At 33.7% G+C, this 72,089-nt stretch overlaps 3 protein-coding genes and 2 non-coding genes across 5 annotated transcripts; 3 read left to right on the forward strand and 2 right to left on the reverse strand.

The window, feature by feature from the left end:
* The first annotated feature begins 2,492 nt into the window (after positions 1-2,492).
* Positions 2,493-18,886, forward strand: LOC147074607 (neuronal acetylcholine receptor subunit alpha-3-like). Its single transcript, XM_085943574.1, has 9 exons — positions 2,493-2,643; positions 6,342-6,505; positions 8,768-8,812; positions 10,657-10,766; positions 11,671-11,869; positions 12,503-12,662; positions 13,365-13,517; positions 14,620-14,786; positions 18,499-18,886. Exons 1-9 carry the CDS (start codon positions 2,592-2,594, stop codon positions 18,661-18,663), a joined length of 1,215 nt encoding a protein of 404 aa, XP_085799700.1. The 5' UTR covers positions 2,493-2,591; the 3' UTR covers positions 18,664-18,886.
* TRNAL-UAA (transfer RNA leucine (anticodon UAA)) lies at positions 10,938-11,021 on the reverse strand. Its single transcript has one exon. It is a non-coding gene; the product is annotated as a tRNA-Leu (tRNA).
* On the forward strand, positions 14,501-14,572 carry TRNAA-CGC (transfer RNA alanine (anticodon CGC)). The gene has a single exon. It is a non-coding gene; the product is annotated as a tRNA-Ala (tRNA).
* Positions 18,887-29,768: 10,882 nt separating the features above from the next.
* Cdc42 (Cell division cycle 42) lies at positions 29,769-32,079 on the reverse strand. Its single transcript, XM_085943422.1, has 2 exons — positions 30,898-32,079; positions 29,769-30,275 (listed from the first exon to the last, which is right to left on the reverse strand). The coding sequence occupies exon 1, from the start codon at positions 31,767-31,769 to the stop codon at positions 31,194-31,196; it is 576 nt and encodes a 191-aa protein (XP_085799548.1). The 5' UTR covers positions 31,770-32,079; the 3' UTR covers positions 29,769-30,275; positions 30,898-31,193.
* Positions 32,080-32,583: 504 nt separating this feature from the next.
* On the forward strand, positions 32,584-46,285 carry eIF3j (eukaryotic translation initiation factor 3 subunit j). The gene is made up of 7 exons (XM_085944095.1): positions 32,584-32,908; positions 32,984-33,072; positions 35,756-35,872; positions 39,046-39,184; positions 40,541-40,702; positions 41,927-42,066; positions 44,495-46,285. Exons 1-7 carry the CDS (start codon positions 32,893-32,895, stop codon positions 44,549-44,551), a joined length of 720 nt encoding a protein of 239 aa, XP_085800221.1. The 5' UTR covers positions 32,584-32,892; the 3' UTR covers positions 44,552-46,285.
* The last annotated feature ends 25,804 nt before the right edge of the window (positions 46,286-72,089 follow it).

Raw genomic sequence — 72,089 nt, forward strand, 5'->3', positions numbered from 1 at the left:
GAAAAGTATCCCTGCCCTTTCAATTTTAGAAAATGGATTGTTGGGCCTACAGTAGTTTCAAGACTTTGGAAAAAGTTTACTCTTAACTCTTATGTAAACAAAAAACAACAGCGGGCGAACCCCAATATAAATTTATTTCCCAAAATATTGGCTTTAGTTTAAATTTGTCAAGAGTGCTGTGCACATCCGATGCATTATATATGTACACTATTTAAGGGCTTTATTTATGGAAAGCTCACCTAATCCACCTTTTGAACCTATTGATTCTATAATTTGCCTATGCGTTACGAGAAAATAATTTGTACTAAAATTAATGGCGAATGGACATCTACCAGATTCTTTAGTTATACCATGCGAATGTAATTCTAACTGCCATACATTACCATGCAGTTGTTACAAATCGGCTTTGGCATGACATGCATATTTAACATATATAACATAGTATATTAAGTATATTATAACCAATGGAAAAAATCTTTTTTGAAAAAAGTAAGCCACCCCGGCCGGGATCGAACCGTGCATCTCCACGGGTAAACGCCCCAAACGTCGCATTTATCCAATATGCTACGGCGTGACATACTAATTGCGACAAATTTTAACTATTGGTCATTTTTAATACCTACTCATAAGCGATTTCGAAGAGCGCAGATGCAGATCGAACCCTGCATCTCCACGGGTAAACGCCCCAAACGTCGCATTTATCCAATATGCTACGGCGTGACATACTAATTGCGACAAATTTTAACTATTGGTCATTTTTAATACCTACTCATAAGCGACTTCGAAGAGCGCAGATGCAGGGTTCGATTTCCGGACTTTTTTCAAAAAAGATTTTTTCTATTGGTTATAATATACTCTCTCAGAAAGTGTTTTTCTAAATTATATATGTTCAATAATCAGAATGATAATATATTCTTAAATCTTGTGAATTATTCGTTTGAATAAAAGAAATAGTTAACATGCATATTTCATTTTGAAAATGTGTAAGTAGTATAAAGAACTGAAGCAGTTTAAACATTTGCTCGTTTGTGTATGTTGTTGTTGCTTTTTTCATAATTGTGTACTTAGTGTAGTTATCATTGTTTCATTTACTCACCTACCTATACATGCAACCTACACTGTTTCTGGGTTAACATTTTGCTTAAACTAATGTCACATTTATAGATGTGGTATAAAAAACCAAATTGAGTGATTACATACACATCTACTAAATTAGGCAATCGAATCCAAGAATGAACCCAAGAATCGATAATTTTGAACACATTGTACTACCGACTATTTTCATTTTTCCAGAGGGGACGAACCGTCCTGCGACCGTGCTGATGGCATGGTAAAAATTGACGCATTTCAAATCAATCCGTGCTTCGGTCTTACTTTTATTGAAGAACTCAGAACAATTGACCACTAATATTTCCTGGCAACACCGATATTATATAATATCTTTGTGACCCCTGGAACCTATATCAATTGTCAGAATGCGTTCCGCATATGAGTCGTATAGTATCAAAAGTAGATCTGTCATCATTTCGAGAAAATTACGAAAAACGTTTTGTTGGGTTTTTTAGTGTTATAATAGCATGAAATATGTTTCTACTTTTGTTTCCAAAGTATTAAACAGTTCTAATTCTGATACCAAGCCCTATTTTCCATTACAATTTTATACCACACAGATATGATTTTGATTCGAATATTCGATATAGTCGTAAATTATGGTCAGAAGAACAATAATTTGGCATACTTAGTTAAATTTCGATATATTTGCGAGAATTCTACTTTTCATACTATACGACTAATATTATGTATACGAAAGGTCTATGAGAGCCTTGATTTGCATAGGACTAATAACTACGGTGCATGATTTTGGATATTCTCACATATTATTATGATGTATTATCCGTCTGCCATCGACTTCAAAATAACGTTTTCAAACTGGGATTTTCGGAGAAGACCTGGGGCCTTATGTTGTAACTTGCGAGTTGAACTCGCCCGGTCGACATGACGTCATATGACATCATTGTGACGTACTACCGGAGTGATAATAGCATTCGAGAAATTAACGCTACTCAAATACTGGCGTTATTCATTGTCGCCATACACAAATAGGTGTTTCAGCATAATAATATCTATGGTGAGCCGTGTGCTTGGGCAGCTCGCCTCGATGCGTGTATTGAGGTTACGTTACAATTACGTCATGTCGTCGGGTGACTTCATGTCACAAGTTATGACATAAGGCCCCTGTGCGCATTTCAGGCCTAAATTTTTGGAAAATGTAGAATAGCTATATTTAAGATATTATTGCTTCCTCGTATTTATCTAGAAATTCTGCTGTAGGGAATTTATCTTATCATTTAATACACTTGTTTCAAACACAATAAACAGTTATAATAACTCTGTGACACTACAATTATTAGGGTACTTATTTTTTTATTAAGAATGTTTTTGTTTTGATAATAATATAACAGAATAATTTTATTCATGATAGACATTTGCAGTGCAATATTACTGGGTGCTTATTAATTGTATATCTACACAAGAACTTAGTTGTGATTTAGTATTCATCGTGTATAGATCCGCTCTAATATTAAGACAATATGTTGAAGTATTTTAAGTTTTTAATTTTGTTTACACTCGTACATCATGTCGGTAAGTAAATCATTTTGGATATTGTATTATAAATTAGTTATTTATTGTAAAATGTATTTAATACCGACTCGAAAAGCAAAGAACCTGCTGTCACCAGATAATTTTTTAACATTTCTGTATTTTTCTTTCTATATTCAGGGGAGCGTTATTACAGACGTTAATAAATTGATTAAAATTAGCGAAAATCGCAATGATTTTATCCATATTTGTAATACGCAATACGGTTATTAGTTGCAAAAAAAAATGAAACACTAAAATCAATAGAAATTAAAATTAAGGGCATTAAAAGACAATCAAAATGTATTGTCTACAATTTTATTATTATTTGTCACCTAGATTGAAAAAAAATACATGTCGCTGTTTTCATTTCGACTGTGTTTGGGGAAAAGGGCGTAACCCTCGATTTTTCGAAAAGTGCTTTTATTAGATATTAACAATGTATACAATTAAGTACACGTTCTGTAAAATGGAAGTAAGCCACAAATGCCGAATTATTATCTAAATTCAGGTTTTAATTGAGCTTTAATTAAGTTTTGATTTAAGGAAAAAAGCATTTACCCTCAATTTTAATGATTTTTCTGTAATAATTTCTTTAATTATTATTAGATCGAAAAGATATTACACCAAATCATCAATCATCTTGCACCCAATGTATGTGCCTATTTTTTTTATATTGAACCAAAATCATTCAAAAAACGTTTTTTGCCTCTCCTGTAAAATTTGTTCTGTGAGGGTTACGCCCTTTTTCCTAAACACAGTCGATTGTAATAGATTTTTTACGGATTTGTATATTGTCTACATAATTATGTTGGTGTTCTAAAATAGGACATTTCCTCCTTTTATAGACCATAATGATGACTCTTATGCCGGGTCCACATTGGCAACATGTCGCGCGACAACCTCGTTAAATTTTACGATAATTATCATACTTATCGTAAAATTTAACGAGGTTGTCGCGTGACATGTTGCCAATGTGGACCCGGCATTAGATTTAAAAAGAGCTGTTAAAATATTTTCCCAATATTTATCAAAATCGTTTGAGGTAGGTACCTACTACTTAAATGTATCAAACGAAATAATAGAAATTAACATCAATAGACCTAATAGATATCCAGTGATACGTTTAGTAATTTTGAGGCCCGACACACCCCCTGATTTTGAGGCCCCATACAATAAAAAATACCAATAATTTACCCAATGAATCCTTTTTTATTTTGTATAAATTTTAATTACAGACATGGTTTAATTGAATTTAATTAAATTCATATTTTACAATTCACAATACCTAGATCAGGGCTTTAAATGAACCAGAGCGCACCGGAACGCCGTTCCGGTTCATGGAATTCCCAAAATTATCGCTCCGTCTCGTGGAAAAATTTTACCCTCAGAGCTATTTCTACCTCTATTTTTATAAAATACACAATATACAATTAGATAATATCGAGCACTCCGGTTTCGCTGACCTAGATACCTACATGCAGCAGTATACCCACGAATTTAATGATTTGGGTAATATTTTACTCTCAATTTGCGATAAATACGCCTGTTTTTGATTGTCATAAATAAGTTGACCGTTTTATGACCAATTTGAACCATTTGGAGATCCCCTTTTAGATTTTCTGACGAATTGGATGCGTCATTTTCAATGACATATTAATGTTATTGGTCATTTTAAACAAAGAAAATTGTCGATGCTAATACGAAACCGACTACCGTAGCTACCTAGTATTATATTTTATTTAATTAAATAGTAATAAAATAACAGAATATTAATAAATGTATTATTGTTCTAATAATAAAATTTGACGTTGTAATGAAGTATTTTGTTTAGTCTCACAAGTTCAAAAGTTTATCAACAATTATTTTATTCGTAATCGACACATTAATAATAACATTATAATGATGTAAATAAGTGTTTTGCTAATGCTATATACCTAAAAAATAATTAAAGTAACTAAACTAACATAAATCCCGTACGAGACCTTATAAATCTCTTCTGAGATCTCCCAGATTTAAATAATTAAAGAATTGATTATCAATGATTATTTAGGTAATCATATTCAATATAACTATTTTATTAAATTATAATATTGATTATATAGAATTATGTCTTTAATAAGTTCTCACCTAAAAAGTACCTACTCAAATAACTAGGGACTGAGATCAGTGGAGGGAGCTAGGGGAGGCCTTCATCCAGCAATGGATCCACCACGACTGATGATGATAATGATTTCTATCTCAGGGCAACCTTTTTTGCATACACTCGGCCACACCTGTAAACCACATGTGAACTCTGCCATTCTTGGTGGTGTTGGCTTGTGTGTCTTTGATAATTACCTTGGGAATCGAGGGCATCCGTTGTTTGTTCTCCCAAGGTGCAGAACTAACCTGCCATTAGTGATGCCAATTGGGAGGGCAACAACCATGTTTAATGAAATCGCTTCAGATATTGATGTATTCCACTTACGTGAGGTGAATTTAGGTAGACGTTGTTTTATAAGTTTTTAAGATAGGGTCTATCAATAGTTCACTCTGTGTGCTTCCATCTGCTTTTATTTTTGTTGCTTTATTTTATTTGTTATTTTATTACTAATTGTATTATTAAGTCACATATATTTGTATTTTAAAAATTGTTATCACTTATTTTATGTCATGTCGTGAACGCTTTGAATTTGTAATTTGTTATGTTCGTTATATGTAAAATAAATAAATTTGATTTGATTTGACACCTCTCGCGCCAATCCTCGGTCTAATCGTCCTGAAATCTTGACTGATAATAGAATTATAATAATCGAGGGGTCTAATTACAAAAAGCGACAAGTCCACAATTCGATATTTGCGGGAAACGTTTTTATGTTTCAAGCTTCAATTATTTGTTTTAATGTAAGATTATTTTTTCCGTTGTATTCTATGTCGAAATCAGAACCAAATGGTAATTTGTTTCAGCCGATAAACTCTTTAATGTAATAAATATAGGCAAAATAAAATTGGAAGTAGCGCTAATTGTAGCTCACTTTTTAATTTATTCCGCATAAGGCACATATTTCCGTGGCACTTTCATGAGTTTACCAGATGCTACAGCATGGGAGACGCCATTTACAATATTGAACGTTCCCTCATTGGTTGATTTAAATACGCGCGAAATCAACCAAGCTTTAAATAATAATATGAAACACGGACTTGGCGCTTTTTGTAATAAATCGAGACTTAAATTATTTTTTTCGTAGGGTTTTGTCGCGTTTTGGAATTTATAGATCATTGCGTATTGTGTAAAGATATACAAAGAATACGTGCGTATTTTTTTCTCGATTTTGACCAAATGTGGATTTATCGCTTTTTGGAATTAGACGCCTCAATTATAATATAAATTAAATCAGTGCTCGAAATGGAAAAGTTTACGAACCGGAGCGCTCGACAGTTTTCTGAAGAACAATACATAGTTATCATAGTTAGAAGACATAGTTATCAAATTTTATGTGTATTTCATAAAAATAAGTTTGTTAGATTTTCTATTATATGGCCTATCTAGCTCAGACGGTCAATTTTTTCTTCCACGAGACGGAGCGATAATTTTACCCGAACTTAATTTTTCACGAACAGGAACGGCGCTCCGGTGCGCTCCGGTCCATTTCGAGCCCTGAATAAAATATATATTTTCAAATTCCTATATAGTTCATCCATTCAAGATGTTTTTTCAGTGTCCGATGATTGCAATCGCACTAGCAATGATAACACCGAGAGAGCATTACAAAGGAAATTGCTATGCAACTACGACAAGAATCAAAGGCCTGTCAGAGAGCACAAATCCTGCGTGAATGTCACCATGAAAATGCACCTGAGAACAATCGAATCGTCTTATGATGTATGTATTAATATGTATAGAAGAAAATAACTTTCATTTTGATAATAGAAAAGACATATCAATTTTGCCAAAGTCTACTGACTGCTGTGTTGCCAAGTGAAAATTTAAAATTTCAGTAGATTTTGACAAAAAATTCAGTAGATTCCATAAAATATCAGTAGATTTTGGAAAAAAACTGATTAATGAGACCTTTTTTCAGATAATTTTTTTTAATAATATATAGATAATTTTTTAGACAAAAATTCCTATCAGCAAAGTCAAATAATTCCGTTTTTACACCTCAAGTAATTAATATCTCCTTTATTAAAGCGTCAATTACATTGAGCTACTTTACGAGCTGCTTGTTGACGAATTTACAACCTGCCTGTAAAGTCGCCCAGTGTCATCATCGAACAAGCTAACAAGCAGATTGTAAACAATCTATCAAGAAAAGTTGAAAGCCGGTCAACTTTACACGCTACACGCCGGCGTGTGGGTCTACTGCGTCTGCGCAGTAGAGCGTAGAGTAGCGACCTCCCGGTTAAAAACGAACTACGTTCTGTCAAAATAGTCGCTAGCTTGTTGGCTTCTCAGCGAATGGAAAGTTTTGTGTGTCATCATCACAATCGCAGTAGCTGAATCGCCCGCTTTTAAATTCGCCAACAAACAGCTTCTAAAGTAAGTAGCTCAATGTAATTGACGCATTAGACAGAAATCCGTATCGATAAAGTCAAATAATTCCATTTTTACAGAACCAAAGATAATTAACGTCTCCTTTTTTTCTTTTTTTTAGACAAAAATTTCCTATCGACAAAATCAGAAATATCAGTAGATTTCTTGAATTTCGAAAGAAAATCAATAATTCAGTATATTGGCAAAAAATATCAGTAGATCTACTCAAATTTCAGTAGACATGGCAACACTGACTGACTGGTTAAAAAAATGTCCATCCAGAACTCATGTTGCCATTGTTGACATTGTCTTCATTTTTCCACACATCTTTGTTTTCCATACAATCGGCTTTATTTTTTAGAAAAAAAAACTGTTCGAAATCCAATCGTGAGTTTTTTTAGCTTTCTTCCATATATTATTTTTCGCCATCAAAAATCCACTTTTGTGAGTTTTTTGAAATTTTGCGTCCCGATTGTTGTCAAATAATGATCCGGCACGATTCCACTGACATTTAAATAATTATTATAACTCTTTCGTGTGTCAGCGGTTACATATATAATGTACGTATTAAATTTCGCAGTATCACAGTTCAACGTGAGCTGTCGTACCGAAAAGAGACAAGCGTATACTGTATATCGGCATTAACATACAAAAATGACGCGTTGTATGTGGCGCATTGCATAAAGTATTGTTCAAATTTTAATAGATTAAGAATATTAATTTAATATTGATTGATAATACACATAATACTGTCGTTATTATCAGATATTTGACAAGTATGACTTGATACTTACGAGCAACCACTTGCTAATACTTTTGAATCATTTAGAATTTTATATAAGTACCTACCTACATAAATATATACTTACGATATGATTGTATTTCTAATTTACTTCCCTACCTACCATTGGACCATTGCTCTAATATAGTTAGTTGTTATAACTACACTTATGTTTTATGTTAATCAATTCCGAATAAAATTGCGACGCAGGCGCAGGTGATATTTTTGGTGTACTACCTATATTGCGAGAGGAAATAATAATATTTTATAATAAAATTCTAATATATTGCCGCCATGATTGAAAACGCGGGTCACTACATTTTAGGGACGCATACCTACTTATTATACGGCGCCCACGATGGTCGAGCGGTAACTGTCGGCTTATAATGTCGTGGGCCCTGGGTTCGACTCCCGGGTCTGGCAAATTCACATGCTGTTGTTTAATGTGTGTCTGGGCCCAGAGTAAGTATGGGTCGAAGAGGTTGAGCAAGTGGCAACTTCCATTATTCGTATAAACAGTTAATATAGGCTGATGTGATCCTCTTAAGTTCAAACGTGGTGATATTTTATTCAATTTGACGCCCAAATCAATCGGGTCATGTCATGACCGTCATGAGATTTCGACGAAGAAAAAATAATATTCCATTCAATTCAATATTTTCTATTTTTTTCGTTCCTGTGTCGAGTTGGGAGGCCCAGACCAGAGGACTCCTTTCTGCGCGTACCATGGGTGTACATCCATGGGTACACCATGTATATAGATACACCCATCTGGCTCAGAAGAAAGTTTTTCTTCAACATTAATTACAATGTTTTTTTTATCTTTTCAGCGGTCCTCAATTGACTTCTTTGAGATTGGTTCATGGGTTGAACTGGTAAGTAAAACATCTGTTTTAATCCGTCTACCTACATGCGGTTGATGTACCTACATAATAACAAAATCTAGCTAGATCTTCGACTGTGCCACTAACTCCCGGGTGCATTTCCCATACGATGCTATGAATTTTACCAAATTTATAGGTAGTTAGAGCTGTTACCATTCATAAATTTATTCTGGTTGATAAAAACAAAAATATTGTACTTACATAATGTATTTTGTTCAGTTTGACTGGCATTCAATGTCCGTGATAATTATGTTTGCAATCCAAAAAGCATGGCGTGCTATATTTACCCCGGGGCATGGTCATGGCCCCCACATCCTGAAGCGGGCCCCCAGGCTAGTATCTTTGGTGGGCCCTCTTACCTATTGTACTACCTATTGTATTTTTTCTATAATTCATAATTTTAATTAATAGTATACAGTACAGTTGTTAATATGAACAGTCGATGATCGAATATCCAACAATCAATATCGCATTACCGTTCACTAGTATGGAATTAGTAGAAAGAGCCTTTTCTTCATGTTTTTTAAAAAAATGAGTATCGAAACAAATTGGACGCAGGTGTAGATTTAAGGTTATATCTCTCATCTTTTGAACCAATTTTCAAAGAATTATGTTCTTCAAAACAAGCACAAGGATCTCATTAAATTTATTTTGTTTATATTTTCGTAAAATTTGTTTAAAAATTGATACCTTGATAACAATGTATTATAATCTTAAGCAACACTTTCATAACTATTATTTTCGATAATAAACAGAAAATTTCGGTAATAAAAATATTTGTAAATACAATTTCATTAATATTATTATATTTAAAACAAAAATTTCGCCTGTAGCGCTGCTGTAAATTTGTAAAAATGAAAGTGTGAATTGTCTCGTTTCCATCAGAAGAATCTTTACATTTACCGTGTTTAATTAATTTATATTAAATAATTAATTAATTAATTAATAATGAAAAATAAATAATTAACATATATTTTCTATTAAGTTTATTAAAAAAAAAACATTGTGATATGTAAAGTTCAAATGTCTCATTTTTATCAGAAAAATAAAATCTTTGGTATTCTTTTTTAAACTTAAATAAATTGAGTTCAGGGAAATATAGTCACCCTATAAAATATATAATGCAAATAGAATAACAAATTTCTCGAAATACAATCATTTTTACGAAGTTTAGTGGTACAATTAAGCGTGATGTACTACCGAGTGGTACGCGAGCCAAAAAAGGTTGGGAAACGCTGCTCTAGAGTATCATTTTCCAAATGGTGATTGAGGTAAAATTATAGATATTCAGTGTATTTTAGCGATTTTTTGTGTTTTTAATAAATCCACTTGAATTAGTTGTGACAAGTATCGACACACAATAATCGAAAATTTCATCACACAACCACGTATTTTATTTTTTTGCTATTAAAGTAAATTTGCGATAAATATGTTTATCTCACTTATCTGGCGACTCGCCACGTCGGGCCCCCAGGCTAGAGCCCTATCAGCCCCCCTTTGTGGGGGCCATAGGTAATGGTTTTGAGAGCATGGCGACAAGTCGTCAGTGTCCTAACCTGCCGAGCCGCCAAGACGCGGGGCGGGCATCTTGTCAATTAATATCGAATCAGCCAAAACTATTCAGTGTTTTTTTTTTCAATCAGAATCATAATTGAATTTAACAATAAAATCCGTGAAAATTATTAGTAAAAATATTGTTTTTTTGACGAGACAGATTAGATATTTTTTTGCACTTTTGATATTTTTATCTTGATAAAGTGGATGGTCTTGGTCCAAAATGGAGAAAACTACTAACTGCTGTATGTATGGCTAAATTATTAATCTTATTTTTGCAGACATGGAAAGACGAATATTTAAATTGGATACCTTATCAGTATGAGGGAATAGAAGAAATAACCCTTCATAGTTCCACTCTTTGGTTGCCTGATATTGCAGTATGGAATTCGTGAGTATTAAAAAATAATATATTCTCCGACTTAAAATAACAGAATCACAGAAAACAAAATAATATGTAAACATCTCAGTTATATACTTATCTTCAAAAGAATCGTGAGATTATTTCGATGACTTTGTGAATTATTGGAATTCAATGGTAAATAGTGAGTTATAAAAAGTTTGTCAGGTGTGGGGTTCGAACCCACGCTCCCAATTGGGAACCAGAGCTTAAATCTGGCGCCTTAGACCGCTCGGCCAACCTGACACTAGATTTGGCGGGAAAATTGAACATATTTAAATTTGCACACGAATTATAGGATGGCAATCATATAAAGCCACGTTCACATATAAATTATAAAATATTGTAATTTAATAAACAACACATAATATCCGTTAAATGATGATGAACGATGCACAGGTAAAAATATAAATGGGCGTGGTCCAATTTTTTTAAAACTTTATTGACAAATTCCTTTCGTGAAATTATTCAAAATAATAATTACTAAAAAAATACAGCATACTATTATATTATTCGGTGGACAAGATAAAGTAAATTACCATGTTCGCCCTTAAGCGGAGCATACTATGGGACTCTACAGGGTGGAGATTATGTTATTATATATCTTTACGAAGGAATGGTTGTCAGCTGTTCTTCGCAAAAGTATTTTCACAATAATATTTATAAATATTAAAAACATAATATGTAGTGGAATATACCATTAGACCACCCTCTTGGGTGCGTGTTAAATCTGTGTATTTTTGTTTTTGTTGAATTTTTAAAGAATATTAGGTTGTCAAATATACAAAGTATGTAAGTTTAAAATTAAGTTTTGAACTCGTATAATATTGCACAATTTATCAATTACCTATTATTGTTACATTAAAATATAACAATGTTTTCTTTTCTTTTTTAGTGATAGAACAGACATGCTGCGTATTGACAAACCATGTAATGTTTTAAGTTCAGGAGTGGTTACATGTGTTGAACAAATGAAAAACGCTGCGATGTGTTCAAAAGATTACCGAAAATGGCCGTACGACCAGCAGAATTGTTCAATAGTATACGGCACATGGCTGTCTTATTGTGAACAAGTTGATTTATCTGTGGGCCCGGTAATGTTGTTTATTGATTTAATATTACCAGTATTTTAAAATAAGATATTTACCGTTCGGACGTTCTTTGAGCCATTAATAATAACGTATTTATATTTTTCATCATTGAAATAATATTTGTTGATTGGTACATTATATTTAGGTGTATAAAAACATACATCATTTGAAAACATCTCACATTGTATTTGCAATGTTTGCCTTAAGCGAATACATAAAATTAATCTTTATTTACCGACTTCACGTTCCAAAACCTAACAACTAGTCTATTCATATAATATCTAATTTCTCACTCAAACACATATTATACGCGTGCCGAATGATTTTCCACTTCAACTTATGGCTAGTTTTTGTTCAGGCTTGGCACAAAGCCTATTGATATGGGCCCCCAAATGTGGTTAGATTGTAGAGACCCATTAGTATATTAGTAAAATAGTAATTAATAAGGCCATATTGCGAGGAAATTTAGATTTGGATTTTTAACATACTTTAGGATTACCCACGAAATTATTTTCAATAACTACTTACCTTCTGTGTAGGCCCATATGATCCTATCAGGATCGGACATGGTCGAGACTTACCAGCCATAATCTGTATTGAAACCTACGATCTGACGATACCTTTTTAAATTTTCAGACTCGTACAGAAGAATTTATGCCGAGCAAATATTGGAGACTTTTGTCAATACAAGCAAATGCAAGTCGTTATAATAGGTCACGACCAAGTTTGAGGTATTCATTTCTTCTAAAACGGAGTGCAGCCACAACAATTGTTGAATATATAACGCCCATTTTTGGTAACTATATTGATGTATTTTCTTATGAGAAATTCATAACAATTGCTAATAAGTTTTCATCATAGAGTTATTAAGTAAAAAGAGGGGCAAGGAAGAGGCTTACTCATACAACTCAATGAAGCAGGCCAACAATAACCGACAACTTACGAGAAATAGCGACGCGATAAAAAAAAATGCAGGGCATCACGGAGGATTTACTTTGGTTATTATAACGTACCCATATAATATAATTTTAACGTGAAAATTTTGCCGCAAATTTATTAATTACCAGCCTACCTCACCATACTTGCCCGCTTCACCATACTTTCATATAACCTGCCGCCCCTAGTCACAAATAAATGTTTGTTGACAATTTTGTTGACCATAATATTATTATGAAATGTTTTCAAAAGATCTCTCAGAATGTGTAGCTTTTAGTAGTATAGTTTTCTCATAGGTGATAATGCACATATTTAAAACATATCATATTATTTAGATTCTTTAACTGGGTTACTAAAACTCAATTAATTGAAAATACTAATAATCATGTTTCTAATGTTTTTAAATTAAGTATATAGAATAATAAATGTTAAATTATTTAAATTGACTTCTGCCGTGGATGTCTCAGATTACAAGCAACAGAGGACGGCAATAACCAGACCATTAGAAAGCAAATTTAATGATTTATTATAATAATACAAATATACTGCATTGCTTTTTTAGCTTTGCTGGTAATGACTTTTGGATCATTGTGCTTGAGCATTCTTTCGGTAGAAAGGATTTTGTTGATGCTTCTCAACACGTATCTGCATATGCACTATATCCACACGATTTCATACGTAGCTCCAGCTGTAGGAGAAGACGTTCCTGATGCAGGTAAAATTACATTATCTATTTATGTTATTAAACAAATAACACAATTACATATTATTAACATAAAAACGACAGCTTAAATCAACTCTAAGTAATTTGAAGAATTACGTATTTTTTAAACAAAAGGAATAATAAAAAATGGTAATTTCAATAAGTATAAGCCCTTATTAAATGTTTGGCAAAAACGTCGAATTTGACATAATTATGAGTTCATGAATCGGTTTGAATTTTTTCTCATCGTTTAAAATTTAGTACCTTATTAATTTATTTTTTCGGGGTAACGCGATTAATCTCTCTTTTACATTGATACTAAACTTTTCCCTTGCCAAATACTGATACAAAAATCATCTCTATTAAAATTGTCAACCGAGAGGTTACCTATCAGGCTTACAATGTCCTGGATCCTGGGTTCGAATCCTAGATTTAGGGAATTGACATGTTTTTTTCAATGTGTTTTTAGACCCATAGTGTGTACCTAGGTTGAACAAGTGGCTAACATCCATTTCACGTATACCTAAACAAAAAAAATGTTGATACAACCTCCACACTGTTGAGGCCCATATTATGATCATCTAAAAAAGATGCATTAAACGTAAATAAAGTGAATAATAATATTACATATGTATGTTCTTTCACAAAAAACATAATATTGCAGTGTAACATTAATCAATAATAATCTATTGTGACTGCGCCATTATCTTCACAGTGCATGTATGTCACACTGGTATTTGTGAACGTGCGACAGTGAAACAGAGCGAGAGAGCGCTATATTATAATTCTTGTCGGAATCTTTTATAAATTCAATTTGAGGTCTTTTTGAGGTTTATGGTGTAAAAATAATCGGTTTATTTTGTTTATTTAACTATCTTATATTCATATTTTGATACGTTTGGATGTAAAAATGATGTTATATTTAATATTTCAAAAAAATAAATCAGCACGTTACGGTCTAGCTTAAGTATTTATATTTCTCATGTGACATTACAGGGGGTGTAACTCAGTGGTAGAGTGTCTGCTTCGCATGCTGAAAGTCCTGGGTTCAAATCCCAGCTCCTCCAAATACAATTTTTGTTTATTTTTATTAATATATTTTTTTTCTTTTTAGTTTTATATTTCAGAGATGCTCTTTTCATGGCATGCTTTATTTTGATACATGGAATAACAATGAGATGCATAGTAAAAAGAAAGTCACCTGTTCCACAATGGATTATAAGAATCATAGCCTGTATTGATACAAAATCTGGAAGAATAATGTTTCATGAATTTGATCCAGTAAGTACTTTTACATACCTACATATTCTCGGTTAACATTATTTGTTACCAAAATTGTAAATTTAGACCTTTAGAATTTTAGGTACTGTTCGGTTATACGGAATACAGCGGCAAACACATTTTGAAAATACCCGATATAGGTACTGGATTATTTGTTAGGTTAACCCAATGGTTAACCAAACATAACCTAACCCAAACTAACAAAAAATAATCCAGTATTTCGGGTGTTTTCAAAGTGTGTTTGCCGCTGTATTCCGTATAAACGAACAGTACTGAATTTTAGATTAAGGTAAATAAACAGAATATAGAATGTTTCATACAGAAATATTATAGCAGCGGTTTCCAAACTTTATGTTACTACGCCTTCCTTTTAAAAAAATCTAATCTAAACAATAGTCAACAATGTACTAATACAAAAATGAAAAAAAAATAATAATTATAAAAATAAACAAGGTTTTAGTACACCTTATATTATATTAATTTTTAAATTAATTTGTTTTTCATGCGATGAATGTGTTTGTTTACAAGCACACTCAATTTCAATAGTAGTCAATCCAAATTCATCATCGTTCATTGACAAATGGATTCTATCTTGGGCCCCACATCGTGAAGCGGGCCCCCAGGCCAGGATCTTTGGCGGGCCCCCCTACCTGTCGCTGAGGTTAAGGGCAGTGTGGGGCTCTAATGTAGTGTTTCCTAAATTATACATGGGAGTTATCATTTAAGAATATCGATCATTATTTAGGTATCACATTAAATTGTAACGTACAAACACATATTTAATAGCTGTGAAATATAGCAGCGCAATAACCAAAAACTCAGTAAATAGATTTTTGTATGCTTCAATATATCTGGCGCAGAAATCATTTAAAAGTGGAAACATGGCGAGCTTTTTTTTTGTAATTTTGATTTTCAAAGCTCCAATTTTTTATGAATGCCTTCACTTTATGTTTTTAAATCAGTGAATGCATTAGTGGTCTTTGCATTGATTTATTCACTCATTTTTTTTTTTTTTAATTTCAACCAAATAGACATGTTTAACAACAAAATTATCGTTCCTAAACAAATTTGCCTCAAATTTCAACATTACGATTTGACTCGTTTATTTAATTTTTTCATGAAATAGCCAGCGCGGTTCACAATAGAATAGAAGTGAGGTATTATAAAATTAGTCTCCTTATTTTCAGACAGGTTTGCAAACAACCTTTTATATGACTGTTTTAATGTAGTTTATTAGTTTGGCGGCCGTTTTATAAACTATGCATTTGCAAACCTGTGGATACATTAATTGTGGTAAACTTTTCGGGCCTCCCAGTTTGGAAATCGCTGTACTACAGTTTGTTAGAAAATTCCATTCTATTCCAAGCCATTCTATTAGTTGAAAATGCTGAATACATTCTGGTGTATTTACCTACTACAGTCGAGCTTGATTATTACGATCACGGATATAGCGAGATCTTGGATGCTACAAGGAAACATTCGTTGACATTTTAGTTTATGATTTTCTCCATACATTTATTCACTTTTATAATGAGCTCCTTATCAGATATACCGAGCTAAAATATCGTCAAAAATTTTCTTAAAGCTTTTAATGTGTCGATTGTTTAAAAACATTTCGACCCTAAAATAAAATCCTACCGGACAAGATGCCGCCGGGCTCGAATTACGTTTATGACACTAGTTAAGTGTCTAAGTACCTACCTAATTGGTGTTTTCGCTGACAACATTGAAAAAGTATACACACATATAGTTGAAAAAAAATCCAAGGTTTGTGAAATAAGTAGGTACCTATCAGTGTTTATTACAATAAACAACTTCTTTTGTAGTTTATGGAATGCCATGCTTGTTTCGGGAAAAATTCTAATTGTGTATTTTTGTTTGAATTGAGACTTTTTTTGTTACGTGACCGCTCATTTAAAAATATCTATTCTCTGATATAATGAGTAACGCTTATGACGAGCAAATTCAGTCGGTCCCATTTTCCTCGTAATAACCGAGTTCGACTGTAAATTAATTTTTTCAAAAGAAGTGTGTAATCGTCATGCCAATGGCATAGTAAAAGTTAGTATATTTTCAATCTATTTGTGCACTAAACTTGTTTTGACACCATAAATAGTAAAGTTTAAGCTGTTCCTGGAAAAATAAATAAATTAAGTATAACATATCTGATATTTTGTAATCGCTTTGAAAATAAATATAAACATGAGTTATTTTTTCTGTAATGCAGGGCTCGAAATGGAACGGAACGCACCGGAGCGCCGTTCCGGCTCGTGAAATTTGTAAAATTATCGCTCCGTCTCGTGGAAAAAATATGTTGACCATCTGAGCTAGATAGGCCATAGAATAGAAAATCTGACACACTTATTTTTATAAAATACACATACGATTTGATGACTATGTAAATATCTTCAGAAAATTTGTCGAGCGCTCCGGTTCGTAAACTTTTCCATTTAGAGCGCTGCTGTAATGTAAGGTTGGATCCATTAAAAAAATACTAGGAATGCGCCAACCCTCTTCGATTGGTAGATTGCTACTCTTCAAAATCTATAAAGACCAAATATACATACATCTTCCAACAAACATTTGTAAATGTTTGCTGCTAAAGTACCTACCCAACATAATATTGCTAGCTATCAAAAAATTAAATGTCATTTAGATAGTTCACATTGAAAATAATTTTTAATCAAAACAATATTCCATGAGACCCCACAAATATAGTAATAGGTTTCTTAATAGATTTTAAGTGCATACTATTTACATAAAAAAACATATTTTAAATGTTTATATTTTCTCTTCTCCGTTTTACTATGACTAACCCATTCAATTGAAACTTTGAGGGAATATTTCACTGTACTTTGATAGAAATGTATAAGAATATAATATAGTAAATAGGTATTTATTTTTAAATATTGTTAGGTACCTATGCAATATCATCAGTCACATTCACATAAATTTTCACAAACTATTATGATTTTATTTGTGTGCTTTTTTCTATAATCTAAGTGCGGTTAATTGAATTTAATATATTTTTCATAATCAGCACGCACCTTCGCATGGTATGTGAAAGTTTTTATAAGGAACGTACATTTATTCTACTTGAATATAATTATTAGTGACAAGCGAATCTAAGGATGTATAAAAAATATCTAATTTCTTAATAATTATTAGCAATTTTATGCAAGCATCTAAATTTAGAAACGTGCCTCATGTAAAATAAAAGAAAAACATTGTCTTGGGTCATCCTCTAAAGTTTGTACCTAATCCAATCAAGATTTTTTTCAACACTGTAAAGGAAATACATTAATACTATTAATAAAGTCATCCAAATAACCAGAACGTGTTTTAAATCCTTCCAGAGTTTTTTTACGCTTTGTAACATCTTCCCCTGACAATAATATATAACATACACGTATAATTTAATTATAACTATTTTTTCAATTATGCAAATGACAGCAACACTCTTTTCATTTATTTTATTCATATGTCGTCAACTTTAAATAATGATTTTAAAATTGAAACTGTGCTGAAGACCCCAATGTATTTCAGGCTTAACTTTTTTTGGAAAATATATAATTATATAGGTACCTACTTAGGTAGGTATAAGAATATTATGATTCTCATATGGCAGCAAAAATTGCTATAGTGCCCTAGATCTGGAAATGAGTAGGTAGGTATTTTTAACATTCTTTTGATATTTTTTTTTTAATTTAAGGCTGTGGTGACCAGTGGTGGGTTGGAGGATGGCATCCATCTATCCAGTGATGCTCAACAAGATTCGGCAAACGATTGGAAACGATTTACCCTTTTCCTTAATCGGCTATTTTTCATTTTTGTTTTCGTGTTCTATGCATGTATTATAATGAGATATTTATTGTAAAACAAACATTACATCAATCAATAGGTACCTAATGACTTTTGAATATGTTGCCATCTAATATTCTGATTACGGCTTTATATATTGTGTATATACCTACCTGTTATGTATTTTATAGTAATAGTGTCTTAGACATAAAATTTAATTAATTTATACAGATATTGATTTTCATCAAGAATTAATAAATTGTAATATTATTATGAAAATTATAGAAATATTATGGATGAAATAAATGTTTTTATTTTATAGCATTAAGTATTGCATAGCAAGGTTTGTAAAATTTACCATTTACAGCGCTGAATACAATCTACTGTATAAACAAATTACTTATGATGGTTACCATGACGGAATAATATAATTAAGTACCTAAGTGGTTTAGTGATACATCATCTGCTTTGAGGATGTTGGCAGAGATCACTAAACACAAAGGATTTCCAGTTACACACATTTTTATTTATTTTTTAAATCAATGCTTTTCATTCAGCAATGTTTTCGGTGCTTTGCAGAAAATTTAGCATAAAGAAAAAGGACGTAACCCTCAGTTTTTTTCAATATAGTTGTAGTAGTAATAATTTTGTACACGACCAAGTGATGTAATCTACAAATGCAGATTAATTATCTAAATTTAGTTACACAAATTAAAAAAAAGAAGAAAGTGAAGTGGGAAAAACGACTTAACCATCATTTTTGTTGGTTTTTCTTTAACTCAAAAATTAATATCATATTAGGAATATTTAAAAACCAAAATATTAATAATTGTCATGCACTTCACAGTTGTATTTTAACTTTGACCAAAAACCATAACAAAAACGTTTTTGTGCCTCCTGTTAAATTTGATTTGCGTGGATTACGTCCTTTTCCTTTCTACAGTCGATATTATAATATAAGTAAGTAGTTTTTTTGAAAGTTTATCTTTGATGTCAAGTTTTTAGAAGCGTTTTGATTAATCAAAACGCTTTAATATGTAAAATTAACAATACCATGTCTCAAATAAAATTGTATTATGCCTTATTGGTAAACAGTGCATTTGCCTTAATTATTATTGACATTTTTTTGGGCGTGAGTGCCATCTTACAGTCATTATTAAAACTATTTTAATAAAACAAATCATTATTTTGACGATAGTGTAAAAGAATACTTTTTTTTAGAACACAGAGATGGCAGTAGTATTAAATTAATTTTTCTCCATCCGGTGTTCATTTTTTATCTTTCCAAATTAATGATTCCTAGTAATATGAATGAACACTCACATTAGAACTGGAAAACCCGTGGCCTAACCCAGTGGTTCTCAATCTTTATTTTCAACTACTTAAATATTTTATGTGTCAAAAGTTTTATAAATAAGTACCTAGATGGCATTCAAAACATATCTCACTTATTGAACTATGTAGGTATGTATAACAAGAATTTTGCTTTCCTTTATTGTTTGGATAAATTCCTCATGGCAAATTGAGAATATTCATGTAAAATTCATAAAATGCTGATCCTTGGTTGTTATATTAGTATTTGGAAATTGAATGGTAATATATCCAGGAAAATGTCTTGGGGAGGATCCATATTTTTTTTATGATTTTTAAGGCGGCGGTGATAAGAAAATCTAGCAAGTGTCACTGACTTCCATATTTATCCCGTCCATTACTCATAACTTTAAGTCCCTTCAACCGAGGAATATCGAACCTTTTTCAGCTACCTTCCCTATACACTTGACCATGTACTGAACCGAAAAAATAATCGTTATATCGGTTAGGTACATGTTCAAACACGCGCGTTAACATGATCTTACTCCCTACTTCAGTTATCGTTTGTCAACTTATGGTTATGGCCGTATGTTGTAGCTTAACCACTGGGAAATGCCAATAGAAATGGCGTATTTCAAAAAAATACTACCTTATTCTTAGGTCAATAATTATTATAAAATAATCATTATTCATAGGATGTTTATCACATTTGAATGGTCAAAGATATAGCTTATAATCAGTATCTATAGAATTATCTTCAAATGTGGTAATCTTGCCCATTTTTTGAATAATTCTTGTTAAATTTGGGATTAGAGTTTATAAATATAATTTTTTATCGTTAATATTCCACTGTAATAATGTCGACATAAATTTTACTAATGGTTTTATAAATGCGTTTAAAAATTAATAAATCTTAACACCACTGCACATGGACGTATTGAAATATGACTATATTCTAAAACATTAGATCGAGAGGTTTAAAAGAATACTATTTTATGCAATAAAAATACTTTATGCAGTCATCAACTGTTTAAAATAAATATAAAGGATAAGGCTTCAAAATTATATTAATAGATTATCTACATCGTTTAAGAATGTTCATGCTAATGCTTTGAAAATACCATAAAAACTCCATTTTTGATCTTCGTTAAGCATGTGAGCCCTTAAGTGACAAATATATAATTATGATAGACATAACTATTAATCAGGAAGGGGGTAGGCTGTTGAGATCCTACATAAATAGTGCACGCTAAACTTTGTCAGATGTACTTTTGTTGCGTTTCATTGAACTAATAATACAAATTGCAGATGGGAAATTTTTAAAATTCAATCAAACCCTGTCTAACGAAAACATAAAAAATGTTATTCTATGTGGTTACGTGTCAGACATATAATGTCGTGGGTCCCGGGTCTGGAAAATTCACATGGCTAACATCCAGTTCTCGTAAAATTAAAAATCTGTTAATGCAACCTCCACCTTGACCCATATGATTTTCTTAGGATCAGATAACCTACCTTCTTACAGCCACATCCAGAGGGTAAAACACTTTTGTGTTCCCTGCACATCTATTCTACATACAAGGCTGCTATTGAGGGTAATTTTGTATCGAAGTATTAGTACTTATTGTAACAATTAATTTAATAAGTTAGTTGTAATTGTTATAATAAGGGCTGTTTTAACAGCACCTCTTTTGCGTGTACTAAATTTTAAAGTGATATAGACAGTTTTGACTGTTTAGATCAGTGGTTTCCAAACTTTATGTTATTACGCCTCCCTTTTAAAAAAATCTAATCTTGGCGCCTCCCCCCTCCCTTTATTTCATTAAATAATACAGACACCTTCTTAAATAGCCAAAAATGTACTACTTAATACAACAAAGAAAACAAAACTTAATTAAGTATTAAAATAAACAAGATTTTACTAAGTACTTTTATTATATTCATTTTTAAATTAATTTGTTTTTCATGCGATGGATGTGCTTGTTTCTTAGCACAAAGTGCTCTTTTTCTACTAAACGGGGTCGATTTTTGGATTTCATTGCAGCTAATGCAGAAAATCCCGTTTAGCATAAAAATATGATGTTACGAATGGTATAGCAGTACCTACTTTAAATTTAATTAAATTATTTCTTCACTTCGATTCAATTAAAATTGAACTACGGTTTTTGTTTCAATGATTTTCGCATGATAATTCTATCAATTTTTTCCTTTTCAATAGTAGTCAATCCAAATTCATCATCGTTCATTGACAAATGGATTCTATCATGGGCCCCACGCATCCTGAAGCGGGCCCCCAGGCCAAAATATTTGGCGGGCCCACCTACCTAGCGCTGAGGTTAAGGGTAGTGTGGTGCTCTAAAGTAGAGCTTCCTAAATTATATACGGGAGTTATTATTTAAGTACCTATAGCAATCATCATATAGGTATCACATCAAATTGCAACGCACCACTACATATTTAAAATATTTAATAGTTTTGAAACTATTGGATTAAATTTGTGATGTCTGTTATGCCTGGGCCCCAGGCTCTTTATAAACTATGCATTTGCAAACTGCAAACCTGTGACTACATTTGTGTTAAAATTTTCGCGCCTCCCTTTGCAACACTCCGCGCCTCATAGTTTGGAAATCGCTGGTTTAGATGGCTAACTTATTGTAACAATTATAATACTTCGATACAAACATTTATGAAAAGCTACCCTCGATTGCTGCGGATAGCAGTCGTCCGTATAGAATAGATGGACTGATCCTAATAAACATGTTTAATTAAAAATGATTGTAAATAAAACCAACGGTGAGTTTTATTATATTTTATTGCATAATATTAGATACAAATGTATAAATTATATTGTTAAGAAAATCTTTAAATATTATTTCATTGATAAAATGTATTATTACAATAAAAAAATATATTATCGACAAAATAATAAAATGCAATTATTACCATAAAATAAAGTAATCCTATACGATACATGACCATTGGTTATTCAATACTATAAAATAATATTTCATCTGTACACCTGGTGAAGTTTGAAAAGAATTACTAGGTATTTGATAAATATTATTTTAATGAAATACTTAGTACAAACACTATACCATAACAACCTAAGACATATTGGTGTTTATCAGTTATATCGAAATACATAACAGGAAATTATAGTATATAAAAAAAAATATTTTATTACAATTGGATAGTTAATATTATATTTATTATATCTGGATGGATTTGGGTATTGATGTAAAAATCGAAAGATTTTTCTATTCGATAAAAAAAAAAGAAACATTGACTAGGGTGTTATATTGTTTCAAAGCTGTAGAAATATTCAATAAATACCCATAACTTGACAAAAAAAAATATGTCAGATAATACAAAGAAATAAAGGTTTATAAAAATGTTTTTTTTTCTTTAATATATTGGATCTTAGTTTATAAACGACCCTTTTAATTTTTTTTAAAATCCTAGAAAAATCTCTACATTTTGTGGGTAATATGGAATCACCGATTTTTCAATAGATCAATTATTACAATAATATATCATATTTTTGTGAAATGTATATATACAAAATGGCAAATGCTAGTATGTATGCATGTTTTCAAATCTGTTATCAATAATAATTAAAGAAAGAAAAAAAAATACTTTAGAATGAAAAGTATAAGATACATACTTTGAAGCACCAAAAAAGAAACTTTTAATTATTACATTCAATCATTTTTTTTTTTTAATACATTACATTCTGAAAAATCATTTTAATTAATGTAATAGCATTATTGCAAAGCCTAGCAGAATAGCTGGTAATTACCAGTCGTTCTTGCTAGTACTATTAATTGTGTGATGTAAACAATGTATTAGAAAGACTTAAGATCAAAGTAATGAAATGATTTGTTAGTTTTTGAATATATTTCAACCCATATTTCTCTACAACACTAATGTAATCATATACACATAGTCAGGAGTGCGATAAACCAAAGTGAGTTCTAGCTTTCGGTAACACAAGCGCACGGTAATTATCCAGAACTCAGTACAATCTTTTCTTCTTCTGGGGATAGCCTGATGTTACTTTCCTTGCCAGTTCATTTGGTATAAATCAGCATTGTAATATCACTATATCTGATTGGACCATAGATACAGCGATAAATATTTATTTTAATGATGTTAAATATGCAGTTTACAAGTAGGTGTACGCGCGCAACGGCCTGACAAGTGATACATGGTTTTGATTGATGGAAAGATTGAGACAATTCTCTCTTTCGATACAAATACGTCTCGATTACAGAAAATCATATCCTTAAATTATATTGTCAATATACTTAAACCATGCGTCAAATTCGTAGTGATACAGTTTATTAAATGTTGCTAATTATAGTTCAAAATAAAACTTTAAAAAGCTGGAATGCTGTTGATTACTACGACTGAATTCGACAGTTCAAAAATGCTAAGCGACAAATTTTTAATTAAAAATATCCGACACTCGATTAGTTTAGTTTTAAAACCACAAAAAAGATTATGCAAAATTGAAAAACTCAGCGGATATTGCATGGATACTTTGGAAACATAACAATTAAATCACAATTTTATTGTTATAGTCATCAAATTAATGATATCAGTACACACCCAAACATTATCTGAAGATGATAACAATTTAAAACATTTCAAATAAATTATGCACATCACAAGATATTATGAATTTAGTTGAATTTTACTCATATATTTCATATGGTGTAAAATTAGAGCAGTTCATACGCGGCAACTTTAAAAATATAATATTTATTCAGAAACCAAAGAAAATAAGATTCTCTTAAAAAGCCTAATCTAAGATATTGACTTCTAGAAACTACAGAGCAGAACAAATTGATAAAAATTATATTATCTTGATACACATTATTATATATCGTCACTGTTCTGGCAGAAGACACTAATTCGAAAAAAATGACATATTGAGTTAGTTATACCAAAATGTTCCTTATTTCAAACTTTACCGTCTGGAAACCTTCTTAATAAATAAACAAGTCTTTATTTTAAAGTCATCCTTTTTACGATTACTTAATAAACTCACATGATAGACCGTTTTAAACATTTTAACAACTTCAAAGTCAAATTACTCAAAACTAGTATTCTCTGGTTAGTGTGTTCTGCCAGAACAGAGACGATATTATGTATACCAATTTATATAAAAGGCAAAAAGCAAATAAACGAATCCGGTATACACGATGACGTCTTTGAGAAAAAAAACTTTCTTCTATGAACACCGAGTATGTCAGTTAATTTTTTTTATAAATATTGAAGTAACAGAAAAGAATTTAAAACATTGCGAGATTTGGCGGAGTGAAAGAAATAAAACATGACTGCCAAATGACCAATATGTAAGTTAAAGTCATAATTAAAAAAAGTTAACTCATCAAGCAGATATACCCGATCTTATTTGCGTAAAAAAAATAACAGAAATTGTTAGTTTATTGGTTGAAATCAATGACATTAATATGGACGAAGCATCTGGAGAAAAAAATGACACTCACTTTTTTTGACGGGTCTGCCGAATGGCATAATCTGTTCTAACGCCATTACAATAAAGGTGATATTGCTATAAATTCCCGAAACTTTTTGTCGGGCCTGCCGAATGGTTCGGTTCGAACAGGTTCGCTCAAACGAACATTGATACTAGAAACACTGTTCTAACACCGTTACAATAAAGGTGATATTGCTATAAATTCCCAATGCGTGATATCGCATAATGGATATTGCGTGACGTCTACCTATGCACATGCGAATGTCACTATGGGCGAATTTACTTGCTAGCTACTGTACTGAGTGCGTTGTCCATTAATAATGTCATTGGTTGAAATAGATCAATATTACTTTTGAGTGGATATTTGTTTGAATATAATTTTAAGTGAAACAGTTGCACGTTTTTCCAGTAGAGGTAAAATATAAACAAAAATTAATTAAAGAATTTAATATTGACACCATATGCAAAGATATACGGATTATATAATTAGAACTCGGGTCGTGCAATGGCATGAAGTTGATAACAGTGATATACTGCAACCACTCGTAACGGTGCTCATACCGGCATGTCGCTGCTAATTAATGATTCGGTTGTCAGTGTGTGCACTATTTCGAATGGTCGCAGTGTATATATTTTGTGAAGATTCAATAACATTTTGTCGTTGCAACTTGTTGAATCCGTCAGGAAATAATATATTGTTAATGTTTGCTCGATTTCCTTACTGTATGACAATATATCGTGTACTTGATACATTTCTGACAATATAAAGCTATAATAATTGCAAGATTAACATTTGAAGACTGTGATATTTCAAAGCAACGTCACACAATAATTACTCACTATTAATAACCGTAATACAATAAAAATAGTACCACAATCGAGACGCACGGAATTTTTACTTGCGGACATATTGAATTTTGTTACAAAGCAGCCAAATAGGAAGATCGATACAAGACTTATAATCAATGATGGAAAACATTTTATTTGTGACGACCAATTCTTTTTAAAGGGATATAAAGGAAAACGGAAAGAAATATGCATGCCTCACTGCACAGTACTTCATTCTATGGCCAAAAAATATTTTTTGATGCATTCTTAACAGAAAAAAATATTGTGCCTTTAAAAATATAATATGTACATGCATAAAAAAAATTGGGCAACTAAACAATTGAAGATGGAAATATTTGGAGTGGATGCAGAACAATAATGGTCATGAATACTTGCATGATGAAGCTAGAAGGATTTGTCAAAAGCGCTCAATTGTTTAGAACAAGGAATGAACATCATACTCCAAATTGATTCAAATGAAGAATGCATTTATTTTTGTAGGTAGGTAATGGAATTATGATTTTGAAATAAATTGTGCATGGTTTCAACATTTTTTTTTTTATCTAAAATTAATTTCAACTGATTTAATGGAAACTGTAAAGATTTATAAGGAAATAAATGATTTGTTAAGGCTAGCGCAAAGTGGCATAATGTGAAAAGGGCACAAAAGAAACCAGTGTGTAAGGAGAGACACGTGAGAGGTCGCCAAGCAGATGAAATAGCAACGGACTGGCATGTCACTCAGCGACATGGACAATTGCTGTAATACGGTGATACCCAATGACCACAAGGACACCCTAAAACTCGCTGAATCAAGTAGCTCATAAAGTTAATTGGATGTACGTGAAAATGAAGAATTAGGGACCAAGAAGAGCCATGGAAGGCCTTCATCCAGCAGTGGATCGACCCCGACTGATGATGAAATGATTCGTTATACTTCACTTTACTACCAACTTTCTAATAACATATCTCAGCAATAAAATGACATATTAGCGTACACAGTACAGTAATACCCTAAATTACATTAATTAAAATATATATCTTCTGTATATAGCATATAAAGAGGGTGATTGCCTGTTACGAAGATATTTGTTAAATAATCATTATCCTGTCAGATTTCAATGTCAGTCAATGAATCATTTTGACCTTCAATGTTGGCTGCTTTGACATCAATATACGATACGTCTGACGATAAGTCCGGTGCGTCTGGACGGTGTTACCCAATAAATAACCTCCGAAGGCAGTGGCACTGAAAAGATTTCTTTTAACCTAGTTAAATAGATGTTACACATACTTGCGTCGCACAGATCAATCATTCCAGAAAACTCAGTGGCATGAATTAACAAACAGATAGAATGGCGATGATTGAATGTGGCTGAAACTATTTGACTGTGCCGAGTGTGGTGATTATAAATCTTTACTTATATTAATAAATCATTGTTGTACCATCATAACTGGCTACGCGTTCTTTGCAAAATTATATTGGAGCATTTTTGGGTCCAAACCAAAAAATACGAAAATATTTAGATGAATAAAATATAAGTTCTGCTTCTTCTTTAACTGGACAACACAACAAGGCTGATTTGGATGTTGATTATTTCTGCAATACCGTATCAGTGGAAGGCACACTTGAATCGATGCAACTGCCTGGGGGATCCAATGTTTGCTTTTATATTCTAATGTGGCATGTCTAAAAGACGCGCAGACATAGAAAGACACTAACGATCATAATAATTATGACCGTTAGGCAACACGATTTCGATGGCTACTTGTGGATGCGTCAGATTGAAACAACTCTTTAGACGAGTACGTGTAGTAATCGCTGCAGGCCAGGTATTCAAAGCTAGACTCAAAGTTTGGAGTGTCTTGAGTATGGGGAATTTACCCAGAATAGTATACGGAAGTCAATGGAACCTGCTAGATTTTGTTAGCCGCTAATTAGCAATATACAAATTATGGATGGTTTTTTGAAATGGACCCCACCCTATACAATTTTTCTGTGTCTAAGCATAAGACATTATGCATCATGTCTTAGAATCAGAAAATGTTATTAACCTTGCCGGTTATATTTATTATTATTAGCCGGTACCTTGCACGCTGTAAAAACGAATTCTGTTTCAATTCTGAGTATATGACAACATCCCAATATATGTCTTTGTGTGTTCAACACATTTGTATGTTTAAAATAATTGATTTACCCCCCTGTTTCTCATTTAAAGCGGGACGTCCAAAGACGTCATTTTTGTATGAGCGGCGTTCCGTTCACGGAAAAGTTTGCATCTTAAGACGTCATTGGCAGCCATCCGGTTAAGGATAATACATTTAGGCACATATCTGAAATCAGATCCAGTGTCGTATGTAAAATTTTGCAAAAAATTACTTTAGATAGTTTGTACTTTAGTATCGTATCTTTCAGTTTCAAGTGTTTCATCAAAACGCTCGGCATGCTAAATCATAAGAATGGATGTAATACACCACAGGAGCATCCTCACAAGTCTCATATAGAAAATACGTAATGTAGCCATTCTATCCCTTTGTTATTTTATCAATGGCATACATTTAAATTAAATATGTACTTAGATGTCATTCCTACATTTTTTGTCATGCAATTGTTATCGACAGGAGGGAAGACAAAATCGTTTATTTAATGTATGATGATCACCGAACCTTCTAGGATTCGTCATTATGGTTCACACTCCAGGGTTAAAATGGAAAGAGATACATAATGCAGCGCTGGACGATGAACAGGGGCGGATTACCGTCTGACCTGACTAGGCAATTAACTAGGGCTCGAGGCTCATCCAAGACATAATAAGTGATTTGAAAACTATGCATGCCTTAAGACTGTCGATTTGACAATATATTTGAACTATTATAATTTATTGAAAATAGAATGATATGAGAAAACATTCACGAGGCAGCTCATAAGATAGGAAAAGTTTACATTGAATTGTGAAGGAGAAACTAAAAAAAAATTATTTAATGTGTCCATTAATTAATAATTTCCAGGTTCGACACCCGAGTCTGGAAAATTTACATGTTGTTTTTCAACGTGTATTTAGACCCAGAGTATGGACCTAATAGGTAGAGTAAATGGCTAGCATACATTTCTCGTAAAAACAAAAATCTGTTAATGCACTTTGTGGAGGCACATTTATGATTCTTTTACGATCAAACATTGTGATCTAAAGCCGTATTTAGACCAAGCGAGCGAATGTTTGTTCTTCCCCCACTCCAACAAAATTCTCTTGACGTAATCGCTCTTTGTCGAGCGAGCATAAGAATTTCGCTGGAGTGGGGGAAGAACAAACATTCACTTGCTTTGTCTAAATACGGCTTGGACCCCAAATTGTCTTAATTTGGCTATGGATGTGACACAACCTAGTATTTGCCCGAACTCTGAGGGTGGAGCATGCGTAAAGATATTGATAGCTGACAAATAAATGTCAAATTAAATATATGGCTACAAGACGAAAGGATAACATACAGTTGTGTTACCAAGAAAATAATTATTTTTAAAACGATTTTGTCTTTCCTCATTTTGTTTTTAAATATTTTATTTATACATATTAATGACAATATAATATAGATTACCATTGCATCATGCTTGATTTTAGCAGTTCCCAACATTCTAAAAATACCATACCCTTAGGGAGGCATATTTATGGGGGTAATTTAGCCCCATCATAAATAGCCACTGCTCTATACCGATTGCACTCTTAGATCTGGGGTGTTTCAAATTTACTTTGAAATATATCCAGTTTCAATCACGACCATACATACCTACCTATTTGTTGTTTTATTAATATTTCAATAGAGGATACTTAAAAAAGAATCTTTATATTATATTTTTCTGGTTTTGGTCTATTATATGCATAGAAATTAACTGACTTTCAATTTAAATAATTATTTTTATAACATGGTCTTTCTGTGAAAACTGAATTGTGGTAAGTACCTGATAAAGTTTCCTACAGCAGTCTCACACGATTCCATTTTTGAATATTTCTTGATTATCGATATGTTGGTAATGGGTCGATGACATTTAGCTACTTTACAAGCTACTTGTTGGCGAATTTACAATCTGCTCATAAACTCGTCCAGTGTCATCATCGAACAAGCTAACAAGCAGATTGTAAACAATCTACTAAGAAAAGTTGAAAGCCGGTCTACTTTACACGCTACACGTTGGTGTGTGGGCCGATTTTCTGTCTGCACAGTAGAGCGTTAGTGGTGACCTCCCGGTAAAAAAACGAACTACGTCCTGTCAAAATAGTCACTAGCTTGTGGATTCTGAGCGAGTGGAAAGTTTTGTATGTCATCATCACAATCGCATTAGCTTACTCGCCCGCTTTTAAATTCGCCAACAAGCAGCTTGTAAAGTAGCTCAATGTCACCGACCCATAAGCCTGTTAAGTAGTATTCATATAATAGACCCGTATTACTTTTGATATAGTTGCAGTTTGGCATGTCAAAGAGATAAAATTATGTTCGGTGATGTTGTGTTTGTGGTTTTATTTATTTATCAGGCAGTTTCTTTCATACAATTAATTAAATAATAAATACATGTTTAGGGGGCGTCTCCAGGTAACGCATTGATGGGATTCAATGAAAAAAACTAAATGCGATTATGACACTATTTGAAAACAACGCGATAGAATTGAATTAAACATTGATAACATTAACACGCCAAACTGCAAAACTATCGGATTTCTTTCTCAAGCTTTCTTGACCATTCTTTCTTATAAAACGTGAAAATGAAGTACCTAGGTACTTTTCATGATACAATTTAAGTTATTTTATAGTTAATTAATTTGTAACAGGAAATTAGTAAAAAAAATAATATGCACGAACTGCATAGATAGATAATGTATTGCAATTCACATATTTGTGGTAAGTAGCACTTCAATTTAAAGAATTGTTGCAAGAAGAAATGCATCATAATTATTGACATTATCTAGTGTCATTTACAGCAAAACACATTTCCTGCGCTTGACGGGTTCCGGTGGCTCCAGAGCGGCTAGAATAGCCTCGTCGAATACATTCTTGAGTCCCTTTTGAGTCAGAGCGGAGCATTCGACGTATTTGACTGCTTTCAATTCTTTTGCCAGTTTCTCTCCTTGTTCCAATGACACCGGTTTTTGCTTGTTCTTCGCCAGTTTTTCCATGGTCGCCGCGTCATCCCGCAAGTCTATTTGTGTGCCGACCAGAAGGAATGGTGTTTTTTGACAGTGGTGCGTTATTTCAGGCACCCATTTTTCTTTTACATTCTCAAACGAGCTTGGATGTACTACAGAGAAACAAACTAGAAAGACGTCCGTCTGTGGATAGCTTAGAGGCCTTAATCTGTCATAATCTTCTTGGCCGGCGGTGTCGAATAGACCTAGGGTGTAGGGTTCTCCTCCGATCATGACGGTGACAGCATAATTGTCGAATACCGTTGGCACATATTCCGATGGAAACTTATTGGTTGTATAACTGATTAACAAGCAGGTTTTACCTACGGCACCATCCCCGACTACGACACATTTGATTGTTTGCATTTTGCACTTTTATAATGTTCAGTCCCGTCCGGAAACCGATAGTTTTAGAAGTTGGATTCTTTGTATGAAAGATAATTATTTGGCCACAACCTAATGACACAACGTAAAAAATGCCCGATAAGGAAACATAAGAAACTTCCTCCCGACAAAACTGCGATTGTAACTTTGAGTTCCTACGATGCCGCAATAAGTATTGAATCAATGTTCTTGTGTGACATCGGTACTTTTGACGATAAACAGCAATAATTTAATACTTTTTACTTGCACTTCCTTGAAGGATACGTTTGTTTGCAAAGTATGGTACTGCAGGATTACCAACTGCTACCAACCCAATGTATGACTTCGCCTACATAATTTTTGAAAAATCATATCATTGAAAAGAACGTATTTTTTAATTGTTAATGTATGCAAAAAAGTCCAGGGAATTTAAATAAATAAATAAACATTAGAAGTTACAAACTATTCACCCTCTCAATATAATGATTAATAAATAAAATAAGGGCGTTGTTCAATTAAAAATAATATTAGCAATGGCAATATTTTATGACATGTCATAAAAGTGATTTAGACGACATGTGGCAACTCTCAACTTAGCCGTGACGGCTTATCTAAATCGCAAAATACGTATGAATATGCATAACAAACAGTACCAGATTTCATATCTCGTTATGTTAATCTGTGATTTTCTGTGAATTGAAGGTAATAATAGAAAAGTAAAAACAGGAACAGCTGTAATAAAGAGGTCAGTGAGATAGGTATTATTTAGTAGTGGCAATATTGGACAATGCTGCCACCACAGCGCTGCCAAATTTTCAGTTTATTGAAAATTATCGTCGGCAATGGAGTCAAATTTTCTCTCAGCGATTTTCGGGAAATATGTCGTTGGAATCTTGCCAATAAGATGTTGCACTATTGAATCGGTTTCGAATAATTTTAGACATTGTACTATAAACTCAATCGTTTGACATTATTGTGAGGACTATTTCACCTGAAATCGATACACTCGGGAGACCTCTTGCGATATTTTTTTCGTATTGGTGGGGCTAGACTTGTGCTGAATAAATTCGTAATCATCGAAGTTCACGTGAACCCATAGTGGTGTGTGGCAGTATCGAAATCCAACATGGGTGATGAATGGGGTGAGTTCTATTGGCCCATATGGTTAGGCACGTGCTTTTTAATGAGTCATTTCTAAAGTCAATTGTCATCCGCAGATGCTGAGGACTTCGTCCCAGAAGTGGTGCCGTCCACAGTGACCTTAAGCAATAGGTGGGAGGGCGAGGACCAAGATGACGATGTCAAGGTGCGTATTTCCCAAACTCTTGTCTAATTTTGGAATCGACTGCATTTTTCCTAATGCACAATCTGTATTTATGGCTATTACGTGCGAATTTTTGACGTGTCAAGGAGAAATCTCAATAATTTCTAGGTTAAATTCCAAACGAGAGTTTGACTTTCCGTATTGCGCAAACGTGTTGCGAAAATTAAAAAAAAACCATAATCTTTATCCAGTTAGGTGCTTTTGAACTGATTGTAATTAACTAGGTATGAATTGTAAAAAAATATGTTTCTACCATATTGTGTAAAGGAGTGAAAAATAAAAATTTACTTTATGATTGATGTGTCATCCAAGAATAACAATTTTTCTAAACATAATGTAGATTATTCATAGCAATATGTTTGTCATCTCCCGTTTAATAATTAACCGAATTTCAGAAGTAAATTATTCATAAAATAATAATTTACCTAGTCTAAATTTGATGTGAAATTATCAATTTTATTTTCAATAAGTTATGGTACACATTCTCCATATTGTGTGACAGCTCATTATTATTTCATATTAATTATTATCTCCATGGCCTTCGTCATCTATTTCAAGGTGCTTGGTTCGGAAAGTGGTTATTTTTGTGATACAGGTATACTCGGACTTGACAATGTTATGAAATTTGTAGTCATTTTGTCATAAATAATGTTGTAATAAATTTTTAATCTAATTGACCTTTAGCTAGCTAGGTAATTAGGTGTCTTGGCAATCATGTTAAAATAATTACAATGTGGACAATTAATTTTCTAGAATAGGTATTAAAACTCTTGTGTCAAAGAATTAAAGAAATTTTCATCCACTGTCTACACATGTGGCCAAGACTTCTTATTAAATGATTACTTAGATAAACAATTGTTTAACATTTAATGTATACTTGTGACTTGTAAAACAATGTGCAGTGCTAGAAATAATACAAATTGACATTTATTTGTCAGGGTATTTAAATTGTGTACAGTGACATCTATCTAATTTCAATGGAGTCTAGATTATTATAAGTAGAGAAGCAAAGTTAGAAATGTATAGAAGACAGCGGATATTTGGAAAAACCAGGTAGATATCTAATGAACAACTGGTGCATAACCAGGAAACCAAAACTGCATAAAGAGAGAATTGTATGAAAATAATGCTGGCGGCAGTCTTGTTCTTTTGCCAAATTGTTAGGACTAAACTTAATTGGTAGGAAAGGGATTTTCATGTTGTGCTCTACTATCCATCATCATCATCAGCCTGGATCTATCCACTGTTGAACAAAGGTCTCTCTAAGCTGATTCCTTTCCTCTCGCTCCCATATGTTGCCATGTACTTCCGTGAAACTTATTTCTCGACCCAGTCCACCTTTCGAATGTTTTCTACCTCTTGAGTACCCATGGGTGACTAGATTTGTCAAGCGATTATCTCTTCTGTGAGCTATGTGTCCTGCCCATTTCCAATTGAAGTTTTTAACAAACTCACAAACCATACCATTGTTCGTTCCCGTATCCAATTATTCGGTTTTTGCCCTTACCGGTTTTGACATCTCTATACTACGCTGCGCAACAGTAAAGTTTTTGGATATATCTTTTACTGAGGATTATATTTCGCACTCTTCTCCCTTTTTATAAATTAATTTATTAAGAACGATACCCTTGCTTTTTCATACAAGGTGGTTCTGTTATTACATAGAGGTGTGTTAATTAGATACAGTCGAACTCGTTTATTACGATCACGGACATAGCGAGATCTCCGATGTAATGAGGAAACATTCGTTGACATTTTAGTTTATAATTTTCTCCATACACTTATTCACTTTTATGACGAGCTACTTATTGGGTATACCGAGCAAAAATATAGTTAAAAACTTTCTTAAAACTGTTAATGTGTCGATCGCTTAAAAACATTTTCGACCGTAAGCAATAATATCCGACCGTAGACCGATGCCGCCGTGATTGGATTACATTTATGACACTAGTTAAGTGTCTAAGTACCAAATTGGTGTTTTCGCCGACAACATTGAAAAAGTAGCCACGCATATAGTTGAAATTTCATGTAAAAAATCCAAGCTAAAGTCAGTAGGTACCTACCAGCGTTCATTACAATAAACAACTTCTTTTGTAGTTTATGAATGCCATGCTTGTTTCGGGGATTTTTACGATGGTTTTCAGATTCTTTATGTTCTACTTCTATTTTTGTTTGAATTGCGACTTTTTGTGTTATGTGACCGCTCATTTAAAAATACCTATTCTCTGATATAACGAGTAATGCTTACAACGAGCAAATTCAGTCGGTCCCATCTTCCTCGTAATAACCAAGTTCAACTGTATTTGCGTTTTTGAGAGTTTGATAGATAATTATACTGTTTGGTTACTTAACTGAAAGATATTAATAAATTTGCTATTGTAGATGTTTGTGTCTTTTTGTTGTTAGGTCATGGGGTTTTCGGAGGTCAATATGGTAATTGTGTTGTTTGCATGGAGCTCCGAGAGCCCATCGCATGCCACACTGTTTGAGAGGTGTTGCCATCACACGGACACAGTCATCGTCTTTTAGGTTGAATCTTTTTAGATAGGCTCTCCCTACTGTCATTCTAAAAAAATGATTTAACAATCCACAAGAAAGATCCGCGGTGTGATCATAATACATCTTTTCAAGCCTTGAATAAATTATGTTAATTGTCCGTTTGCAGGATTCCTGGGAGGATGAAGAAGAGGAAAAGAAAGACGAAGAGAAGAAAGAGGGTGCCGCGCCTCCCGCAAAAGTGAAAACAAAAAAATCTTTGGCAGAAAAAATTGCTGAAAGAGAGGTAATGTTTACAACAGAGCCATAACAATTTATTGATCGGCTCTTCTAACATCCAAATATTCCAGTACTAATCACTTATTGATGGGCATTACTGCCTTAGTTATGCAAAAATCTCAATTTCTTCTCTGAATGAGGATCCGTCATTCAGGCCATCCCACCAAATCTGTTGAAGAACTTTGCGATTTCACCAAGCTCTTCCATTCATCCTCCCCAATGCTATGGCACATTTCAGTTCCAAGTTGCAGCTCTACTGTTTGTTGCTCAAATTTGGGTCATTGTACCGCCGTGTGTATAATGTCTTCTTGAATATCACATTCATAATCACGGAATAACAAATCTTTTATCTATTGTGTGGCCTGATCTTAGGATCTTAGCCTCCATATCTTGGACTTATTTCTGCTAAGAGGAGACTTGATGAACCGAGACAGTGGGCATCGGAAAGTTAGAATGGACTGATTCTATATCCCCTTATCTAGAGATGCCTTGTGGTGGGAATCATCCATCCACATGTTTTGGCACACATTTCATATTGAGATAATATGTAAATCCCAGAATGCTTAGATGTGAATATGCAATATGCACGCATAATCCTTTTTCAATCAAATACTAAATCCAATGTAGGTCGTAAGTGGCAATATTTTAACGGATACATTATCAGAATAGGACAATAATGCTATGAAGATGTGAAAACTATTTTTCAATATTAATATGTACCCTTAAGTGGTAGTCTGGTGTTGACGATATCGACAGTACGACTAGACTCCCCCATTAAATTTCTTAAAAGGCAATAAAAAGTAAACAGTGTTGCCACTGAAACAAATAAACTATGACATATTATTTTATTATGTACCGGAGTTAGTAGCTTGTTTGTTAAGACTCTGAGCGGAATGCACAATCTAAGATTTCGTTCCTAAGGATAAGTCGCCGAAAAGCATGACTTAACTATAGACAATCCTGAGTATAGAGTTAAGGAATCCTTAACCATAGACTACTTTTGTTATGAACACGCCCCCTTCTGTATTACCATTTACCACTGACAGCTGCTGTCAAAATAAATTCGCATGTCTATAACACAGTCCATACACTCAAATTCATTTAACAATGTATCTCAATATGGATATTGATAGTGTTAATTCGTTTGGCATGTACTTGCAGAATATTATTTTATTTTTATACGCCAGCCCGCAGAAATAGAAAATACCAGATGAAGAATGACACTTGATGCTAGTGTTACCATCTTAAAAAAAAATCTTGTGGTGCCTGTGGAATCACGTATAATGACTTATAACGGAAACATAAGAGTATTATAATTAAATATTAATATGTATTTATAGTTATTGCATTTATAAAATGCAGTTGTCATATTTTTGTCATCGTTTAACAATGATAAAATAATTTACCTAATTTACCTAACGAGAATTTTTAAATATGGTATTATTTTCAATAAAAATGATCTTAACTAAGGACAGTGTTTCTGCATAGTGTTTTCTGCTAAGGAAATTTTAGTTATGACAAATGTTTCTGCATTCCGCTCTCTGTGTGTACACCTTTACTGCATCTTTTTCATCCATATTCATGCGTTTATGAAAGAATGCAGTCTGTACGAGACGCTTTTATTTTGCAGATTATTTAGGCGTTAATAAGTCAATGCTTCGATGGTCCATAAATAATCGGGGCAAATATATTTGCCAATGCTGGGTATATTGCAGTGGCGAAGGGTGGAGGTAGGCTGTTAAGATCCGCCATAAATAGTGCACATTAAACTTTATCAGTCACACGTATTTTTTTTCATTGAAATAAGACTACAGTTTACAGATGGTGTTGGTTAAATTTTAATATTCAATGAAACCTTGCTAAAACCAAGCCATAATAGATAATAGTCAAAAAATACTCGTATTTCTATAAAATATCTAGAATTATGCTATTAAATCATACATAACTTTGGATATTTTATAGATTGAAGAATATTTTTTATCGATTACGGTTTGGTATAGGCATGGCTTGATGAATTTTTAAAAAATAAGCCGACAATATGTGTAATAAGTATTTTTAATCCAACGAAAATAAATATGTATGACTGAAAAAGTGTACACAATTTTGTCGTATCGCCGAAAGTATACCAAAACTATTGTGGCTTGGTTTAGGCAGGGCTTGCTTTATTTTTAAAAACGAACTAACACCATCTATAAATTGTAGTCTTAGTTCAATAAAAACAAATACGTATGACTAACAAAGTTTAATGTGCACTATTTATGGCGGATCTTAACAGCCTACCTCCACCCTTCGCCACTGGTATATTGAGTTAGGTAACATTAGTGCACACATATTCATGACATGAGAAAGCTTATTTTATAAGCTTGTAACAAAATATATCGATCGATACTAGTTATTGGTAAATCATTTTACAGCGGCACCATGGGTACGGTAAAAGAGATTCGCAGTTCGGTGTGTAATTGATAGTTAAGGTTGGCGATTGCTCAGGATGATTTGTCGAGTCTGCTTGTGTAAGTCCAAGTTCTGATTAAAACCAAATATCCTTCTACAATCTACAGGTTGAATCTTAGATGACATATGAAATTGAAACAGATACAGGACATCGTATACTGGTTAAGTTAGCTACAGGTGACCTCGCACTGCAGGTTCATTTGAAGGGAACTTCACACTTGTATCATGACATTCCAGTATAACTTCAGATTCACCTAATTTGTTAATTACTTTCATTCATGATTCTATCTGCTTATATTGTTCTAGTAAGCCTTGAATACTTACATTGATAGGGTTGGATAGTGTATAATTAAATTCTATCTCAATTTGACATCTCATGCATCTCACATGTTTCTGTATGAAAGCAGATATTTGAATATAAAATTTATCTATAAATACTTGTGGAGAAAGTTACTCACTCTTTATACATTGACCATTATTTTTAAGAGGAATAGTCACATAAAATACCAGAGAATGCATATTATGTAAGTTATGTAAACAAAACAACGGCTTTCAAACCAGAATGCGAGCCGCCAATTTGTTTTCATCACTGCCGATTGAAGAACTTGTTTCCAATACAACCTCACGTACAGTCATTTGATTCGAAAATCAAAGTGCCTATGCATATAGGATTCTTATCTAGAGACAAAATTCTGTGAATGAAACCAATTTTTCATTTGAATATTCCAGAGGCAGCAACAAGAAGAGCTTGAAAAGAAGCTCGCTGAAGAGGAGGCAGCCATGACACCCGAGCAGAGAGCTGATGAAAAACTCAGACGCCAAAAAATGCAGGAAGAATCAGACCTTAAAGTGGCTATGGAAACATTTGGTAATTTTTAAAATCCGTTAATAGGGATACTAAGATTTATTATCTGCATCATAAGGACGTATTATTTATTTGCCCAACCTTAGTTCGCGGTGTTGGGACATAACAAAAGTGCATGTTTGGGATCCAAACAAACCACATGATCATTGATTTTGCTGGAATTTGAACCTCAGTCAATCTAAAAATGATACCATTGTAGTTTAAACATATACAAAATTATCTGCGCATTCCACCAAATTTCATTGGAAGCACAGGTCACTCAATATAATCAAAAATTCTATGTTTACAGCGCTGATATTAGTATTAATAAACACGCACATAAAATATTATACATTGTGTTGATAGGTACTGGCATGGAGAAAATATTGCATTAAATTTTATTTCTGCACATTAATGAAATGCTATTTGCCATCCCTGATTTAGTCAGTGGGTTGCGGGTCGGGTCTTGCACCACTGCGTTAAACTATAAATGCATTGAGACAGTTAATGAGTTTGTCTGCCAGTGATTCTCAGATATTGCAATTGAAAAATCTTTGGTCCCGTCTGCGAGAATAGCATCTAGTGGTGGTGCTACAATTATGAACTCTTTAAGATGGTTAGTGCCAAGGCACACTATAACTCGGCTACAATGGCTGATAAATTATTACTTCGTACAAATAAATCGCGTCGAAAACTGATAGGAATTTCTAAAATACAGAGAAAGAAGCATCTGTTTAAATATTTACACAATGTGTATATTATTTAATACTTGGTTTATCTATGTATTTTTTTTTTGTCTGTTACTGATTATCGTGACTTTATCATACATTTTGTTTATTTTTGTCCAGTATTTGGCGAATCACTTATCACAGGAACATTCTGACAGAAATGAAAACATTGCATTCAATAAAGCACTGTTATTAAAGTAATGATTCATAATTTTTATTACTGATAATGTTGTAATTATTGTTGGCTAAATTCTGTCCTCAATCTACTTTTTAATATACAGTCTCATTTATACTTATATATTAGTCTCTGAATTAACAGCATTTCGCAGGTCTAGCAATGTTTTTGTTCTTGACAATGGAGCCTTAAATCAAAACCCTCCAAATAGATATGAATACATATAATGTTTTCATCTGTTTTACTTTGTAGATTTTACTAGGTTTTTCTTGTTGTAGACTGTTGGGTCTGTTCTATTTAGAAATTTTTGGGTAGTTGACTCCCGGCTATCATTCCGTCTCTTGGGTGCTCCACCGGGAGGTTGGGTTAGTTGGGTACTTGTGTACAGAGACAATGTGTGCGATCCCAGTTTCGCAGTCTCAGCATGAAGATAGTATTGGATGTCATGTTAACGGAAGGTTTTTCTTTTGATTTCAGGTATTACTGAAGGCGGCACCAGCTTAGACTCATTCAATCCTACGACCAAGGAGGAATTTGATGAATTCTGCACGGCCCTGACCGATAAAATATCTTCTTATAGGCTCACTGAAGAATACCCCGTCTTTGTTTCCGATCTAGTCAAAAATATTTGCCTGCATTGTGAGTATTATTCTAATGTCACATACAATGAGTTTTTATACATTTTTAGAAACTAATTTAATGGTAATCGTGTTAACAGCTTTCAGTCTAGACATGTTTGTAATCAAATTTCCAAGCTAGCAAAAAATATATTGCAGGAGAAACAGATAAAGATGTTGAATGTACGTCAAATTTGGGGTAATCAAAAATAAACTTGTAATTAGCAAGGAAATGCTGCAACCAGGGAACTCAGAAATAATGGGAACTGAAATACCTTACGGGTTAGGAGTAGCAGGTAACCAATCTCGAGTAAGGAAGAATCCGGGATAAACTTAAAACACGTGTCAAGAATACTGTTGTCTTCGCTCTTGGTGTATGCAATGATGCTCATTCAATATTGGTGTATTTGAAGGTTGCAACACACTATTGTACATCTATAAAGTTGTGATTACACTGAGATGCATGTCGTGTACTGTCACGGCGACAAATTTAGTCTATGGTTTCGTCATTTTGCAGAATATTTTGAATGATCACCACCTCTGTAAATTCAACGATGGAGAGTGCCAACTCTAATGTATAAGTATTTTGTATATCATATGTCGAATACTGATAACTGCTCTCGGTTTACATTGACATTCAATTGATATTGGTGTATTACACACACTGTTGCACGTGCATAATGCGTGTTTCAGTTTCGTAGGACACTCACACATTCAAAACCCTGCATCAAAATGTAGCGCATTGAATATAGCCTATTGGAATTCTATTTATTATCTGTTCTGTGGCTGCAACTACATATAATAATGAATCTCGCCGAGAGCACGGGGTTGAGTTGTGATTAAATGCAAATACCTACATACAAATGGTCATGCCAAGTCAATTAATTGCATGTTGGCAACAGTTTCAAAAATGACAAGAAAAATATATTTATACAATCAACAATTTGAGTATCTGTTGGATATAGTGCAATCTATTTCAATCTTCCATATAGATCGGGAAATGCAAACCAGATCTTCAGTCTTTCTCTTGCTGCAATACAAATTTCCAAAGCGTAGTCGTAGTTGAACGCTGTTATCATAAGTGTGCTGCTATTGTTTCTTCAAGAGATCACGTTTTACGACGCCAGCCATATAAGCCATAAGCCGTTTCAATTAATAGTATTAACCTCTTACTATAAATTTGTTTGATGTGGTTGGTGAAGGTGTTTTATTAGAAATTTGATTTTTTTTCTTTTCTTTGTTCCAGTGAGCTCGTTCGACATGAAAAATTTAAAAAGCACATTAGAAAATCTATGCCTTGAAAAGCAAAAAATAGAAAAAGGCGACAAATCTAAAAAGCCTAACAAAGGAAAGGGCAAGGCGAAATTGAACGTCGAATCGGATATTGTAAGTATTCTGTGTACACAGATAATTTATTATATACAATAGCCAAATCTAATCTATGCATAGTCATAAGAGTACAAGTGATATTAACAAGATGTGTTCCTATTTCAAGTAACGCGTGAACACACTTATTTACTTTCTTATGATAAGACGTTTTGGCTAAAATTATTAATTTATGGCGAAACAAATAATATTGTTTGTTACTAGATGTCTTAACAACCGCCACATGTGGATAGATTATTTTGTATATGTACAATGTGGTTTTTTTTGTTGTTTCGTGGTGCCCTTCATCGCTGATGATTATTTCATGGTGCTCAGGAAATGGATTGTGAATTCAATTATCCATAAAAAGAGCATTTTTGCAATAACGCTAGTTTTCAGTAAATCAGTTCAAATGACATCTTGACAACAGATGACATTCGAAAGAGTGCTGACGCACGGCATGTGTTGCATGATTTTTGAACTGGAATGTCATGTTTTAAAATGAGAGATTTTTAAAACATACTGTGTAACCAGGCTGGGGACCAAGGCTCTCACATCACCTCTACCAGTGAGAAATTATATGCTGCAATTTACTGTGTATAATGACATTATCACAAAGGCCGAGTGTTACCGTGTTGGCTTATATCGTCATGGGTCTCAGGCTTGAAACCCTGATCTGGAAAAATGACATTGTTTTTTTAATGTCTGTTTGGACCCAGACCATGAGCCTAATAGGTTGAGCAAGTGGCTGATATCCATTTCTTGTAAAAACAAAAATCTATTGTCTCTTTGTGAAGCGGCCTTCAAATTGTAAAGCCGTTTTCCATTTTTGGGTGTTATGTTATGACTAAGTAGATTTATATAACAGCACATCGCTGTAATTCTGACAATGTGTTATCTGACATTTTTGTGAAAATTGATATTTTACACATATAGGTAGTCAATCAATTTTACACATTTATTGCAATTGGTCATAGGTACTCAAAAATGTGATACTTGTTTTATTAGCTAAAAATTGTCTCATCTGAACTTATACTCCCTAATTTAACTGCATATTTTTTTCATATTTGCTTTTTTAATTATTGTTAAAATGAAGACTGGTCTCAAAATAAGTTTCGAACTACAACAATTACATAACCTCAATGCAATTTATTAAAACCATCTTTATTTAGTATTTTTAAATCTTCGCAGGTATGTCGTATTGTCAGAATCCCCTGCGATATTTGAAAAAAAGAAATTAAATAATAAATTGCAGTGGCTGATATGTACGTCATCATGGGCATTTAGGGAACTAAAATACATCTGAGTCTGCTCCATTGGCACGCAAATCAGACGATTTACAGTCTTTGGATTTTTTTTTGCGTGGAGCACCCCAGATCTGTTTCAGATCAGATCCCAGACTTTTAAATCTGCAGAGCAAGCAGGCTTGTTGGATTTCAAACACGTTTGATATTTTACTCTCCATGTAGCCAGACTTTGTCCGTCGATCACTACGTAAATTCGATTTGACATTAATACGCAATCATTCAGACCAAAAAAAAACTGTAATTATTTTAAACATTTTTATTGATTAATTTGTTAATTTACACAGAAAATGAGAGATTTATCAATTATTCTTTTATTTGTATTTATGAAGTTCATGAAAGAAAACGTTAAACTTGTGTTGCTTTCACTGCTATGTATATTATTGTATGCAAGTCTACATTTAAATAACACAAAATTGTAGGATTATCAGAAGACATTACGATAATCCCAACTTTAGACTTTTGACAGCTGGATTTTTTTTTTCGTTCGTGGATCAAGCAGAGCATAGACAAATCGGGCGATTTATTGTCCTCGGACTTTTGGCTCGCCAATAGAACGCCGGCATAATATTTTGCCTTCCACTGATGTCATTTCACACCACATACAGTACTCTGACATGTCTTTATGTAGAAGTCACACTGTTCCAGTCTGTTTGCATTGTGTATTGAATTTTTGGTTGTCGTATTACTGGACTCATAATAATGTACTGCACAATGAACCATTCTGACCAAAGACTACTTCTACTAAAGATTGAGCCTAAACTTATGAAATTGAAGCGAAAGATGTACCTCTGGTCTACTGATGTAAGTTAGCTACAAGTTACTTCACATTGCAGGTTCTTGTGGAAAGATACTCCCTCGTCAATTTTATGTAGGCTGCCAAAATCAATACATTCGTCATTATTTTTAAGATTGATAAACACTTAAAACACCGAGAAATGTGTACATATGTTATGAAAACAAAGCAACAGACTTCAAACCAGAATGTAAACTGCCATTTTGTTTTTGGGGCCGCTAATAAAGGAAAAAATGAACTTTTTATCAATACAACCACACATTGTTAGAAATGTTAGTCTTCCTCTATCCAGAGTACAAATTGTTTGTTTCTGACACTCTTTTAATCTACGGTTTTCTTTTTGTTTCAGTCTCGAATGAACCAATACTCGGCATATGGCGATTATGAATACGACGATTTCATGTAGAACATAGCAATCTTCTCTCCATATATTATATACTTTAAAAATTCTACTCTTTTCCATCCTTACCAACATTACAATATTAATTTCGGTATACTTGCAATATTGATTAATTCCATTTTACAACATCTTGCTTTCCAAATTGTCAATATTTTGAATGTTGTTTCATTTTCATTTTTATATTTTCCATAAACCCTTGGAAATGAAAGCCATGACGATTGTATCGTACATATATTTAAAAATATACATATTATATTAATTGAATGTAGCCTAGTTAGTAATAAAAATATTCCATAAAACATACGCTCATAACATTATTACACATCTATTATTTTTAAATCAGTTTTTGTGTTGCCAGTTTACCCCAAAATCAATACAATTACACAACAAAATAATATTGTATTATATAAATTAGCTGTTTTAAAATTACAGTAAGCAATTGGTCTTTTTTATTCTGTGGTATTTCATAATATCGTCGCTGTAGATGTCATGGGAGCCAAGCTACAAATTTGGCGAAAATGAGTAAAGTACACAAAAGCATTTTAAAATCATCAAAGATGCAGTGGTCAATGGATTTAAGCCACAAAACTCTTTTGACTACATTTTTTGTACATTTCAATATTCAGTGGTCAAGAGATATAACACACATAACTTCTAAGATACTATTTTTTTAGTTATTTGTACAAAATAATAAAAAGATAATACCACAAAGTATATTCTATGTTGAAAGTTTCATCATTATATCTTTAAAAACAAAAAAGTTCAATAAGAAAATGTTACTTTTTTTTGTCACACAAAATCTTTGAGTGCCTGTTTCTCAGCGTTATGATTTTGTGGACTGGCTCCCTTAACATCTACGGCGACGATATTACAATTTGTTCTCAGTCAAAGTGATGTTTTTTGATAAATTAATCTATTCTTTTAGTATATACCCTAGTGAATTTTTGTTGTATTCTTCCGGAAACAGTTTTTAGGAAACACAATGGTCACTATGTTATTATTATCTTTCAGTTTTTTTTTCTAAATCTTATGGAATGGAAAGCATATTATAAAATTGACTATTATACTGTGAGAACTCTATCCGTAATAGATCGTTCATTGGTGCATCTAAATATAAATGTTGTGTTTGAATTTAATCTTAAGACATATTGCTGGAAAATATGCCATGGTGAAATAATATCGTAATTATTATCGTAACTGGTTTTTTTTATTAGTAACTACAATATAATATATCACCAAACTACACCTTTCTGAAGTCTTTGATAATACATATATGCTTGCGGCAGGGAATAATCGTAATCATGCATTCGACTTTCCAATCGGATACCCCAAGAATACGGCAGTTATTGTAGGCTAACACTATCTAGACAGCGTATTTTTAACCTGCCCTTCTATGTCAATGGATTACATGACATTACATACAGTAAAACCTCGTTAGTAAGAACACTGATAATTCGAAATTTGCCGTAATTCGAAATTTTCGCAAAAAAAAAGTCTCTTGAACATTATTTTCATTAAAACTATACCTTTAATTCGAATTTCGTAATTTGAAATGATTTCAGAGTCCTGGCATATAAAAATATTCAATAAATCATAATAAAGTACATTCATGTCATTGAAAAAAATTTTAAAACATCAAAAATTACTTATTTTATGAAGGTAATAAAAATAATCCTGGCATTTTATGACCCATTGACACACACAGCGGTATGTAATCAGAGGCACAACTGCACTCCACTCAAAAATATAATGAAAATAAAAAAAAAAAAAAAAATTTATATTTTCCCCCCATACATTTCATATTTTCTAATTCGATTTTTCGGTCCCATGGAATTCGTATTAACGAGGTTTTACTGTACTCTCTTTGCTGGTTCATTGTTGTTCATACGCTGGCACATGCCTGGCCAGTGCAGTCTGCGATCTTCACATAAATTATAGAGGTCAGTATTGTATCTTCTCAAAATATTACAGGAGCTAGTTCGTTACGCAAGAGTTTTGAGTTAATGTTGGTTGTGTACGTATACTCAGGTAGAGCTATCTGAAATATGTAAATTATTGACGATTAGTTATTTATAGTATAATTATGTAAGTTTACGTCAACTATCACTTCGATCGCTGGCTGGCAACTATCGGAATCATTGAAAGTAACACAAAACCACATTGCATATTGGTGACCAATATGGTGGATACATATATGTATATGTTCAATTTTAGTACACCATACGCAACACTACCGAGAACAAACCTAATATCATTTGTGAATGTGTAATTTTAATATCTAGAAAAATGAACACATCATTATATCCGGCCTAGTACATACATATACAGGAAAAAATATAAAGTTTTTTCAATGAAATATCGGTGTAATTGTTTGGTGGTATATATACCTAAATCGGTGAATTTTTGTTATTGGTTTTAATATTGTGTTTTCCTTCTTTTGTTACATTTTTAAGGGTCAGTCAGTGGCTGAGGATATTTATTATAAAACTACATTTGTGTACATTATAATCATTATCTATGTTTACTATGCACAATAAAACTTGTTTTAACGGCTATTCTGGTTTTAATCTATGCTAAATAATACAACCTATGCATTTACCCACTATTCCCTTAGGAGGATCCCAACCTTTTTAGTAAGGAGTCATGACCACCTTTTATATGAGGTGTTTTTTTTAGAGGTTTGTTTTTCGAATTAGCAACATTTTTTCCAGCGACAGCCAATTTGACAGCAGCTGTTGGCTGATATGTGCTCAGTTTGGTTTTCCATTTCATGAATGGACTTACGCCAGAACAAGTGCAAATTTATTTCGAAAATCGTGGTTCAGTTCGCGAAACTTACTGTGCGCTGCTACGTCCACAAAATTTTGTTCAGCGATGAGGCTCATTTTTGGTTGAATCGCTATGTCAATAAGCAAAATTGCTGCATTTGGAATGAAGAAAATTCAAAAGTATAAAGATATTCAATATTAAAATGTTTTACGCAAAGATGTTGAAGAGAAACTTCTTTAATGCCAATGAAAGTTGAAAAAAATTTAATAGAAACACTTTTCAAATAACTTACTTTATATGGAGTTGAAGTAATAACAAAGTGAAAAAATTCTACATTACTAGATGATGTCTGCGGTGTCTATATTATATTTCTGTTAATTTTTAAAATTTCAATTGATTAAGAAAACTCATCCATCTATAACAATGTCCTTTTACCAATGTTTATCATTGTTTTAATGTAAAACTTTTTCAATAAACTATGCAAAATCGCAGATAACAGTATGCACATGTAAAGTAGTCTAAGCAAGGCGTTAACAGGGGATGCCATTTTTATATTTCATATACAGCTGGCATGTCCAAGACGTCAATCGTGGGATGGATTTTGGTCGATTGTACCATATAGGCCTGTGTTCGCCAACCTTTTTACATGTGCGTACCAAATTTTCTCAAATATAATTTTTCGACTGACTTGCCGAAAAAAAGGTTTTTAAGGGCGGACATGCTCAGCGTGGGTCAAAATGGAGCTTTTTTCTATTTTCAAAGCATGATCCTGGACATACCTTAAACGTTGTAGATAATCTATTTATATAATTTTGAAGCCTTATTATCCTTTATATTTTAAACATTTGATGACTGCATAAAGTATTTTTATTACATAAAATAGTATTCTTTTAAACCTCTCGCTCTAATGTTTTAGAATATAGTCATATTTCAGTACATAACTGTGCAGTGGTGTTAAGATTTTTTACATTTACTAATTTTTAAACGCATTTATAAAACCATTAGTATAATCTTTGTAAAATATTTACGATAAAAAATTATATTGATAATCTCTGTGATCCCAGATTTGACAAGAATTAGGAATTTTACTATTCAAAAAATGGGCAAGATTAACACATTTGAAGATAATTCTAAAGATACTAATTATAAGCTATGTCTTTGACCATTCAAGTGTGATAAACATCCTATGAATAATGATTGGTTTATAATAATTATTGACCTAAGAATAAGGTAGTGTTTTTTTGGAATACGTCATTTCTTTTGGCATTCCCCAGTGGTTAAGCTACAACATACGGCCGTAGCCATAAATTGACACACTATAATTCAAGTAGGGAGTAAAATGATGTTAACGCGCGTGTTTGAACATGTACCGTTTCACCGTTAAAAATTACAATTGAGTTCTTGAGATTCTATCTTCCACCATAATTCTAGCCGAAGGCATATCTTTTATTCTTTGAATATTTTTTCCCTTTTCAAAATTTTCAAAGAGATCAAGTTGCATTTTAACCACATGTCTTTCATAATATATTCCATAGCACTGAACGGCTTTCAATTTTTAGCAATAACAATATTGTCAATGGCAGTGTTTCCAGCTTAAAATGTGTAGGTATACGGAAAGATGAAAATATATAAATGAGGAATCCAAATGTATTCCCGAATACCATGTACAAAAAATTGAATTTGTAAATCATTCACGTGCCAGCTAAATTTTCATACGTGCTACCTCTGGCACGGGTGCCATATGTTCGCCAACCTTGATATAGGCCCTGCCCCATTGGAATTGTGTCATGAAAATGTAAAAAGCATGCACCTACATCCAGTTGTAATATAATATTTTCAATATACCTCTTGCCTGCTGCTTCGTGGATTATGAAAAGGCATTTGACAGCCTCACTGTGACTATTATATTTTTGTTTTTTTTTCAAATTAACCATGACAAAGCTTGTGTGACCTCGTATAACTTGATTCGTATCATGTCCTATCGCAGGAGTGAGAGAAAGAGTGTGTGAATTCACACTTTAAGCTAAGGCATAGTTTCTCCGTACCGTCACCCAGTATGGTCTTTGCACTGTAAAATAATACTTTGACAATAATTAGTGTTTTTTTCGAGCAATAGCATAATATAATATAAAATGCTCTTCCCTTATCACGACAATGATAATTTGAGTGATTACAGTCATTTATTTTAACAGTGGCTATTGCTCAATCACCTGCTGGGGTCAATCCACTGTTGGATGAAGACTTCCCCTTGTCCTCTCCATTCTACTCAGTCCCTAGTTCTTTCCTGCCTACTTACGTCGACCAAACTTTATGATTTCGTCTATCAAGCGGGCTTTAGGGTGTCCCTATGGTCGCTTAGTGTCCCTTGGGTACCACTGTATGACAGCATTTGTCGAGCAGTTGTTCGCTCACCAAAGTCATATTGAGTGAACTAATGTGATTACAATTGCGGTTGCTATTCTCGACTGTACTTATTAATATTTTTAAGGTCCTGTAAAACAACCCTTAACAGTAGTGGGCTTGGGTTCTTGGAGAACCAAGGCACTTACTAATTTTGAGGCCCCTCATGATAAGAAGAAAATAACAACCATATATTCCAACTACCAACGTACCTAGCAATAATAACAGTACCTAGTAAAAAAAACTAACGTAGAATCACAAGAATTAGTATTTTTTTTGTTCAGGTACTTATATACAAGTACGTATTTGGAGTGGTTATGTAATATCTAGGCCTTTTTTATGTTGACGAGATTTTGGGTAATATTAGTCAATTTATCAGAAATACACATCGTTTTAAGATTTGGGTGTAATTGTATGAGAGGCTTGAAATGTTTTGAGGCCCCCTTTTTCTTCTGACGAACCGATTGGATCAAATAAAATCGCCGCTGACTCTTAGCCCGGTCGCACATAAAAAATTGTCTCCAATCAAATCCGACGACAATATTGCAACTCTTTCCGCTCACACATGCGGGACAGTGACACGCGGCTAGCCGAAAATAATGAAAAAACGGCATGCGTTGCGGCCCTTGAGTTATTTATTACACGCGGCAAGCTGATGATTTTTTCTACCAAAAAGTTACGTGTACTTCGCGAATGACAATAGAACAACATCGACAAATTCGACGGGTTGCAGTCGGACGAGTTTCTACATGCGACCGGGCTTATTCACAAAGTGTGTCGTGAAACGAAGAAGTTTGTAGACCACTGGGCGACCTACAGGAAAAGGCGTAATATCATCACCCATGTTTTTTTTAAATTTTTAATGAGGAAATAATTTGAATTGCTATCAAATATAATACTTTAGCAAGGATTTTGACCGTGTGAGGCAAGTATTTATTACAGGTCTCAAACCGCCGTATACAGTGACGTCCCTAGACAGCCCCAAAATGCCACCCCATTTTTAATACAGTATTTTTTATCATCCTTCCATGACTCCAATATAAATGTAAACAAAATATTTATACCTACCATAAAACATCCAAAATTTAATTTATAAATATATTTTCGCCGAGAGTGGTGATTTTTTTGACGTTGGTGATTTAGTGTTTTCTTACATGTCATTTTTTCGATACATTAATTTGCTCTGTCTTGAGGAATTACGACGGCCAAAGCAACTTAAATGTTAATAAGTTAGACTGTAATTGAGGAGCAAACATTCAAAACGTGATTTGTCACACAGATGTTGAGCTGAGATAATCAAGAAAAACATATTGTACTCAAAATGGTTTTTTTTATTATAAAACTGTTTAAGGAAAGAATTTTAAAGCTGGTATTTTGTATAATCCAAAATTCGCGGAAGTGGTTCATTTTTTGATTTGAAATTTGGACAAAACACGATTTGCATGAAACTTGTGGGCAAAACACTATTTGAATGAAAATCAAGGCATTATATTTTTTTATAGGATAAAAGGTTCTTTGAACACTGATTCTGGTTTCCTTTCATAGATTTAAATATGGACTATCAGAATTGACAATAAACGGCATTTTTCAAAATGTGACAAATCACTTTTTGAATGTTTGCTCCTCAATTATTCGTAAATCTGCACGTGTCATTTCTGGTTACCAAAGACGTCGAAGAAAGTAAACTAGACATCGCTAACCTGACAAAAAATTACAGACCTGTTATACCTTCAATGTTAATTAATACTTTTTGTTTTCGTTATTACTAAGTTTAGGTAGCTATTTCTGTATATACAAAATGATTCTCGATTTGCCGTCCTTCGAGTAACTGCCGCCCCCAAGCGACGATCGATCTGCCTACCCCCACTGGACGTCACTGGCCGTATAAAACCAGCAACTGACTCGCATTATCGCATCGATTGGTGAGAACCGGCTGGATGATAATACTGGGTAACCCTGGTTGAACGAAATAAATGACAAGCATACTCCGTTCACTTTCACTGCTAGTCGCCATGTAGACCTAACGTCCTTGACGCATCTTCACAGAAGTAATTTGAGGAGAGTTAACGATAATTCTGTCACGTAAAATTGAGGCTGAATACTTTCCACTGAATTAGCTTTATTATTGCGTTACCATGTATATTTTGTTAAAATCGTAGTCATAAAATAAAAGTTGACTTGATCGGAGGGCAATGTATAATATTGTTTTTCTACGTGCAGCACGTAAATATTTAATTTTATGGTGTAGGTAATTGGCGGGAAACACTATAATGACAGGAGAGTAAATTTTTCAAATAACGAACATTAATAAAATTTGGTGTTGCACACATTCGTAATTGGAGAATAAAATAATGATGTTTTGTAATAGAGAAGGAATTCTAACCCGTCTAGGAATTGAGATTCTTCACTACCAGTGGTGTAGTGGGCCGGAGTGACCCGGGACTTTTCCCAGTTCGGGGCACATGTAAATCGACAGAAAAAATTGCATAAAACTTGCATATAAAGTTGGTACCCAATCCCATCAATTTTTTTTACTACTGCCAAGTAAAATGTCTATTATTTTCACAATACATTCAAACCTTCCAAAAAAAATTTTCCATGCTTTGTAAATAGCTCCCTATTATTATAAGGAACCACCATAATATTACTCACGTATAACCAAACTATTAATAACAAATTGTATTACAAATTACAGCAATGCTATTTTCAATTGTTTTGTGCATCTGTCATCGACTTCAAAATAATTATTTTAAAATTGGAACTGCTCAGAGAAGACTGTGTGCATTTAAGGCTATATTGTTTTGGAAAATATAAAAATTATATCTAAGTATACCTAAGTTCCTAAGTATAAGATATCCTCCACAGTGACATCCATATGCAACGTGTAGAATGACACTCCATTTAATTTTTAGTTTCAAATTTTTTGCAAAGGGCCCACATGCTCAGCGTAGGTCAAAATGGAGCTTTTACGGTATTTTCACAGCATAACCCTGGACGTTCCTTAAACGCTCTAGATAATCTATTTATATAATTTGAAGCCTTATTATCCACGCGCGTTAACATGATCGTACTCCCTACTTCATTTATCGTTTGTCAATTATTTATGGCTACGGCCGTATGTTTTAGCTTAGCCACTGGGAAATGCCTATAGAAATGGCGTATTTCAAAAAAAATACTACCTTATTCTTAGGTCAATAATTATTATAAAGCAAACATTATTCATAAGATGTTTATCACATTTGAATTGTCAAAGACATAGCTTATAATCAGTATCTTTAGAATTATCTTCAAGTGTGTTAATCGTGCCCATTTTTGAATAATAAAATGCTTAATTCTTGTCAAATTTGGGATCAAAAAGATTATATAATATATTTTTTATCGTAAATATGTCACTATATAGTGTTAATATTAATTTTACTAATGGTATTGTAAACGCGTTTAAAAATTACTAAATCTAAAAAATCTTAACACCACTGCACATGGATGTACTGAAATATGTCTATGTTCTAAAACATTAGAGCGATAGGTTTAAAAGAATACTATTTTATGTAATAAAAATACTTTATGCAGTCATCAAATAATGTTTAAAATAAATATAAAGTATAATAAGGCTTCAAAATTATATACTTAAAATAAATAGATTATCTACAACGTTTAAGGAATATTCAGGGTTATGGTCTGAAAATACCATAAAAGCTCCATTTTAATCTACGCTGAGCATGTGGGCCGTTAAGCAGACACACCAAAATAATTTTTTGAAATGACAGACACCATCTACTGAAAATTTCGATACATTTTCACAAAACCTACTTTAAAACAGTGGTGGTTTTAGGTACGTGGAGGCCTGTGGCGCTGACAGGTTTGAAGGCACCCTTGTTATAAAATTGTCTCAGCGATAAACCGCCAATAAAATATGTATTACAATGGGTAATCAATACAATAGCTATGTTGACAGGATCATTAAATTTATGCTTTGATTATATATTAAACTAAGATGTCGATAAGTAGGTGTTTTATAACGAAGCGACCGTAACGTCTGGTTCGTGGAAAACACCCACTTCTATAAAAAATTGTATTTACGTATACAATATCATTCTGTGCCCTTTATCAAGTGCCGCCCATATGCAACACATGGCCTGCCTACCCCCACGGGACGTCACTGATCATCCATTTTACCACGTTTTTATTAGGTATTCGTGTTTGTCCGGTAGGTACAGATGTTTTCTTGTGTGCAGTATAATTTTTTTCTTATTTGTCCAAGATTTGTATTGGACGATTGAAGATTTTTAACTAACTTTCCGACTAGCTATACATTTGAAAATTTTAGAATATATCAGAACTGGACGACAATGCATTCTTTTAATACCTTTAGTCATTTTTAAGCAGAATTGAATTCATATTCAGTTAATTCTGTTTTGTATGGAAAGTTATTATTGTAGATTGCTAAGCAAGCCTAGCAACTAAATTATTAATATATACGTGCGTTACTATGGAAATCAATATGAAATGTCAAAATGACATTTCTGTATTCTATATTTATTCAGTATTTCTATCAAGTACAATAAAAAGTTTTTATTAATACATAGAATTGTCAAGTTTATAGGTATTGTCCAACAGGATCTTCTTGGCTACGCGTTAAAACTGTGAACTAACAATCTCCTCCCATTTTAACCGCACTCTGATTGAAGCGCCTTCCGGTTAGCGACGAGTTGTCCACGTGTTAAAACTGTGAACTAACGAATCTCCTCCCACTTTTAACCGCACTAGCGACTTCCGGTTATTGCCTAGATCTTCTTGTCGGACAGTATAATTTAACAGAAAATTTTAAAACGTGGTAAAAAGTTCTTTTTATCTTGTAATTATTTTAAATAATAAGAAAACGAATCTTCGATTTTGCAAAGTGCATTCAAAGTAATGTTTACCAACCGATCTAATTAATTCGTATAAAATTAAGCAGAAGAATCGTGTATTTTAAAAGCCTCGGACCAAGTTCACTTTCGAAGCAATTAAAAAAAATGCAAATGTTTCAACAAAACAATCGACTCATTGTATTTAGTAGTGTGAAAAAATACTGTAATCGGATTTCCCCAGAGAAATTTTTGACTTTTTCACTCTGCAAATAACATAATAACAATTTAAATCTGAATAGACAATACTAATATTATTATGTCAAAACAGATTAGTTCACTTTTCATTAGGAATTGTATTTTAATTAAGAAAATCCTTACGCGATCAAAAATTGTAGGTCCAGTGTAAACCAGTGACGTCCCTAGACAAAATCCCGCCCCTAAGCAGCGCCAATATGCCGCCCCATTTTGGTACTGTTCGGTTATCAGGAATACAGCGGAAAACACATTTTGAAAATAGCCGACAAACTGGATTATTTGTTAGGTTAACGCCAGGGGTCGGCAAACTCTTGGACCAAAAGAGCCAAATATGAATATCACGACGGTAAATTTTTTTTTCGAGAGCCATACATATATTTTTATAAATATGATTTATTTCAGTGAATGTTATTGTTTATTTATCAAGTGAAGAAGATTTTTCGAATAAAACTAACGCGAATATAAGTTTTTTTATTGTTGAAATTATAAATATATTTTTTACAGAAAATGAGTTACATACAATTTTCACGCATTCCTTAAAACGAATGTGAACAATGACCTTCCTTGCATTTTTTTTCAATTTTAGGCGCGACTTCAAATTCTCATCGGTTATTTTGGCTTCTCTAAATGCTATTTATATTGTTCATGTTTGAAAATGATTGTTCACATACATATTATTATGTAGACTCGAATATGAGTTCGGAAAGCTATACCATGTATTAAAAATCGTAGTATCGACCTTATTATGTAGATCTTTGAGAGCGCTCCGCTGTGTTGTGAAATTAAATTGCATTTTCTGTCTCCAAATCCTCAACTTTGGTGGCAAGACCTACAAATTTGGAGCTACATAACTCTTTGCTTGTTAAAAGTGCTCGTGTCAATATGAAATGGAGAAAATTTAAATTTGTCGACTTTTGCAATGGGCGGATTTAAAACGACAACAATTTATACCTTTTTTTGTTAAAATTGTGAATTGGGAATTTGGCAAAGAGCCGCACGCCAATACCCAAAGAGCCGCATGTGGCTTGCGAGCCGCGGTTTGCTGACCCATAGGTTAACCTAACCAAACCAAACCTAACCTAACTTAAACTAACACGAACTAACAAAATAATCCAGTATATCGGGTATTTTCAAAATGTGTTTTCCGCTGTATTCCTGATAACCGAACAGTACCCCCATTTTTTATACAGTATTTTTATCATCCTTTCATGACTCCAATATCTAAGAAATGTGTTGTATGGATACTTCACCTATTGTATGGATACAACTTTCAAAACTCGCGAGTGACTATAATATGAATAAATTTATTAGGTTAGTATGTACCTACCTATAATTAAAATATAATTATTCGCAAATCTGCACGTGTCATTGATGGCCATCAAGAACGTGACGACCAAGAACAACGGAAGTAAACTAGACATCGCGAACTCGACAAAAAAATTACATTCCTGTTAAATTTTTCATGTTAATTAATACATTTTGTTTCCAACTAGTGAGCTCAATTTTTTAATGAAAAGCTATTCCCGTTATTACTAAGTTTAGGTAATACCTATTTCTATATATACCTAATGATTATCCTCGATATGCCGCCTTTCGAGCAACTACCGCCCCCAAGCGTCGTTCAATCTGCCTACCCCCACGGGACATCACTGGTAGGTACATGACGTTTTCAACCACTTGTCATTTCCCTCCATTTTCGAAAGTGAAAACACTCTGTCCCTTTGCTTCGATGTATGGATTTTCGTCTGGATTTAGGACTTGGAGGTGAACAAATAACGCACCGGAATTGTTTTGGAAACGGCAAGGTATATTTACGTTAATATATTCTAAAGCCTAATTGAAGGCCATTCGTATTTTTTTAACGGCATTCAGACAATGTTGCCGGTCAGATATTTAACATTATTTATTTATTTTCGCAATCAACCCTTACTATTTGTTGGATTTGATACCGAATCGGGCCTCTCCAGATACACAGAGACATTCCCAAGGGGTGTAACACACTGTGTGTGGATTTCTGAATCCGTTATCGATAGTCATAAAACCGTGGGATTATTAGTGAGATATTTGTCATTATGTATCGTTGGGAATCTACAAACAGTTCGGTTTATTATTCCAAAATGCAAACAGTTATCAGGGTGATCATCCGTCAAACATGTTTGATATTTGGATTTAATAAATTTCAAATGAGAAAACAAGGCCTGAACAAAAACGATGGCATAAGTGCGAGTGAGAAAGTATTCAGCACTCTTATAATCTCTGCGACACGCGCTAGAGTAAGATAAAAGGTTTACAGATGTGTGAGATGATTTGCTGTGGTGTCCCCGCCAAATCTTAGTTTGTTGCATAGCTAAGCATCAATAACCTGCGAGCGCGTGTTGCTAAATTGATATTTTTTGTGTTGAACATATTAAAGTCATCGGTAAATATTTTTAGTTAATTAAGTAGAAAAGATGGCTCTGTGTGTTGTATTAAAATGTGGTAACCGTACTGATAAGCAAGAAGATGGTATTACGTTTCATAGGTAAGTTGATACATGTTCGTTATAATTTATTTGTATATTATTAGGTATATATTTTTATATCAGCGACCTAGTGTTTCTTTTAAATAACTTAAATTATGGATATCTTTACCCAATGGTTGCATTTTGACCGCTTAAAAATACTATATAACGTAAAAAAAATAGAAAATTATATTTTAATTCTGAGCGTCTAGTGCGAGCACTAGCGAAATGGTCAATGGTCTCAAACATTTGTGTACGAATGCGTTCGCTCGCCCACAAACCAAACGCACAGCACGCAGCTTCATTTAGCAATGAAATGGGTGGCGCATAGACTATAGATACATGGTCTATGAGGTGGCGTCTAGATTAGGGAATCCAATCCCGAGCCAAAATTCTGATCCCGGGATACAATTCGACAATCCCGGGACTGGTCCCGGGATTGGCATTTTTTTCCATTGTTAATATAAAATGTTTATATTTACAAATAACATTGATAAAATCGGTCAAAAATAAATCTAGTATAATTTATACTATTTAAGACATTTATTCTTAATATTGTATACGTTAAATCTTGGAAATACACAAGTTTCATGAAAGTAAATAATATTGTAATATAAATAATAATGTGAATTTAATATGAGATTGCTGTTTCTGATAGTAAAGACATAATGAATGGATTAGCGAGATTTAAAATAGTAAAGCAAATAATCATGGCGTACGTATGGCCTTTCCGCATCATAAATCTAATTTTTCGACCATGTCCGATCCTAATAGGATCATATGGGCCTCCACAGAGTAGAGGTTTGTATTAACAAATTTTGTTTTTTTTACGAGAAAATGGAAAGGAGAAAAATGGCCACTTGCTCAACCTGCAAAATCTAATTAATCAGCCAAATATGAAACTGCCGTAAAACGTATGATATCATGGTGGAATTACTTTGTTAAAAGTGTGAAGCATTGTTTTTTTCCAATCTTTCTCATTTTTAATAATTCATGTGAAAAAATAAAATGAATCGGCAACCTACACATGGGTATAAATCAATCTTCATTCAAACTCAGTTTATTTCTAATGTAGTTATTTTTTATTAAAAGTATTTTTTCTGTTTTATTTTCGCTTTTATTTTATTTTCCATAAAAATTGATAAAAAAAATCAATCCCGAAATCCCGGGATTATGTTTATCAATCCCGGGATTCATAGGTATCGAAAATAGCTCGGGATCCCGGGATTGGAATCCCTAGTCTAGATGTATCTATAGTCTAAGTGAGAAAATGAAGATTGACGTAAATATGTAGGTACTTCCAAAATATGATACTTAAAATTTGAAGACCGACGTCCTTTTTAATATTTTGATGTATTTTTTTGGATTCAGTACTTTCCATATATCAAAATATTTCAAAATTATTCATGATCGTTATAATTGGGATCGACCAAATTTTGCTTCGCGATCGACCGGAATAAATGAAAATCTTCGATTGTATATTTCGTTAAAATTTGCAATAATCAGTAACGTCCCTGGACAAAATGCCGCCCCTAGGCAGCGCTAAAATGCCACCCCATTTTTATACAGTATTTTTTATCATCCTTGCATGACTCCAGTATCTAAGAAATGTGTTTTATGGATACCTACAGCACCTACTAACAAAAAAATATAAGTACCACTAAAACATGCAAAATTAAATTTAAACAAAAAACATAATATTAGTTAGACATTTACACAAATCACCAGAGTTGAGGTCTTATTTGGTTAATATTTCTGACACATTTGGTTTGTACCGTTCAGCAATACACAGATTTATTATTTTCACAGCAATTTTACTAGTAAGTGCTATTATATTATACCTACAATGCATAAACAAAATAATTTTAGCTATTTATATATACTCGTACACCAAATGATTCTCCTTGATTTGCCGCTCTTCGAGAAACTGCCGCCCCCAAGCGACGCTCAACCTGCATACCCCCACGGGATGTCTCTGGAAACAATCATCATTTAACTAGTACTACCGCCGAAGTTTGCAGTTTCGTGTTACGGCCTGACTATAGTGGGTGCTACGTCATATCATCAATAAAATTAAATAACGTATTTATTTGAAAATCAATGAAACAATAATTTGTTCTCAAGGAGCGTGTTGTACGTATATAATAATTACAAGATAAAAATAAACTTTTTATATACCACCAAATGTCATTTTGATTTCCATTGTAACGCACGTAAGTATATATTAATAATTTAGTTGCTAGGACAACCCCCTTAGCAACCAATAATATTGGATTAGATTACGGATTTCTTCCGAAATAACTTTTCATACAAAACAGAATTAACTGAAAATGAATTTAATTCTACTTAAAGATGGCTAAAAGTATTAAAAGAATGCATTGGCACCGTGTTCTGATATATTCTAAAAGTTTAAAATGTCTAGCTAGTCGGGAAGTTAGTTAAAAATCAATTGCAAGATTTGTACTGGATAAACAATCACCAGACAAACAAGAATACGAGCTAAGAAAAACGTGGTAATAAAAACGGTCTGTAGTATCTACGTCATACGTAACTACTCCTTGTATTTACTTATTTCCCTATGCTCTGGCATCGCAAATAAACTATTTATCTATCTATAGAATTACTTCCTCGTAATATATCAATGGTTTGCAAAGAAAACTTTTTATCTTTTCATCTAGTAGGTAGCTATGTAAATCATTTGGACTTTGCCGGTGTGAAAACGTTTCGCATGGTTTGCTTCATCTACAGAAATACTTATACGAAACGATATGCCAAACGGCGTTGAAGAAGTTTATAGTGAAGTAAAAATTACCATCGTTGCTTTATATCGGAGCGTAAAATATGAATCTTCATAAACTAGGGTGAAAATTATATTATTAACAGGGTTTTAAAATTTCTTTTTATAATTATTATATAGACGTAGCCGAAATAAATTTGAAAATACAGCTGATGAAAGATTATTAAGAGCGTACTTCAGTGAAACCGTAAATAATTTTCAACAGTAGGTACGACGATCGGAGACAGATAGTCAAAGTGTGCGCACGTCGATTTGTTTTGTCATGGCGTCGGATGAATATATTCTTAAATCGTCTAAAGATGACTAAAAAACTTTTCGTATGTACTTAAAAAAGAAAACATGTCAATGAATATACTATTATTATTAGTAATATAACAATAAATATAAAATTAAATAGACGCATGTTGAATTTTTATGACAAATTATATTTCGTTCGGCACGCGTCATTTGCATAATCCGCGCATCGCCTAGCGACGATCTTTTTAGACCATGCCTCAAATGAAGTATAGCCTCAAGGGAAATTATTAAATTGGTTGCCAACAGTATCGTTTTCCACGAAGCAGGTGTCAGTTAGTAAGTAGTTAGTTGGTGACGCCCTGACTCTGTACTCCAGAGCAGTGATTGCGGACGAGGTTCCGCGGAATCTGTGGCTCTGCAAGAATATAAAAAGCGAAAACACATACATGGACCCTTCCAAACCAACCCGCCTCGCACCACACTCGGTCTTAATCGAGCGTATCACGAGGCCCTAAGTTCGATGTGAAGCATCAGCAGATGTTTACGCATGGGAATGTATCAGGAGCAGATACACAAGACTGAGACGCCATGCTCTCAAGTGAGATTTGACTGAGTTTACCGAAAGACGTAATTTAATAAAAAGACTACAAAAATAAATGAATTTAATGATATATAAGACACAAAAAACAAAGCTAAAACAATTCGGGCAAACAAAACTATGAGATCTTCATGTCCACAGTAAGACGCCACAAATTATTAAAATGCAATATAGTTGGCCTTTGTGGCGACCAGATTGGACGGCCCGATGGGTCCAACAGTTGGTTGGACCGACATGAGCATCTCTTTCCTTCTGGAGAACATTCTCGGACATTCCCAGAGGATGTGGTTTGCATCCTGTTTTTCTCCGCCGCGTGGACATGTCGGCAGGGTAACAGGTCCAAGCTCAAAGAGCTTGGCAGCGAACCCACTATAGCCTGTCAAAAATTGGCTGGTGTAGTGGTCAGGAGTCAGCTTTATTATCTCCAATCGCTATTTTACGTTAGAATTACAACTTGAAACAAGTTTGGCAATAGAATATGTAGCTGTCAGTATATTAGCGACAGGCGGGGAGACTTACCACTATACTACGGAAACCGAAAAGTTATTGTACGCGACCTGGCGTATGACACGGCGCTGCGTGTGTGGCAGGGGCGATGGACCACTTCTTCCAAGGGCAGACAAACGCATTTGTTTTTTCTTAATATTAAGTGGCGCATGGAGATAACCAGATTGACTCCAGACCATTGGACTTCTCAGTTCTGAACCGGACACGGTGGTTTTGCCTCCAAGCTCTGTCAGCTTGGCCTAATAGAATCTCCGACTTGCTTATGTGGCGAATTGCAGGATGCCGATCACATCCTCTGGGAGTGTCCCCATATGTCGGTTGAAAGGGAAGAGCTTCTCAAGTCGGTCCGACCTTCAGTTGGACCGGTCGGCCATTGCGACTTGGTATCTACGAGGGAAAATTTCTCAGCTTTTAAAAAGTTTGCGGCATTATACGGCGAGCGAGAAGGTCTTTTCTCATCGAGAATTGACCGTAATACATTATATGGAATTAGGGATCACGCACACTCTAGTGCACGCCAACCAAGGTCTTGGGAAGTTGCTCCTGGGACACTTTCGGCACAAATTTGAACAGCGCCTATCGTTCGTTACGCCACGGTATACGCCTGCATAACGGGTGTGGAGACGTGGCGGGTGGTGGAGGGAAAAGCAAGTATATTAGCGATCAAATATCTATTTTTAATGTATCAAATTATTCGACCGCAATAATAATTTCTCAGCGACTCATATAACGGTAAACAAGTTTACTGTTTAGCTGGATCAGCAGATTGATTGACGATATGAAATACGTTGTCGCAATGGAAAATTAGTCGAATAATCCTTTCCCATAGTCTCATATTATATTATGACTGTAATAATAAACTCAATACAACAGCTACTCGAATTTAAACCGCTGACTCGTTCAAAATAATTATGTACTAGAATATAATGTTTATGTATTACTTTTGACTGTATAAATTACGAAGAATGATTTATCAAATGTTTCCAGTCTGTTACCATCGCAGTCTCAATATCGTTTCGCCCAACATCTGATTGTACCGAGGTGCGGACCTCGGATCCGTACCTATCATAAGTTTAGTATTGTAACATGAAGTGCTGTAACATACTATTGTACCAACTATTACGTTGCTAATAAAACTCGCTCCTGCATACATCTTCGACTTCTTCATAATCATCCTCAACACCCAAAAATATAAAAAGGTTTAATGGCAGGGGTTCCTCAAGTTACTATAAAATATTCCAAATTTCCGCCAAACTGAAAATGTTAGTAATCACTGCCGCGTGTCAGAGGTTGCCGACCAATGGCCGCTAGTGCATAGCATTGCCATTGAGTAACGGTGGCAGACGCCTATTTGATAAAATATAATAACAGGGTACTATTAATAAAAGAATTAATGGACAATAAAAGTGATGTCTGTGATTAGTTGCATGCTATAAATATTAATAATTTGTTATTGTTAATTTTTTTGTTGTCTGGTTGCTACGGGTGTATAAAAGTTGCATATAGAGCAGGCGTGGCTAACTTGCTTGTTGTGGCGGTCAACTTTGTTCGTAGAAAACCGAATTAATTACAAAAGTTATATAACAAATAATTATACCTTGATACACATTCGTTAGAACGCATACCTATTTAAAAAAAAACGATAACTCCAGGTAAACAGAATTAATGGGAACTGAAATACTTAACGGGTGTGGAGTAACAGTCAACACATCTCGAGTGTGGAAGAATATGGGATAAACATAAACACTTGTCAAGAATACGTCATTCTAAGACAACTGCTCTCGGTTTATGCACTGTCGTTAATTCGATATTGGTGTATTTGAAGGTTGCAACACACATTATTGCATATCTATAACGTGTGTTTAATTTTCGTAGGACACTCACACATTCAAAACTCTGCTTTAAAATGTAGTGTATTGGGGTATAGCCTATCTGAATTCTATTTATTAATGTTTTCTATGGATAACTCATTGCTAAAGGAACGTTATTAAACACCATATAAATATATACATGTCGTGGTTTAGGACCCTCAAATCCTGGGTCTGGCAAACACACAGTATTTTTCAATTTATGTTTGGAGACAGAGTATGTACCTAATAGGTTAAGCAAGTGGCTAACATCCATTTCTCGTAAAAACAAAAATCTGTTAACACAAACCTCCACTCTATGGAGGCCTATAGTATGATTCTATTAGGATCGGACATGATCAGAACAAGAAAAGTGTAAAGTGTCCCAAATAACGCTGTTTTACTCGGCGTCGGATTTAGGGACGGATTTAGAGACCTGAGACACCGACTGATTTAAAATCAGGAAAATTGAGGCCTCCGAGATATAAAAATAGAATAATAACCATTAATTCCAACTTCTTCTTCTTTCACCCTGTCACGTCCCAACATTGGGGCATAGAGCAAGCACAAGTTGTGCGCCACTTCCCTCGGTCCATCGCCAACTCCTGTGCCTCCCGCCATGTCAGACCTGCAGCACGTAGGTCGCTTTTGTAGCATCGCTGCAGGGTGAGGGAGGGCCGGCCACGGTGACGGAACCCTTGAGGCTGTGCCACAAGGGTACGAAGTGCCGCACTCTTTGGCGGCATCCGGAATACATGTCCCAGCCACGTAATTCGTCTCTTCTAATTCCAACTACCCACATAGTAAAACTATAAATGTACCTAGGGATTGCAATGCATCATTCATTGGATCTGATATCAATATTTGCTATAACGTTAACTTGTTCAACATACATTTAATATAAATAAATAAGACGTTGTTATATTACGAATATGGCTCCGGCCGACCAATTGATCACGATTTTCTTGTTGACCATACCTGATAAATAGAACAATCTGTAATGGCAGTTAAAAATTACTATTTTGAAATGACTGCCGGCAAAAACATTGATCACGACTTGCTTATTGGTGTGATTAATCGAAAACTAACAAACGAACTGAACCAACAGATGTTCTGACAATAGCTTTTTAATTTGTTCATAACGTTTCGCACTGGGTATATATATATTTTTTGCAATTCAATGTTTGGCAAGAGGTATCTATACCATAACCTAAAATATATATAGCATCTATTGATAGAAATTCCTATCCATACAATCAGCAACGTCCCTAGAGAAAATGCCGCCCCTAGGTAGCGCAAAAATGCCGCCCTATTTTTTATCACCCTTTCGTGACTCCATTATCAAAAATATGTGTTGTATGTACATATAATTAAGTATACAAAATTTAATTTAAGTATACATATTTTTTCCCCAAAAGTGGGGATTTTTTGACGTTGGTAATACATTGGTTTCTTACATGTAATTTTTGCGATACAATTTGCTCTATCTTGATGAATTAAGGACAATCCATGTCGCTTTTTTTCTTCACAAAACCTATACTAAACTACAAATCTGCACGTGCCGTTTCTGGTCACCAAGGATGTCGAAAGGCAACGGAATAAACTAGACATCGCGACAAAAAAAATTTACAGACTTGTTAAACCTTTTATGTTAATTAATACATTCTGTTTCCAACTAGTGAACTGAATTTTTAATTTAAGATATTTTCGTTATTACTAAATTTAGGTAGCTATTTCTATATGCCTATACCAAATTAATGATTCTCTTCATTTGCCGCCCTTCGAGTAACTGCCGCCCCCAAGCGATACTCAATCTGCCTACCCCCACGGGACGTCACCGCATACAATAACCCCGGGTTGACTTCTCGACAACCAGGCATAATATTTTCTGGAACGTCCCAGCACGTGTTGCATCTTTGCAGAAAATTCGCGTGGCATTTTTTAGTCCTGTCCAGAGCGTTGGAAAGGAACTCGGAGCGGGAGCACGGAGCAGTGGAGCAATGGGGTTTTACCCGGAGCACTTAAAATTTGTAGTGCTCCACTGCTCCGGATGTTTTTTTTTGTTATAAAATTTTCGTCCTAAAATCTAATGAAAACAAAGAGATTGGACTCAGTCTTTCAATCTCTTTGAATGAAAATGTTATTAAATTTGACACTTTACATCACTGACATTATTTTAAATATGACAAGACTGCCGAGTGATAAATAACCTTACTTTTTTGACAGAAGAGTCAGATAATGAAAGACGATTTGCTGCCGGTAATTTTGTTTAATAATGAAAAGGACGAATAATAAACCTTATTTCAAAACAAAATATTTTTTTAACATTTGTAATAAGTACATAATTTATATAATAGGTATCTTAAAACTTTTTACCAGGAGCGGAGCTGAGCAAGTATTAGCGGAGAAACTCAAAAAGGTTCCACTCCAACCCTCTGATTCTGTCTACAATAAATTTCGTCATTTTTTCGTTCACTGGATTAAGGAATCGCAGTGCATATGTAGCCTGCGCATTGCCTGCCTCAAACCGATATCAAATCGCCGTTTTTGTGATGAAAGTACTAGCGCCCGTAGCTCCATAAGCGATGGACTTCTTTTCAACATCACGACCCAGTGTTGCTAAGCGAACGATTCCACGAAGAATGTATATCATACTATAATTTTACGCCAGATATACTATTGTTTTGAAGGTTTCAAAACGAGAAATAATCTGTGTAATAAAGTTTTTTTTTTCAATTTTTAATTTATTTTAAAAGTACCTACTATAATTTTTACATATTATTTGTATTAAAATCAGGATTATAAAAATATGACAACACTGCTTCCCGGGAAAAATAATTTTTTTTGACGTACATATGTAGACAGTTGACACGGTGCGTAATACATCTTCAACCTAATAAAGCATGCCCAAAGCTACCCGACGTTAAAACCAGAATTAAAGATGAAGGGAAGTGGAAGATGAAGTGATCAAATAATGTAGACATAGCTATTGGTCGCTTTGTTTAACATGTTTATTATTTCCCATGCCATTCGGCTATTAAAAGTGATCTGCGCAAACTTGCGATGCGTGTGACAGTATGGGGCAACTCTCACCTAGTTATAGTTACATTGTATTTACCTACTTACAAGCGTCCAAAACTATATAAACCAATTCTAGCGCTCGGAACGGACAATTTTACGAAACGGAGCTCTCAATAATTTTCCGAAAATACATTGGTTTTTTGTTAATCTACATTGGGCAGTGGAGAAATGTAATAATAGTCTATGCAATATTGAATAACATGGTATAAAATACAGATTTTAATAATAAATTGTTGTTAGTCATTAACTCAATGTATAAGGTCAGCGCCATCTTTCGATTAATAAAGCATTAGCATATCTTTTTGCACAAGCAACGAGTGGTCCACTGTTCAGCTGTCAAAATCAGATCCCAGATTACTTGATTCGCCCTTTCGATTCGTTTCAAATTGAATTATAAAAAAATTTCAAATCAAATATATTATTGTTGTTTTTATTTAATAATAATGTTTGATAAATATTGTTTTAAAAAAATGTATTCAGTTGAAAATGTCCCACTGAGGCGGACGAAACCGGTCCTAATATATTAATTAAAGTGGAATAAGTACTATAAAAAAATTGCGTGTTATTAAATAAAAACAACAATACAATGCAGTTCCACCATGAATTGACAGTTAACAAAATAAAAGAAATCAAATATATTAAGTAATAAATTATAAATAATATTCATTCCTGTTATTCATTAGCTGTCAAATTCAGACAAGTCCTTCACACAAAAACTGGTGGTAATATCGATTTCCAAAAAATATGTAGCATTGATCTATGCATTACATTTGTAGAAGGTGTGTTAATGCTAGTGTATAATTTATCATCTATTCGAATAAAACCATTCCCTGTGTGAACACAATAGACGCGTCAGTATGAGCACTCTATAGAACAATGACAGGTCATCCACAGACAACAACGGGAGGGGCGGAAAAGGTAGGACCAGTCGTTGTGAATGTATCGGCTTTCTACTTGAGTCGGCAATGATTAGGTCCATGCTCTGGATTCAATACACATTGAAAAAACAACATGTGAATTTGTCAGACGCGAGATTCGAACCAGCGCCCCCCGGGTACAGAAGCGGATATTTTGACACTCGACCACTCCGGGCGTTCGAATATGCGGCTTAGATTATTAATTTATGTACACTAATGTGATAAGTCAGTCACTGATAACACTAGATGACTAGACTCTCGAGTTTCATGTCATGTTGTGAACGTCTTAAACTTATAATTTGTAATGTCCACAACATGTAAAAATAAATCGATTGAATGGAATAGAGTCAATAGTTTTGAGAAGAGACTGCCATGATCTGCTAATCAATGATTTAACATCTTTTTGATGTTTATTTTATACACAGTCATCTATTACTCAAGTTTACTAATGGGTAACCTGAGTGGGTTTTTTGGACATTGCGAAATCGGTGATCTTGCAAGAATTTCAATTACTGGAAAACATAATAAAATGCCAAGAGATTGGCAAATCTTCACAGAATCCATGATTCACAGTAGGATTATAAACTAAATTTAAGATACAAGAAACTAAATTCTAATGGATTCAAGTTTTGTACCATTCCATTCGAGTCGTTTTTAGCGACCCGGGTTTCGCCTTTCGGCATCTTCAGGCACTATGTACAAAACAAAACATAAATCCATTAGAATTTAAATTCAAATTCCATCAAGTACCTTCGGTCGATAGTATTAATACACAAGAAACTGTTGGATAAAAGTATTATTATCTCTTTTTAATATTATTTAATTATAACGAGCATTGTTGTCTTTTTCAAATATTATATATTTAGAACGGTTACATGCCAATTGTACGTTGTACGTATTACATTTCACCGTGAGGCTTATTATTGGGAAGAGACGACCGTATACTATACGGTCATCGATTTCGGTAGTTTTTATTGGGTATTTTGTAAGTGTTTTAGGTACAAGTCTACAGGAAGCCAGGCGGGAACCGCGCAAATTTTATAGACGATTTTGGCAAAATTCATGAATTCAAGAATGAAAACCTAACCCAACCTAACCTAACCTAACAAATAATCCAGTATATCGGCTATTTTCAAAATTTGTTTGCCGCTGGCTTCCTGTAAACCGACAAGAACCGTGTTTTATTTAGACATGAATTTTATCTCAGTACTATACGACCCAAAGGGATTGTAATATACTACGACCATATATTTCGATACCACATTTCACGGTGAAGTGTGATATGGCGAACTGCAGACGTACAAATGTCCGGACACGACCTAGAACATCCATTATATTGACCCTCCGTCGGGGATTGGGCCGGAACCGACTTAAATTTAATTTCTAATAATATCAAGATGTATTATGTATTTTATGTATCTGTAAACGTTTGATTAGCTATATGATACCAATATACATGCATTTGGCTGACAATTCTGCCTGTAAGCCATATCTGAGAAGGTCACACTGGCACTGAGCACCTGGAGATTATTGTATACTATCGTCAATGGCTATTACTTGAGAATTATTGCAGGACTAACAGTTCGTCTATCCGCATCGGGTATTGGTGATTTGGATTCGGCCAGGGTATATGAAAACACCTTGTAAAAACCCTGAAAAATTATTTGTAGCGCAAGGCGGTGGTGATTCTGATTAATATTTTGTCATATTCACTGGAAAATGATTCAGACTGTGATTTATATCCACATTGTTTGTAGTTTCCCGTGGTAGAAAATTTGTCGCACAGGACTGAACTTCTGAACATATAATGCCGAATTTAGATTTTAATATACTCATCCTAACTTATATGACTGCAATCTTCTTTTTCGTCTTCTTCTTAGTTGTTACCTCATGGCTGAGGATCGTGACCACCATAGATTATTTTCTTCTTTTGAGCCACCAAGACTTTCCACACCTATCGATCCTCTGCATCGCTCAGGGAAAAATGAATGCTACCCCCAGTCAGCTCCTTCACCCTGTCGCTCTTCATCTGCTTCGCCTTCCCTGGAGGCTACCCAAAATATGCAATCACTGGATCTGAAAGGCATGGATCATTTTTTATTTATCACCGTTTATTATTTTGTTGTCTTCTTAATACTCATTGTAAAGAAGTTTAACATTTACTGTGCGTGATCTGCACCATGAGCCCCACAAGAGGGGGGAGCTGACAGGGCCCTAGCCTGGGGACCCAGGATCAGAAGGGGCCCGGCGAGGCGAGTCGACCAGATAAGTGAGATAAACACTGATCACAAATTTGCTTTAATAGTAAAAAAAGTCTTCGATAATATTATTATTTAAAATTATGTGATTGTGCTACACAATTTTTAATTGTGTACTTATCAATACTCGAATATTCCATAATACAATATGAGCACTGGTAGCATCATGGCCCCCACAAGGGGGGGTGGCTGACAGGGCTCTAGCCTGGGGGTCCGGGCTCAGGAGGGACCCGGCGAGGTGAGTCGCCAGATAACTGAGATAGACACACATCACCAATTTGCTTTAATAGCGCTATTTTCCTTTCAATAATATTATTTTTAAAAATATAATTTTTAATTGTGTATCACTACTTCATAATTCAAATGGATGTATTAAAATATACAAAAACACACTAAATACACACATTAATTTTATCGCATACACCATTTGGAAAACGTTACTGTAGAGCGTCACACTGCTTTTATTCTTAGTGATAGGTAGGGGGGGGCGCGCCAAAAATCCTATCCTGGGGGCCCGCTTCAGGATGTGGGGGCCATAATCACACTCACGGTTTTTTGCTTTATAAGCAAACAATTAGTTCAATACGATTGCGACATGACACAATATAAAGAAAAATAAGTAACATAATAATATATTTAAAAAAAATGTCGCTTGATTCAATAAATGCATGTTTCAGGTTCAGATGATACTAATTTATCTTTGTATAACATGATATTATTATGTTTCACACATGTGAACAACGTATTATTTATGTATTTTCTGCGTAGCTGTAATGTGTATGCATACATAATATGTATATGCTAACATTGAGTAACATTTCCACTACAATGCCTTCAAAAAACTTTTCCTTTCAACATGACGTTTTATCTTCCACGATGGCTTTGTCGCTACATAACGTCATAAATAGATTTTTTTTATTCATACATTAACGAATTTTTCCACTTATAACTTAAACTTAATACTTAAAAATCATCTTACGTTAGTGACTGTCCGGGACTGTCTTTTGTATTTCAATGGCTGTCCTGTTCTGAACTTAAAATTAACGTTACAAGAACACAATAGCGCCTGTACACGTGCATAGATTTACTGGTAGCAATAGTGCATATTTTAAACTATCGTGCCAATAACTGTTTACACGTTAAAGTGCTGACTGTCTCTCCGATCTTATTCTTCAAGAGTAAGCGAGACGCGATGTTGTCATTTTATAGTATCTACTATTTGACAGGTAGTGAAAATCGGTTAACCTCAAAATGAGTATAGTTCGTTTTTTTGCCGGCAGGTTCGCCATTATCGTTCTACGGCGCAGGCGCAGATCGAAAAAACCTTACTGTCGCAAGAATATTCAGAAGCATACAAATATTTTTGATTCATGTATGCAAGCTTGCAACTGCATGTTTACCCATACATTTTCTTGTTATGGCCGCGATAATACTTACTGTCAACAGTAAATCCATGCACGTGAAAACGGGGTATAAGTATACAAACTTATCTACAGAATGGATGGGGAGCCACTGACAAAAACTACCAAATCAAGACTCGCAACTGGACAGAATCTGACATTCGAATGACGTTTTCAAAATGGTGTCGATATATTATGGTAGTTCGTAGTTCCATTTTTTACCGTTCTTTAGATAAGTTTGTCTGTAAACATATCTTATTTCACAGCGACGATTTTATTTGACGCAGGTGACGCAATCGATTCGTCGGAATATTTTAAAATGGGCCTCGAAACAGTTCAAAACATTCATAAAATTAAACAAGATGTTAAAAAGATACGTATTTATCACAAATTGAGTACCTATAAAGTATTAGTCAAAGCATAACAAAATCCCTGCAATCAAAAGGACATAGGTATAACATAACTTAACCTCTCAAAAAGAAAAGTACTTTTACACAGAAAAGTAAGCACTGATATTAATTACTATGTGTCAATATTGTCATTTTTAATAGATAATAATTATTTTTAGTAACATGTTGTGATTCTAGGAAGAGATACATTGATATTTTTATTACTTATGTGTGTTGAAAGTTGGAATATTTATATGATTTTTATATTATTTTTTATCTTGGATCGCCTCAAAATAAGTCAGTGCCTCGAACCTTCAAGTCTTTAAATGCGACACTGGTCTTGATCTCTCACAACGCTTTCTTACAGTCAGTCAAACATACTGCAGTTCCTCTCAATATCTCATATTATCTCTTACTCTTGATACGATCCTCTAGTAAGGACCTAAGGCATCCATGGTACTCAGGCTTCGTCATGGTCTCACCAGTGACGTCCCGTGGGGGTAGGTAGATTGAGCGTCGCTCGGGGGCGGCAAATGGGCGAGGAGAATCATCTGGTATATTATATAGAAATCTAAAATTATTTTGTTTACATATTGTAGGTACAATGATAGCATAGTAAAAATGGTGTGCAAATAATAAATCTGCTAAATAGTACAAACCAAATGACGTGTCAGAAATATCAACCAAATAGAACCTCAGACTCTGGTGATTTGGTTTGAACTTAATTTCCTATACTTAT

This window comes from Rhyacophila brunnea, unplaced genomic scaffold (genome assembly GCF_057557595.1).
Source record: "Rhyacophila brunnea isolate RB1 unplaced genomic scaffold, BYU_Rbru_1.0 scaffold_16, whole genome shotgun sequence".
In the NCBI taxonomy this organism is placed as follows: domain Eukaryota; kingdom Metazoa; phylum Arthropoda; class Insecta; order Trichoptera; family Rhyacophilidae; genus Rhyacophila; species Rhyacophila brunnea.

Bases quoted from the DNA above. Each gene is read 5' to 3' on its own strand.
- LOC147074607 (XM_085943574.1), top strand. From the start codon at position 2,592: ATGTTGAAGTATTTTAAGTTTTTAATTTTGTTTACACTCGTACATCAT. The intron at 6,506-8,767 runs GTATGTATTAAT...TTATCTTTTCAG, and splicing joins CAATCGAATCGTCTTATGAT to CGGTCCTCAATTGACTTCTT. The intron at 10,767-11,670 runs GTGAGTATTAAA...TTTCTTTTTTAG, and splicing joins GATATTGCAGTATGGAATTC to TGATAGAACAGACATGCTGC.
- Cdc42 (XM_085943422.1), bottom strand. From the start codon at position 31,769: ATGCAAACAATCAAATGTGTCGTAGTCGGGGATGGTGCCGTAGGTAAA.
- eIF3j (XM_085944095.1), top strand. The intron at 33,073-35,755 runs GTGCGTATTTCC...GTCCGTTTGCAG, and splicing joins ACCAAGATGACGATGTCAAG to GATTCCTGGGAGGATGAAGA. The intron at 42,067-44,494 runs GTAAGTATTCTG...TTTTTGTTTCAG, and splicing joins TGAACGTCGAATCGGATATT to TCTCGAATGAACCAATACTC.